The sequence below is a fragment of the Papaver somniferum genome, unplaced genomic scaffold (assembly GCF_003573695.1).
Source record: "Papaver somniferum cultivar HN1 unplaced genomic scaffold, ASM357369v1 unplaced-scaffold_135, whole genome shotgun sequence".
NCBI classification, from domain to species: Eukaryota; Viridiplantae; Streptophyta; class Magnoliopsida; order Ranunculales; family Papaveraceae; genus Papaver; species Papaver somniferum.
The window spans coordinates 10042013-10112761 of record NW_020622713.1 but is presented as its reverse complement, the minus strand read 5'-3'; the positions used below and the strand labels follow the sequence as shown (position 1 = coordinate 10112761).

The 70749-nt window shown below is 35.9% G+C and overlaps 8 protein-coding genes and 3 non-coding genes across 15 annotated transcripts; 3 read left to right on the top strand and 8 right to left on the bottom strand.

Annotated features, from left to right (window-relative positions):
* Window positions 1-14304: 14304 nt before the first annotated feature.
* Window positions 14305-15496, top strand: LOC113334160. 2 transcript variants are annotated; one of them, XM_026580504.1, is made up of 3 exons: window positions 14305-14736; window positions 14827-15132; window positions 15218-15496. In XM_026580504.1, the coding sequence occupies exons 1-3, from the start codon at window positions 14629-14631 to the stop codon at window positions 15260-15262; spliced, it is 459 nt and encodes a 152-aa protein (XP_026436289.1). In that variant the 5' UTR covers window positions 14305-14628; the 3' UTR covers window positions 15263-15496. The 2 variants fall into 2 exon arrangements, with proteins under 2 accessions (XP_026436289.1, XP_026436288.1); XM_026580503.1 differs by having other exon boundaries at window positions 14827-15496.
* Window positions 15301-17401, bottom strand: LOC113334158. Its single transcript, XM_026580501.1, has 5 exons — window positions 17047-17401; window positions 16624-16773; window positions 16264-16522; window positions 15822-16183; window positions 15301-15713 (listed from the first exon to the last, which is right to left on the bottom strand). Exons 1-5 carry the CDS (start codon window positions 17314-17316, stop codon window positions 15414-15416), a joined length of 1341 nt encoding a protein of 446 aa, XP_026436286.1. The 5' UTR covers window positions 17317-17401; the 3' UTR covers window positions 15301-15413.
* A 265-nt stretch (window positions 17402-17666) lies between these two features.
* On the bottom strand, window positions 17667-20376 carry LOC113334159. Its single transcript, XM_026580502.1, has 2 exons — window positions 20205-20376; window positions 17667-19105 (listed from the first exon to the last, which is right to left on the bottom strand). Exon 2 carries the CDS (start codon window positions 19017-19019, stop codon window positions 18219-18221), a length of 801 nt encoding a protein of 266 aa, XP_026436287.1. The 5' UTR covers window positions 19020-19105; window positions 20205-20376; the 3' UTR covers window positions 17667-18218.
* Window positions 20377-38794: 18418 nt separating this feature from the next.
* Window positions 38795-40880, top strand: LOC113334146 (14-3-3-like protein GF14 iota). The gene is made up of 6 exons (XM_026580493.1): window positions 38795-38967; window positions 39514-39820; window positions 40000-40087; window positions 40175-40284; window positions 40392-40590; window positions 40676-40880. The coding sequence occupies exons 1-6, from the start codon at window positions 38895-38897 to the stop codon at window positions 40694-40696; spliced, it is 798 nt and encodes a 265-aa protein (XP_026436278.1). The 5' UTR covers window positions 38795-38894; the 3' UTR covers window positions 40697-40880.
* A 355-nt stretch (window positions 40881-41235) lies between these two features.
* On the top strand, window positions 41236-41307 carry TRNAH-GUG. Its single transcript has one exon. It is a non-coding gene; the product is annotated as a tRNA-His (tRNA).
* An 87-nt stretch (window positions 41308-41394) lies between these two features.
* Window positions 41395-41466, bottom strand: TRNAG-UCC. The gene has a single exon. It is a non-coding gene; the product is annotated as a tRNA-Gly (tRNA).
* Window positions 41467-50416: 8950 nt separating this feature from the next.
* Window positions 50417-51139, bottom strand: LOC113334086. Its single transcript, XM_026580424.1, has one exon. It carries the CDS (start codon window positions 51137-51139, stop codon window positions 50417-50419), a length of 723 nt encoding a protein of 240 aa, XP_026436209.1.
* A 9860-nt stretch (window positions 51140-60999) lies between these two features.
* Window positions 61000-61073, bottom strand: TRNAN-GUU. Its single transcript has one exon. It is a non-coding gene; the product is annotated as a tRNA-Asn (tRNA).
* Window positions 61074-61166: 93 nt separating this feature from the next.
* Window positions 61167-64414, bottom strand: LOC113334085. The gene is made up of 7 exons (XM_026580423.1): window positions 64410-64414; window positions 64342-64363; window positions 63737-64053; window positions 63589-63637; window positions 63242-63489; window positions 62703-62816; window positions 61167-61748 (listed from the first exon to the last, which is right to left on the bottom strand). The coding sequence occupies exons 1-7, from the start codon at window positions 64412-64414 to the stop codon at window positions 61541-61543; spliced, it is 963 nt and encodes a 320-aa protein (XP_026436208.1). The 3' UTR covers window positions 61167-61540.
* A 41-nt stretch (window positions 64415-64455) lies between these two features.
* On the bottom strand, window positions 64456-65646 carry LOC113333942. Its single transcript, XM_026580302.1, has 2 exons — window positions 65227-65646; window positions 64456-65142 (listed from the first exon to the last, which is right to left on the bottom strand). The coding sequence occupies exons 1-2, from the start codon at window positions 65518-65520 to the stop codon at window positions 64513-64515; spliced, it is 924 nt and encodes a 307-aa protein (XP_026436087.1). The 5' UTR covers window positions 65521-65646; the 3' UTR covers window positions 64456-64512.
* Window positions 65647-66188: 542 nt separating this feature from the next.
* Window positions 66189-70330, bottom strand: LOC113333899. 4 transcript variants are annotated; one of them, XM_026580266.1, is made up of 6 exons: window positions 70180-70330; window positions 69485-69558; window positions 69229-69380; window positions 68271-68475; window positions 67061-67928; window positions 66189-66741 (listed from the first exon to the last, which is right to left on the bottom strand). In XM_026580266.1, exons 5-6 carry the CDS (start codon window positions 67619-67621, stop codon window positions 66283-66285), a joined length of 1020 nt encoding a protein of 339 aa, XP_026436051.1. In that variant the 5' UTR covers window positions 67622-67928; window positions 68271-68475; window positions 69229-69380; window positions 69485-69558; window positions 70180-70330; the 3' UTR covers window positions 66189-66282. The 4 variants fall into 4 exon arrangements, with proteins under 4 accessions (XP_026436051.1, XP_026436050.1, XP_026436049.1 ...); XM_026580265.1 differs by lacking the exon at window positions 69485-69558 and having other exon boundaries at window positions 70176-70330; XM_026580264.1 differs by lacking the exon at window positions 69485-69558.
* Between the last annotated feature and the right edge of the window lie 419 nt (window positions 70331-70749).

Sequence of the window (70749 nt, the reverse complement as noted above, 5' to 3'; positions counted from 1 at the left end):
TATTAGTTGTCCTCCACTATGAAAACTCCTATATATAGGACCATCCACCATTGTATTGAAGAGAGATCTTTTTGCAGAGTTGAGATAGAATTTTAGGAGAGAAAAAGTTATTTGCTTCCCAAGTTAGGGTTTTATCTTCTTCTCTTGTATTGTTTTCTAACCTTAATAGAATTCTTTTAAGTGTTCTTCATAATGGTTTCATTGTTTAGTTTATATATTATTAAAGGGGTGTAGTTGTGGGATTTTCTATTACTACATTTTGGCGCTAGAAACTGAGAATGGACCTGTGACTCGTATAGAAAGAATCATTATTTGGTGGTTGAGTATCAGAAGGTCAACGGGAAGTCAATATAATTAAAGTATAAAGAAGAAGCATTACCTCAAACTCACCTCACTCTACAAGAGATGGATGAGACATACCATAGAAGTCATAGCAAATAGGAATTCTGGAGATATGGCTGAGGAAGATCCTCGCAGAGATTCGTGACTCAAAGTGGGAGCATCGTATATGGAAGAAATCATTTAGCAGGTGCAAATTAAGTTATCATCACCAACAGATGCGAGGGCGTCTTTGAAGATTTGAGATAACTGGGTCATAGGGGAAGCTGAAGTAGATTCATCGGGGAATGGTAACTCATTTCCCTGAGAGCGAGGAACCAAAGGAATAGTAGAAGAGGTAGTTTAAGTGATCTTTCTCTTCTTTTTGGGATTACCCTTGTTATTGACATCCTTCGCATAGGACTTAGAAGCAATTGTTTTATTCTTAGACTTCGCACGAGTATAAAACTCATCCTCACCCTCAGAAGAGTCTTCATCAAAGCCACCAACGTTTAAGACGTCCACCTTCAAACACAGATAAAGATAAGAAACACAGGCAACAATATTGTTAAAGTAAAATTATAAGTATTTCTTACTTCATCGGTGATCGAACGTAGAGCTTCCAGTATGCTTTGTTTCCTTTGAGCATCGTGATCTTTTTTCAGCTTGGCAATCTGAAGACGGGGAAATTGGTGAAATAGAGAAAGCAGAAATAAAGTGAAGAAATAATGTAAATGGGAAAAATTAGGAACGACATACCACTTTGGACCCTCGATCAAACTAAACACCCAAGGAGAGTAGACTGAAAAACCCACAGGAAGAGGATTTATCAATCTATTGTTAACATAACCAGTAATGTATGGGCCTTCAATAATGACAGAATAAACATCCCAGCGATTATCATTAGATATCCGTGCGGTACGGTTCGTCTTATCATGAAAGTCAACGTCTCACATAATCCTCTGGTTCTCCACGAGACATCTTTTCTCGACAGGCGAACAACCTAGCGAGATGATTCACATTTCATAATCACAACTTCGTAGTTAGCAAAGAAGCTCTCAACAGTATAGTCGGAAGCTTCCAAATCAGCATATGCTTCATTCTTATATTCTTTAGGGTAAAGGGATCCTAATCCAGCCGCACGATGAGCGAACTCCAACAAAATACTAATAGAGTCCCCACTGAAAAATTGTACGCTTAAACTTATTATGGGATAAAATTTTGTAAAAAAAAAGGAATTCGTGGATCCAAGAGAAGAATAGGGAGACCAGCGAGAAGCTGTCCTACAGAGATAATAATTTTCTGATCATTTCATTTATCAATCTTGAACCATTTAGGGTTAAGCGTCAAAGTAGATCCTGATGAAGGAGGAGCGGATAATGTGAAACCTTTATCACCGAATTCGACCTGTAACCTCTCAAATTGTTCTATCATTCTCCAACCTGCCTTGTGCACCATTGTTTTTCTTCTAGAATGGGATTATAAATATCAAGGTAGTCAAGAGCCAAGATGATCAAAGGGGCGAAATTATACAACAGACGGAAAACTGAAATAACAGTTGGAACGAAGAAAGATCAAGAATCAAGATCGAACGGAAAAATAACTACAGTAAGAAAAGAAAAGCTGCAGAGATTGAAGGAGAAAGAAGAAAGTAAAAAGAAAGGAATGAAAACGAGAAAGGGGATTTATGAATGCATTAATGAATGAAAGGATATGAAGCGACAGTTCCAGAGATTAATCGCAACGTGTCCAAAGATAAAACGATAAGAACAACACGTGAAGAAGTTAAAGTCTGAGATCTCGGAATATTGTCAGTTAAGAAATATGAAAGGTTGATAAGGTGCTGCAAGTCGCATAAAAAGTGCGAAGAGGATTATAAGAGCAGTTTCTATCATCGCCCTCTCTATAATAAAGATCGCTAAGAGAAGAGGAAAAATATAGGGGTTAAATATCGCACCCATAGGTATCATGCAGAATGGTACTATTATAAGGGGGGGAACGTACTCGCACGTGGTATATTCCGGATGACGAAGCTGATGACGTCATAAGGTCATGGATAAAATGTAAGATATGTGCGAAGATCAGGAGCTCGTGCGAGAAGATCCAATATAATTGCGCGAAGACATCGCACGTCAGATCCGAAAATATGGGCTTTAATAGCTGTCCTCCACTATGTAAACTCCTATATATATGACCAGCCACCATTGTATTGAAGAAATATCTTTTTGGAGAGTTGAGATAGAAATTTAGGAGAGAGAAATTTATTTATTTACTAAATTAGAGTTTTATCTTGTATTGATTTCTAAACTTAATAGAAAAATTTTAAGTGATCTTCATAATGGTTTCATCGTAGTAGTGGGATTTTCTACTACTACACAGGGAAAGGCTTTAATTCAATATTATCATCTCTTATTATAAAATTAACAAACTTCTTGGCAATTTGTACCACTACGCTTATCTTATGGGCCTATGCACCTAATATTAGTAACGGCCATATTGGGTATGGGATGACATCGCATATCGGGTATCGGACGATGTGGCCCAACAGATATGGGAGGCAATTGCCCTCGTGACCTATGATGCTTCATAGCTTCTATCATATGGCCAAAAGTCGCAGATAAATCTTATTGCCAGTGATGAGTCTAGTACTAATTAGCTATCTTTTTCTTAATGGACTGAAAACAGTACCGTCAGCGTCGCTGGCAAAGATGACGGAGGTCGGTTTTCTTGACGCTGATGATTTCCATCCACCGGCAAAAATAGAGAAGATGAGTTAAGGGAATCAAAGCAGAGAAGGAGTGAATTGTTGTGAATCATGCTAAACTGGTTTTGCTTGTGAAATACATATTTCGTGCTTGGGAATTCATTTTTCTTCTACCTTTCTCAAATGTGAACTTATTACTTCCTGTTTTCCTCCCTTTTCTTTTCCCTTTTGTCAGCAATTCTTCCTTCCATTTTCAGCTAGCTGTGAAGAAATAGGAACACATCCCCACTCTGATTTTTTTCTAGCGATTTGGAAAAAAAAATGTCACTAAAAATCCAAGAAAGCATATATGGTGGCGAAGTGCTTTTAGAAATCAATGAAAACCTCAAGTTAGTCAGCGGAGTGTTACATACAATCCGCAACGACAGTGACTTTTGTGTGCCAATGGAAGGGATATCTGAAATCAAAGTTGGGGGCTTAATAATCCCAACAAAGTGTAGAGAACTTTACATATTATGTGCCCACATAAATGGCGTATGGAAGCGACTCTATGCACATCAAGAAATACTAGCAGTTGATGGAGTAACCCAAGATACCACATTTTGTGTTCAAGGGGGGTATTACCACGAACTATCAGATTTGCACCAGAACCTACATCCATCCCAATGTCAAGACATAGTACAACACATTCAGGAGGCTAATGCATGGGTTGATGGATGATAAATTAGTTTTTTGGATTTTATGGGTATAGTCACTGTAAACCCTCACGAGACAACACTCGTCCACTAGGATCGTCTAGGAGTTTAACGGCTTGTTGAACGTGCTAAGCGCAGTCGTGATTTCATTCGACAATGAATTAAAAGAAAATCTATTTATTATCTTGGATTTGTTTAAGGACCGACAAAGTATAAGTTTGAGAGTATTTGATGAAGCACATTATATATTCAATGGTTCTTTATTTTACACATTTGATAGTTTTGCTTAAGGTATATTTTATTAATTAAACTCAGGCGGATCACAAAACAAAATCAGAAAAAAAAGGGTTCAGAACTTCATTTACCTTTCTTGTTTTATTAAGTTAGTTGGAAGATCACAACTAATGGTACATAAAAACTCACTCAAGGAACCAAACAAACTTCAATAAAGGCAAAAATTATCATGAAAAAAGAGAGAGCATCTGGTTACTATGGCAGGCAAAAATTAAATGACCAACTGTCGCCGGTATATTAAAAGGGTAAATTTACCAGTATTTGGTTACCGATCATGCAGAAGTAGCAACAATCTTTTTCTTTCAAGGACGTTTAACAAAAAAAACTTAAGGCCATAGTGGTTAATTCATGCAAAATTTCAAAGGACATGATTAACCATGCAGGATATGGTTAATTAATATAACAGAAGGAGAAAATTATATTTTGATTAGGGGTGTGCAACGGACGGACGGTTGCGGATTAGGGGTCACCCGCAACCAAACCGTCAAAATTGCGGATTTGAAAAATGGAACCGTGACCGGTCCAATCACCCGCGGATTTAACCTCCGCGGATCAGCGGATTATACGGGCCGGTTACGGATTAACCGCGGATTTGTTAGGCCAAGTCCACTAACTTTAGAGCAAAAAATGTTCCATTTCGATGTAATGGTTGAAACGAACACAAACAATCGTCCAACTGATGATGATGCATGCCACATTGTTACCTCAACGGGACAACTATCAGTTTAACTTTTGGATGTGAACTATGAAACTAGTTGACGGTCCTAGCCCATTACGAGCTCAGTTCAGTCTATAACTTCATAATTCATACTAGTTCTGTAACTTGTTTCTCTTGTTTATATTATACGTGCAGGGAATGGTTCTGTTATGCCTAACAGCGTCCATACGCTCTCTTAGAGCAACTGCAGTGGTGCGATCAAAACCAAAGATCAAAGATCAAAAAAAAGACCAAAATTTGGGTTTAGTCCGTGGTGTGACGCAACGGTACATGATTAAAATTTCGTCAGGCGGACTTTAAAAGTCCGCCCCATTAAAATTCCATCAGGCGGACTTTAAAAGTCCGCCCCATCCTTTGTAAATTTTAACAGGCGGACTTTAAAAGTCCGCCTCATTAAAATTCCATCGGGCGGACTTTAAAAGTCCGCCCCATTCTTTGCAAATTTTAACAGGCGGACTTTAAAAGTCCGCCTCATTCCTTTTTTTTTATTATTTAATTAAAATTTCATCGGGCGGAATTTAAATCTCCGCCCGTTAACAAGCGTACTTTAAATTTACGCCCATCATCAAGCGTACTTTAAATTTACGCCCGACTATATTAGAATTTGGGATTTGGTCGCGACCATATTTGGTCTGGAATTTGATCTTTGGTCCAAATTTGATCTTTACTCCGTCCCACTGTGTTAGGATCTCATCCCATAAATTTGGTTATACTCGCCCACTGTGGATGCTCTTAGGCCTGCACAGTGTGTGAACTGTGATTCTGTGAACAGATCACTGTCAACATCAACTTGCCAAACACCATCTACCATTCAGTATTCAGTTAGTTAACTTAGTTTTGATTCTATTTGTTGGGCCTAAATTCAGTTAGTGTTTTAAGGACTTTATTTCTATTTCTTTGGGCCTAAATTCATTTAGTTAACTAAGTGATCAAAGAACTTCACTTCTTTCTCTTTGGGCATAGGTTCATACTTTAAGAAAACTTTGCTTCTTTCTACAGTTGCGGTAATACGCGGTTTTCAAATGACAACCGCAACCGCATCCGCACCGCATGAGGATTTGAGAATCCCACCCGTGTCCGGTCCATACGTCTTGCGGTTTGGGTGAAATCCGCAATTTTGCGGACGGATACGGGTTAAATCCGCGGTTCCGGTTTTTATGCTCACCCCTAATTTTGATGGTTTAAATATCGAAAATACCATTAAGCTCCCTATTCTCCTCCCTACAATTTAAACCACATATCTATATCGAGATCCGCATTCAGGTGGAGTTCACCATTCCGGGGTTTAAATTATAAGGAGGTAGAGAATAGGGAGCTGAAAAACACTGCCGTTTAAATATTAGACGCATAGTAAAATATTTCATTCGGCATTTAGAAAAGTGTGATAAACCATGTTAAGCAAAATTCGATATTGGATTCACAAGTCTAGGCTATGTCATTTCTTAAGAAGGCTACTATTAGGGAGCCACATTCCATTAGAGGGGCGTCACCTAATAGGACAAAATCGGGTCACCCATAAGTAATATCAAAAGCCTTTTATCTCAAATAATTTTGTAATGACTAAACAACCCTTATTTAGTTAATTTTAATTTAATTTAATTAGATAAACATTAAATTAATGAATTTTGTTGTATACTTGGTGAATTCTGGGACGAAGTTTTTATGGGAAGAAAACCTGGCCGTAAAAATCACCTCTACGGTTGGAAATAATCCAAACCTGGATGTAAAATCACTTCTACGATTGGAAATAATCCAATCCTGGACGTAAAATCACTTCTACGGTTGGAATTAAAAGAAAATTGGACGTAAAATCGGATTCTACGGTTGGAATTAAAAGAAACCTGGACGTAAAATGAGCTTCTACGGTTGGAACTAATCCAAACCTGGACGTAAAACTACATGCAAATAAAATTCTACGGTTGGAGTTAATCCTAACCTAGACGTAAAATCACTTCTACAGTTTTTAAGTTTTTATTTTAATTAAAGAGTAATATAGACTTTTTGTATATGTATTAGGATATCCCATAATCACTTTTTTGGACATTAAGAATCCAAGTGAAGTCCCTCTATTGGAGTGTGACGCCCAATAATAACTTCTTTCTTAATGAGCCGCACATATTAACCACGGCAAAGCCTGGTACTTACACGAATGCGGGGTCTGTGTTGGCCAGAAATTTTTTGCATCTAAAAATAAAATGGTGGTTACCTCACCAAAGTTAACCACTTCACAATACTGGTAATTAATTAAAATTTAATACAAGCATAACCTGTATACTATATATAAGAAAAATTGTCAACTATAAATACATTCAGCCATTGTTGTTGTAAGTGTTCTTCTTTCTCATCCGCACACACAGGAGAATTAGAAGCAACCATGTTCCCTAGATTTTGATTACTCTAATTCCTCGAATCGGATGCTCATATATAGGTACAAATCTTTTTAATTCTTTGATTCTCGATTTAATCAAAATGGTGTTTATAATATGTAATTCCATGATCAAATCTATGCTTGCATGTGTTTTTAGCTATGGCTGTCATGATGGAACAAGCAGTTTTGGACCGGGAGGAAGAAAATATCAAGGTGCATGCCGATAGTCATGGTTTGCATGAATCCACACAAGATTTGCAGAGAATGGATGCAGAACTTGATGCTCATGAACGTGAATTCCTACTAGGTTATTACATTAGCTGTATTAAACTTTATGGAGCCAAAAAGAAATTATTCAAGGTTATAACATGCATACTCCAGATTGATTTTATATATTTTTTTACTAGTTTTTCATGTTTTTTTTTAATCTGGTGGTCAGACAAGTTTTGAACTCTGGTCATTGATATCATCACCGTACTACAATGTCAATACTAAAAATTACTGGTTAATCCAGTTATAAGAGAACTCATTAATGTGTAGTCCAGCACCAGAAAAAATTTAATCGCTGGTCCAAAAACATGTTTTTGGACCAGATCTTTTACTCTCTAATCCGACACACGTGCGGGCTTATTATTTCCTTTTTGGTAAATTCCCAAGACATCCCTACGTATAGAAACATTATTTGAGGCAGCCTTGAATACAGAAAACTTCATTTCTTCGTTTCAATTTCGTACATCAAAGCAGCTCTGGATATTCATGAAAACTAGGTTTTTTCAAAATCGCGAAGATGATGGACAATTGTTGCTTTTCCAAAAGCTAAGGCTTCTTATAATTCTTCTAATCTTGATCTTAAACATCTTTTAGTGTTGTTTAAAAATGAGAAATCATTTTTAGGGTTTTCAAAGTTTATCTTTTGGTTGTTCTATGGTAGGTGAATGAACTTTATTTTTCTGATTTGACGTTAGGTTATCTTCAATCCGTGTTTAATTTTGATTTAAATGTGGTTAGTTTTAACCTTTTATTTGATGGAGCGGTTAGTTTATGTTTTTCAATTTGATTTTCTGGAGCTTTTTTGATGATAAAATATTTTATGCAGAATTAATTTCATTGGATTTAAAGATCTGTTGTTTCTTCTACTCATGAAGATTAATTAGTTTTCAGTTTTCTAAACAATTCATTTACACGTAAAGTGAGAAAATTGAGTGTTGTTTATTATGTTAGTAAAAGCATTAGTCAATTTCATGATTCAGGGAATAGATTTTTGTTTAGATCCGAGATGATCATATTTGCATCATAAATGAATTGATGAGAAAAAAAGAAGAATGGATGATATCAGAAAAGGAATAAGTGCAAAAGAAGTTATTTCTCTTCCTACGGGTATGTCTAATTTAGTTGGCATTCTTCTTCGTTGATCAATACTGATTGTTCTTAGCTTGACAAAGTTAGTGGTATTATACATATTTTACTAGCTGTATTTTCCAGAAAGTGAAAGCAGTTTTTGATGCAACAGTTAATTGGTATCCTTATGATGGTTCTTGGGTTTTCTTTTGATCCGTTTCCCAATACTCTAGTAGTCAAGTTTGATGTTGATGGAGTCCTGTAGTCAGGTTTTTACTCACTACTTATGAATATGTACTGTGTTTTCACTCAGAATGTACCAATATGTATTGGGTTTTCACTTGGTACACATCAATATGTACTGGGTTTTCATTTCTTGTTTTTTTCAATACATATATATATATATATATATATATATATATATATATATGCACTGTTTTTTTTTTCATTTTGAATCTCTTTAGAAATTTATTGGTTTCCAATTTTTATAATCTGCTATATTGTATGAGATTCATTCCCTTAAAACACTTCGCAAATTGTAGAAAACAAAAAAGAACCAACAAAAGAAAAATAAGATAAAGGGTGAAACTAGTGTAGTAGAAATAAGCTAAAGAGGCATGCTTCTTCATTCATTTTATTCGGGTAAATATTATTTCCATAACTTACTAGTTTTGTTTTAGATGTTATATGTGAATCGGGATTTTTAAAGGTTTTGCTTCCATTCATCGTTTCGCGGTGCTGCTGATTCAAGGGTCTGCACTTGTGGAGCTTGGGTTTCTGATGGAGTTGAACTTGTAGACTCAATGAGCATGATAGATTATATTCCTTTTTAATCAGGTAAAACTGTATTCCTCTTTATTAATAATAACAAATAGGTGCAAACCTTTAGGAGACATGCTGATATATCTTTTTTCTAAAATCTAAATGCATCTGATTTTTCATGGTTTGTAATATTAATTCAACATACTTATGTAATGGAGGTCAACTGTTTAACTCTATTTTGAAAGTATTAACATGTATTTTAGAACTAACCACAATTGTTTTTTGGAGTAGATATCGATATCTACTAGTTTTTACTCGGTACATATCAATATGTACAAGGTTTTCAGAGTACATATCAATACCTACTAACTTTTTCAGTACGTTTGTATATGTACTCTAATTTTTATAATGAATATAAAAAAAACAATTGGTGTGTGGTGTAAACAAGAAATTTTTAACCGAGTGACTAGTGTAGCCACACATTAAAGCCATACACAAATTCTGAAGATGTTTTTATATGGGGTTGCCTCAAAAGAAGCACCACAATCCTTGGATCAGTGTGTATACTATAGGTTGTGAAAGAAAGAGAAACGTATGTATATGTACAATGTATTTTTAATGTACTTTCATAAGAACATGTATATGGAATATAATGACTTATGTTTATCGTGAGCTGAAAAGCGGTGTTTCCTTGCATTGGGTTTCACTCAGTACATATCAATATGTACTGGGATTTCACTTAATGTTGTCCTCAACTTTTCGCAGTTCGGTTAATCTAATTTTTAGGAACATTGATGTGGATGACTAGCCTCTTGATATTCTGTTATTGATCTCTTTTAGGTTAAGTAATCTAATATGTATGTTTTATTCCCATGTGTTCAGGCAGATTTGGCAGACAATTGGTCAAGAAATTTCTTTTCATGTTCGGCAATCATTAAGGGATTTTACGGAATCATTTCTTTTAGGTTCAGGAATGTGAGTGAAGTCATTGAAGATTATAGAAAATATACAGGTGCAAAGAAGAAGACGACAAGAAACATCAGTTGGATGGAGATGATTCTCGCATCTCAAAAGGGATGATATCTTTGTAAACAAACCCAATTAATAGCTAAACCATACAATATTTTCATTGTATTGATTTTCTCGGAATTCTTAAGAGTTTTATATATATTTATATTACTGATTCCATCCCTGGTAGACACTAATGAAGTGCGTGTTATACAAAACAAGCTTGATCTTACTTGACAAGTACATTTCTCTGTTGGACATTATGACTGCGAACATTATTGTCGACAAAAAAGAAGTGTATTTATCCTAAAGGATGTTGTTTTCAAAACTAAGAATTCAATCAGAAAAAAAAACGATCTGAAAAAGAACTAAAATATTAATATTAAACTTTCTTTCGGTTCTAGCTAAAAAAAATAAACACCAATCTTTAACATCAACTCTAATCATCAGCTTCTTCAACGACGTTAGTGCCCAAACCCTTGAGACCTTCTGCAAAAGTTTATGCTACAATTATAAGTGAGTAGAGCTCTTCCTTTGCATCTTCATCATCTTTCCTCTTGCGAGCAATGCGGATCCTAACTCTTCTTCACGAATCTTGTTATGGGAAATGACTGCAAAACATACTACAAATGATGAGAATATATTTACCGACAAAAACCCAATATATCATTCGACCTAAGTAACAAATCACAAGTACATGTGTAATATGAATTTCTAGGTACATATCAGTATGTACTGATGGATATGTACTGTAAGACAGTTTTTTCATCAGTTGCACATCAATATATTCTTACATAAATTTGCAAAATAACATATACTGTGTACTTAATACATATGTATTGAAAAACGATGAAAATACATGACAAGAACCCAAGATATTGATGGACCAAAGTGACAAAGCACAAGAACATTTTTACTTTTACTTTTGCAAGGTAATACATATTGATATATGTACCTAATACATATGTAATTAAGTATCCATTAGTACATATCAATATGTACCTATCAATTAATACATATCAATAGTCAGTTTTCCAATCAGTACTTATCAATATGTACCGTCAGGTACAGTATGTGTTTATACACTGATTTCCGCAAAGACTCTCAGTACATTTAAATATTTACTGGATTCTATTAATATATTTTAAATATCTACCTAAAGCTATTAGTGAACAAAACTCGCAGTACATCTAAATATGTACCTAAAGCTACATAAAGACCCACAATACATCTAAATATTGATATGTACTGTAACATATCCCACATGGATAAACTACCTTTCTACCTAAAGCATGTTTCTAGGTTGAATTAGTTGTTGATGTTGTTGATTGACAAGAATAGAAGTTTTCGTCTGAGAAAGTAGATGAAGTTTTCGTCCGAAAAAGAACAACTTCGAAAAAATAAAGAAGAAGAATGAGATATACGTACCACACGTGATTGGCGATGTCCCTTGTTGAGGTGTTCCACACTAGGTGAATGTTGAATTCTTCGATGTTTACTTCCTTTTCTCCATCTCCCTGATAGGTTTAAGAATGTAAGTCTCTTGCCCTCCAATGAAGTCTTACGGGTGGTCGAAATGATACTGAAAACATGTAAACAAGTTATTCACCTATTACATATCAATATCCACAGATAATAGTGTTTTTTTCAAACAGTATATACCATAATTGAAAGTAAACCAAAATCAAAAATAAAATGGCGTCCACAAAATTAACTAGCCTCTCTTGTACTGTCAACTAAGAATAAGTCTCCTGCATTTTTATATCAATATGTATTAGGTGAATAACTAGGTATTTTACCTAGTAAATACTACCATATATTGTTGGATCTAAGTACTGGGTTCATTAGTACATATTAGTATGTACATTTTTACACTTTGCAGGGTAGTACATATAACTTTGTACCTACTTGATATCCAAATACATACCAATATGTACCTAAATCTCTCAAGTTCCTACACCAAATATCAACATGTTCTACTAGATATCCAACAATACATATGAGTACCTAATTTCTCAAATCCTACAACACATGTCAATATGTCCTACTAGATATCCAATAGTACATATCAATATTCTGACACCAAGTTAAATTGGAACGATTGAGTGAGAATAACTAGACGCACCTGATACCCGTAAGAAAGATGCCCACCATGTGGAAGGTCAAGTTCAATAATTCTCTCGCTGGGCTTCAACAATGCAGTGATATGTACCTAATAACTATGTAAGATAAAGTACCAACTGTACCTATCAATATGTATTGATTCTTATTCAAGCATAAAAGATGTTTTTCACATAGTACATTTCTATATGTACTGTTTCATAATATTACATGTCAATAAGTATTGGCTCATATAGTACTAATAACCTACATATCTAGATAGGAATATACACTACATAACAATATGTATATTGTCCACTGATATGTAATATCAATCATATTGCTACTTGACAAAGTAACACAATGCATCATTACATATTCATAACAAACACAACAATGCTACTCCCATAACAAAGTAACAGAATGCAAATATCACTACATATCATATTGATATGAATAGTATCACCATTTATGAGGGTCGAGGGGGCAGCGTCCCCTCGTTATTAAGAATTACTACATATTGATATTCAATAAATCACTACATATTCATAACAAACACAACAATGCTACTGCCATAATAATTAAGGAATTACTACATATTCATTCAATAAATCACTACACATTGATAACAAACAGATCAATGCAAAAAATTACTACATATTGATATGTAATTCACTACATAATATTGATAACAAACAAACCAATGCAAAAAATCACTACATATTAATATGTATCACTACATATCATATCAAACACAACAAAACATAACAGATTTTTCACATGCAAAAGAATTTCTACATTTTGCAAATCTACCAACACTACATATTGGTATGTAGTCTAAAAGTTTGAATATATGTTTACCTTTTTTCATTATTAAATTTGATTTATTTCCTTTAGCTTCTGGTGAAGGAGTACCGTCGTTTTCATTAATTTTTGTTGATGAAGGAATATCAGATTCAGAAATTGTTGGCATACTTCTCGTTGTTGGTAAATTTGCAGCGGGTTTTTCCTTGGTTTTTGTTGTTGATTAATTAACGACAGTTTTTCCTTCTGGTTTTTGCTGGTGAAGGAGTTTCTTCTACAATTACTTCTCTAATTGTTCGTTTAATCTCCCTTTTGGTAACCATTTTCTCATATTGAAAATTATTGGAACGGTTAGGGTTGCTGAAAATGGAGTTAGGGTTTGCTGAAGAAGATTGATTAGAGATTTTTGGTTTTTGTTGCCTATAATGATCGATTTTTAGTGATGATTAAGCATGGGTTTAGGTTGATTTTTGTTTTTGGTGTTGTTGATTGAGAAAAATGAAAAAGTTCTCGTCTGTAGATGGAAATAATGAAGAAGAAGATGCATTTCGTCTGAAAAATAAAGAAGAAGAACGAGGAATAAATGTACACATGTGAGTGGTGAGGTCAGTCAAGTACTTTTAACTTTTTAAATGTTTTTTGGACCTCCGGATATTTGTTTTTTGCAGCTGGACTAGATAATAACCTGGATCGGATTTAGTGGACTAAATAGAAAATTTCTCATGTCGATAATCTTTATGTGCCACTGAAAGCTAATTTATTGCTTGAATCTATATATTATGCAGATGAAAGCTACATTGTTGTATTGTTTAAAGTCACACATGAAAATTACGTTGTTGGAGTTTTGCAAGTCACAGATGAAAGCTACAATGTTGGAATTCCATAAGTTCCAGGTGAAAGCTACAACGTTGGAGTTTTACAAGTCACAGATGAAAGCTACAATGTTGGATTTCTGTAAGTCGCAGATGAAAGCTACAATGTTGGAATATGTACAGTCTCTTGTCGATCTTGATCTTCCAGAGGAATGTAAAAGCTGGCTGGTTGAAAGTGATCATGACATCACGGATGCATGTGATGACGCTAACAAGTCCTTGAAGAAAAAGAAAAAGTTGAAAAAAACCGTCAAGAAAAAGAAAAAGTTGAAAAACATTTACATGAAATTACAAGAGGAGGTAGTCGGAGTACTGACAGATGACATAGAGTCCGAAGACGAAGAGTTGCAGTCCGAAGAGCCCGAAGACGAAGAATTGCAGTCCGAAGACGAAGAATTCCAGTTCGAAGAGCCCGAAGACGAAGAATTGCAGTGCGAAGAAGAAGAATTCCGGTCTGAAGAGCCCGAAGACGAAGAATTGCAGTCTGAAGACGAAGAATCGACAGATGACGACGAGTATCCGTATACCGATATGGATTCAATCACATCAATGATAAAACGCTTAGAGGTATGCATGCAGCAGCTACATGCACATGCTTGTAGTAATCCGTTGATTGTTTCTTATTTTTGTTTCCGGTATAAATACCAATGCAGGTTATGGAGGATGAAATTGAGAAGAAGTTGGACAATCTAAGGAAGGTGAATGCAAGCCAAAACCTTGCTTGGACGAGATATGGACGCAAAGTATTATTCAAGGTCACGTGTTTCTTTACCTGTCTGTCAATAATCTTCGATGTTTTACTCTTTAGCTTCACCGAAAGCCGTTTTGCTTGAATATATTTGCAGATGAAAGCTACAGTGTTGGAATTTTCAAAGGCACAGATGAAACCTGCTAAGGTGTTGGATTTCGTAACGTCTGTTGTCGCTCTTGATCTTCCAGAGGTATGTAAAAGCTGGTTGCTTCAAAAAGCAGCTGAAAGGGACATGGCCAGAGCATATCATGATGCTAAAAAGTCTTTAAAGAAAAACGAAGAGTGTGAAAAGTTTCACATCATGAGATTACAAGAGCTACTAGGAGTTGAGTACCAAGAAGATGGCGAGTATGCATATACTGATATGAATTCATTCGCGTCCATAATGAAACGCTTAGAGGTATGCGCTCAATACACATGCATTGTTTCTTATTCTTGTTTTCTGTACGATACTAATGCATGTTTACTTACTGTATTCTGTATAGGTTATGGAGGATGAAATTGAGAAGATGTTGGGAAAACGTAAATGAAAGTCGAAACCCTGCTTGTAAGAGATACGGACGCAAAGTAAAAGAGTAAGAACGCATTCATGTATAACATTGATAAGTTTTCTATATGTGTGTGCTACATTCACTTACATAATAGGGCCAGTATAAAGGAGTGATATACATGGCTCTTGTATTACTGTTTTCTGCCAGATACCGTCTTTTTTACGGCTCCAACTGAGACTAAAAACTGATCAAGTGAAGACAGTGTTTTCATATCGTCTGGCGGAAAATAACTTCCTGCTTTTCCCATAATGGATGTGAATAGAAGAGAAATCGATGGACGCCTAACGTAACTTGTACCCAGAAGTTCATCAAGAAATCCAAAGGCAGCCAAGAAGTCTGACCTACTTGCATTTACTGGAGCAGCAAAATGTGCAGGGATTATTCTCTTGAATGCCCAGTCTCTTGTAATCCTGTCAATCCAATCCCTTACCTGCAAATTTCGATACCCAGATACAAACCAAATGTGTGCACGAATAAGTGAGAAAAATGCACAGCGAAGAAACCGTATACACATTTATATATAATTTTTTTGTGTTACCTTCTCAGGAACTTTGCTGAAAACCAATGTCTTAACGATAGGTGAAACAATCAATTTCTGTGACATCTGACCAAAGCTAGCTTTAGGTTCCAAGAGATTTGAGGGACCAAGAAACAGGATTTGGAGAACCATTCTCTCCCATCCTTTTTGACGGTTCATTTTGTTGTCAATAACTGGTCCATCAGGGACATCCCTTCCTTTGCTAAGTATCTTTACGGCTAAACCGTTCTGTGCAGCTGCTAACAATGAAGCGTTGCTGATACATTCTGGTGGTTGGGCAGGGACATATATTACCGCATCTGTTACTAATAATGTTCTTGTTTTCTTGTGGTAAAATGCTACCTCCACATATGGTCCAATTCCTGAAACAACGCAGCATCATGATCCTAAACCTACTTTTTACTGAAACAAATAAAGAGCAATCAAGAGTAGTTTCATGTACCAACTTCCGGTGAACTAAGAACTTTCTGTTCAATCTCATTTCCCCAAGGCGTTGACAAATCTTCATCTATTAAGGTTTTAGAGCGAAAGATCCCAAAGAACTCAAGTGGAAAATTTAAAGGCCAACTCCATTGCCTTGGTGCTACCCACGTTTGAGCTCGAGGGAACTTTCTGGAAAATGGTCCAACAAAAATCTTGTGCTCGTACGCAAACGTAGGCAGGACAATGTATTCCACAGGGGCTCCTAGTTCCTTGACAAGCTGGTAATAGGCAAAAATAGACGATTTGTAATAACAAAACTGAAATGCACTATGCACAGAGTAAGAAAGAAACCATCTGACAGAATTTAAGACAGGTCTACCTTTATGCACTCCTTGGTTGGAGCAATAGGTGCATGGATCCACAACCCTCCAGACTTGAGTTTGATAACAGTCATTCGTGTGTTTGTAGAGACACTACTGAATCCTAGCGCTTGCTCTTGTTCAAATAGCCACATACAATCCTTAACAACCTATAGATGGCAAAGACAAAGTAAGAGATACCACTAGCTAAAGATAATCTAATGGGTATATGCAGTTCAGTGCTCTGCAGTGCCTTCAATAGTCAAAATTTCTAAGACAACAAAATTGATTCAACAAGCAAAAAGAAAAATGAACGGAACGGAACGAAGCATACAAACAATTTGAGTACTGCAATTTTAGTGCAAGCAAAAAATTTAAGAGATATCAATGGAACCCAAAATTGAGAGAAAACAATTGCAAGGGAACCTGAAAAACCTGCTTACCTCAGTTCTTGTAGTCCTCCTATTAAAGAAAGGGCCTAAAGGAAATGGAAAACCAGTGAAATTCAAGTAAAATCTGCCACCACTACTGCTATTGTTTGAAGCAACTACCAAATTTATATGATATCTCTTCCTGTTTTGGATGTTTAATTGTAAAGGAAACCCCTGAAAACTAGCTCTACCAAGAAAACAAGAGTGTGGGTTTCTAGTGGTTTGATGAGAATTCTGCAGAAAACTTGATTTTGGTAGTGAAACATCAATGGCTGCCACCATTTCTTAGAGCTGCTTTTCCTATGTGACTCAATTTCCAGAGAACAAAGTAAAGGGGTGAAAAGAAAACTCAGCCTTTTGTTATCTGAAATCCAAACATTTTATTTATTTTATAAAATTCAAGGTTAGATTCCTGCCACGTAATCTGATGTTGACTGGACTTGTGGAACTTTTCTGAATTTCTACATCCACATATAATAGGCCTTTCACTCTGCAACTGATTCTGGTGGTTCAGGCAACAATCTAACCTGTGATGTTCATGTTACTCCATGCTCCTAGGTTCCAGGCCCCGCGCTGTAGAACATAATCGCGGTGCCAGTGTCGGACCAAGAGAGTAGGAAAATGCAGAGTAGTTGTTCTGATAATACAAACTGAACCTGAATTTTAATAGAAGCTTCAAATGTTGAATAAAAAGTGGAAAAACCATATACAGATTTAATGAGAACCACTCTACTAAACATCTTCAGAGGAATAAAATTGCAGAAACTGATCTTCAGATGCAATAAATACAAATGTAAGCTCTTTCATTGTTTTGCTCGTCTTGTTCAACCTGCACTAGAATAGAATGCTCGATTTGCACTGGAATCTAACCAGGTCCTCATAGCTACAGAGAAAAAGTTGGTTGCGTTATTCTTCTATGCAATCTTCAGGAATACTCAGAAGTACAATGTTGAATCAGGAACAAAGCTTCAGAATTTCTCCATAGCTTCTCTACCATAACATCACCCATATTCAAGCATTACCTGACAAGCTGTCAAACGAAAGGATGCGGAGGGCATCTATGGTAAGAAAAAGATATAAAACTTTCAAGATGGAAAAGGGAAGTCGTCGAATTTACGCCACTGATGAGTTCAAATGGCGATGTTGAGATGTTTTCTACATTCACCCAAGAAACTGCGAGCACTTCAACTGGTAATTTCTCTCACCAACCAATCCAAACAAGGGTATGCAAAGTACAGTATGAGAAATGATGGCACCGCAAACACAAGAGTGATGAGTATGTACAAAACTAAGATGGCAGCACAAGCAGGTATAGCATACACCACGATCAGAAGGAATATGACTACTAATGGGAATTTGGCTGTCAAGTGAAGAAAGAAAGCAAGCGACTTACAGAAGGAAGCATGAATACTTTCAATGTTAAGGAAGTTCACTCTAAAGCTTGAATGCTCAGGGTTACGGCCTAATTGCTCTTGGTTATGAATGCACGGGTTTCTCCTGAAATTACTATGGTTCATTTGGGTTCTGTTTAATGATGGCCAAGCTGATTGGTGATCCCCAGATAAGGTTGAACGAGAATTGACCCTATCACCATTCATGCTCTCAACCATCCAAAGAAGGAAGAAGTTCTTGCGAGGGAACGTAAGATTTCCCTTGTAAATCCAACGAAAAGATAGCATATGACACCACGGACAGGATACAAAGAGCGGCAGTTGAAGAGGTAGCGCCGGAAATTTCACCACCGCCCATTGAAGACCCAAGACACAGTTCTTGCAAAGTGTATGACCACACCATAAAACATAAGGCACATTCTCAACTATATTAAACGATTCCCAACATATTGGGCACTCCAATCCTTCCTCCTTGCTGTTTTTAGAAGAACCTTCATCGTCATCTGAGCTTTCAGAACCAGCTTGACATACTTTTGGAGCATCATTCTTCAACCCAATAGTTCCAGCTATAGCATTCGAAGCAAAACTCCACATTGCGACACCAGAGAGTACTGGTTCATGAAACAAGAACTAGAACACAGCCAAGCATGCTGGCTATAAAACTGAACTTCAACAGCATCCTGGTTACAAAAAATCCACTATAAATATTCATTCACTGGATTCAGAAACTGAAATAAAATATACACAGCAACTACATGGTAACTCTCTGTTCACTTTAAGGATTACAACTCTGAAAATTTCATTTCAATATCACTTGAGATTCTAAACAAGGAGTAACGCAGTGACGGACCTACATGGAGGCAAGTTGGGTCAGTTGACCCCACTAACCTCTTGCACTTGTTTAGCTAATGAATCAAGCCGATCTCAGTGACCAGATTCACTTGTGGCTGATAAATCAATTGTAAGAAAATAAATGTGCCGGTGTGTTAATGTGAAAGGTGACTGATGTGAAAAGGGTATGAGGAAAAAATCAACTTGGCATATCACCTATGTTCCTAAGTTGCGGCCAAGTTGGGGTTTGCACAGACAAACAACTCATACCCTTTTCACATCAGTCACCTTTCATATCAATACACCTTCACACTATATGGAAATTCTCCTTTCACTTATTTAGCTAATGAATCAAGCTGACTCCAGTGACCAGATTCACTTGTAGCTAATAAATCAAGTTCCTGCTTACCTGTTCTTAAGAAGGTCTAATAGGTTTGCAATTATCCGAATTTGCTTAATTTCACCATTCTTGTTAGTCCTAACAATTGTTAGTGTATGAATCTGAGAAGCTCATTGAATTTTTGAACACTTGAACATGCAAAACCTAATCTCCAATTTCTATCTTTTAAGAAACTGAAAGCAGACGAATTAAAGTCTTAGTGGAAAGTTCAGACCAAATACAAAGACGTTACTGTATCTATCCCAAACCAAAAAGCTCAACCTAAATTCAAACCAAAATGCCTTTACTTGAAGTTATTCTCAATCAAATTGATCATGTCCGATAGAAACCTAAATTCAAAACCTAAAAACTCCATCAAATCAGAATGAAAATCCACAAATCGCAAGTAAAAAAATTCCTCTATCAAATTACCAAAGATGATCGACTAAGATCCAACAAAATTTAACAAATAAAAATATATGAAATTGATCTGTGATGAGAGAAATAATCATGACGATAATTAGAGAGAGATCGGCAAAATTAAAACAGAATAAGAAATCGGTGCTTACCGGACAGAATAACAAGGTTGTGGATTCAGAGATCTGGGAAGAAGAAGAAGAAGAAGAAAATGCAATCGGCAAGAATGTGATGACGAGAGGCGGGGAGGACCAAATCTCTCTCTCTCTCTCTGTCTTTCAGTAAAACTTGCACTCGTAATATGACGAGAGCTGAATTAGAAACAGAATAATCCAGAAAGAAAAATACAAGTCCCTTTTTGGGGCTTGGTTGGCCCGTATCAGAAACATCACGTGGGGCCATATATCTGATACTAATAATTTAATTTAAAGACCATTCTAGACGGGCTTCAATAACCATCACCCAAAGGTATGTTTTGGTAGTGAATTGATGGTTTACAGGATGAATTAGAGATGGGCTTGAATAATATGCTCTAAAGAAGAAGATTATTAAGTCAATTTGGAGTTTCTGTTTCAAAGAAGTTCTCAATTTGAGAAGTCAATGAACTTAGGGTTTCGGGTAAGTTCAGATGAACCTAATCAGGGTTTCTGCAATTGGTTTTGGTATTCCGTTGAATTGATGAGTAATTGAGTTGTTAAGAGATGAAGAATGAATGGGTTATGTTTAATTGACATTGGGGAGATGTTTTGGTAGTGAATTGATGAAGTAAGGGTTGATTCTGGTTTGATTGTGCTTGTACGGAAGTGATGAGATTGTCATGGGTGCTGATTCGATCTTCATGGCTGACTCAGATGAAAGGGTAAGTTGAATTTAAGATTGCAGAGTTGGTTTATTATTAAGTTGTATGTATTTGAGTTTGAGTTTGGAATTCTTTGGTTGGGTATGCTGTATATGATTGTAGTGATAACTATGCATGGTTTAGGTGGTCTCTTAAATGAAATTGTTGAGATGAGTTTAGTTGTGGTGGTGTTGTATAATTTCAGGGTAAGTTCATTCATTTGAACTCAGTTGAATGAAGTGATACTGCAGGTGGTGATGAAAATGATTGTAATTGGTGGTGTTGTGGACTGAAGATATTATTATGAAAGGGTTAATGGTTGTTGTGTATGTTGGTGGGTTAAATGAGCTGAGATGATATTGAGTCCTGAGATACTACGTCAGGTAACTGTAATTTAGAGTGTTGGTGGTTGTCTAGTGAATTATAGCTGGTCTGCTCAGACTTGCAGGGGAATTAGATGAATGGATTTGGAATTGGCGAATGTTGAGTGGATATGACAGCCATGAAGTAAAATGTGTAAGGAGAGTCGAATGTGAATTTAATGGTGTTGAGAATGGAACTGCAGGGAAGAAGAAATGAAGTTGAATGGACTGATTGTCGCAGATGTAGATGATTATACTGAGTTATAAGTTGTTGTGGTTATGTTAAAGTTACAGTGGATATCGGTGGCTGGTGGAGGTTTAGAAACTATAGGTGGTGGTGGTGTTTGTGTGTTTGAGAGTTTGCAAGCAGGGAAGGTGTAACAAAGATGGTAGTTAATGGATTATAGTTAGTGATTGCTGTGAAAAGTTTAAAGCTGCAATTGCAGGTATTATAGTTTATAATTGTAATTGAAATTTGAAGTTGAATGATTTTATTGATGTATTATTAGTTTGAAGTTGAACTTGAGTTAGAACTGTAGAGTTAAGAGTTTTGGTGTTACATCATGATGGTGCATTAGAGTTCTTTGGCCTGAGCAATGGCTCTGGCCTGTACAAAGGCTTTAGCCTTGAGCCTGGTTGTTTAGTTGATGTCTGACTGATTTACCCTAGCTGACTCAGTTAATATGACTGAGTTGAGTCGTCTTGACCCATCTGAATCAGTCTAGTTGACTGAGTTGAACCAGTTGACCGATTTGATTACCCTGGACTTGACCTTGACTGGATGTAGACCGTTAGTTGACCTTGGTGGACTTGGGCTTAGGGTAGTTTTCTTAATTAGCTGTTTTGGACCTCTTGTGGTCCGAATTAGATCTAAGGTTCTTCTACAAAGTTGTAGATATTCATAAGACTTAGCTAATAGACTATAGAACCAACCTAATTGAATTAGTAAACCTTAGTTATGCTAAAGATAGAGAATGAAAAGGTGTAAAGTCATAAATGGGCCTAGAACCATTAGATAGAATTATATGATTCATGTGTGAGCCATGATGGCTAGATTCTTAGATTTCTTGTGTGATTAACAATTAGTCTATATTAACAACGATCGATTCAAAGGATGAACCAGTGGATCGTGGATCTCGAGGTAGGCGTGACTTGTCATCAAAAGAGGTGGGAATACTTTAACTCTTTTGTGATTATTGTTGTTTTCTTTTACCAAAGTTTAAGTTTAACAAATTCATGCATTATCTGATTGTGTATTCCATGCATTGTTTAACTTTGATTTACGAAAGTTCTGTTATTTCTTTTAATCTTTCCATTGCTTGGAAAGGAATTGTAATGCTTTGTTTGTCTTTATGAATTGTTTGGGAAATGAGAATTTCCATCTATGATATATAGGATACTGCTCCTTCATTTATATCTATATGAATTCGAGCTTTTATGCAATCACTAGGTGCGGGACAAGTCACCATATAGCTATCTAGGTGCGGGACGAGTCACCATTATTATATATTGTTTGGAAGGAGTTAGTTCAATATACATGATTGTTTACCTATGGGAAATTGATTGCGCTTTAACGTTTAGGGAAAACATGAATTTTTTTCAAATCATTTTCAATAATTACTTGAAAGTTAAATGTTATTCATACAGAGCACCCCTTTTAGGGATGATGTGCTCACCCATTCCCACTTTCAGTTTCAGAGACAGATCAGAGTTGCGCAGCGAATGCTTAAGGGGTTGAGTTCGCTAGTTGATTAACTTCGATTATGTTTATTATGTTGTACATTTTATTTGTAAACCAGATGAATGTTGTTATGTATCATTTGAGAGGAGTTCTTGTATTTATATTTCTGAGCGGGGCTAGTTTTGTGTTAAGTTTTGTTGCAGATTTCTTAATTGAATGTTTAAATAAATGATTTAGATTCTTAGTGCCTCTTTATTTAGTTAATCTCTTGGATTAGTCAGTTGCTAGCTTAGGGGGCGCTACAGAGTCTATGGGAAAAGAGTTGAGCAATTGAAATCCAATTGAACATTATCCATATTGCCAGCAATAAAGATTTTATTACTGGCTATTAAATCGAAATCATATAGATTAAACTTTCAAAAAATAACTCTTAAATACTCACTATATTTTCCAAACGCTTTAAGTCTCCATCTACTACAAGCTAGCGAGAAACTAAAAACTAGGAATATAAATACTAGTAGGGCATTTATGAGAAAAAAAAACCTCTCTATGCATTTCTTACAATTTTGAGAGATTTTGTGCGAGTTCATAATTTTTCTAGGACTTTGTAGGTGTTTTCTAGAAGTCTCGATAACTTATAAAAAAAATAAAATAGGGATGAATATATGTTTTCTCCATCAAGAAAAAATGTACATCCAAAGGAAATACTCCATAAGAACCACTTACATATACCAAAATAGAAAAATAGTCGCACAACTAATAATAATTTAGATACAAGATGGCTGAAGAAAGGTGTTGACTGAAGAACTGTATGACTACACAAGATGCTAATAATAATTCAGGCAGTTTGCTTTTTTTATAGGTTGGGTATTATTATTCAGAAAGGTATTGGGGCGCAACTTGTTGCTCGCCTCCCAACCCCTTTATCTAATCCTGTGTATACTATCGTTGTTGCTTAATAAAATCCCTTGTGCCAATCTTTTTACAAAATAATTAAATAAAAAAATAATTAATGTCAAAGTATAATTTTTTACTTCCATAATAAAAATTATGTCAACAAAAATATCAAAAGGAGTGGAACATGAATATGGAGATTGTATCTCTAAGTAATACAGGGCTTGGAAATTAAACCCTATAGTTTTTTATTTTATTTGCATTAATTTAATTCTAGCTATTTGGTTATTGTTTTTTATATTTATCCTTAGAAGAAAAAAAATACTCTCAAAATATCACCAATCTATCAGAGATTTTAATCAATCTTTAAGGTGCATCTTAACATAAAAGTCTCTGAAATTTCTTCAAAGTTTTAAGAAAAAGGTAGAAATATATACACTGCCCGAGATCGTGAAGGGTGCTTGGTAATATTCTATTACTTGAAAGATAGTCGATACTAGAGCCGTTAAAATGGTAGCTACTAAAGCCTAAACTGCGCGTCTTTCCTTCCCCGAAAGTGTAGCATGATGAGCCCAAGTTAAGGCAGCTCCACAAGAAAGATTGAAAAAATCATCAAATCCTTAAATTTTTAGTATTATTTTATTTACATAAAAAAGTGTACCTTTTATTGAAAGGATTTACTTTTTTTTTTGTACAACATATACTTATATAAGTATATAAGTATTGATAAAGTTAATAGATAACTGCTCAAATTTCTAACCTTGAGTGATATAAAATTTAGATATTAGGGGGTGCATTGACTGGATTCATCATTTTGGTAGGAGTGGTGTGAGAGTTGTTCGGTAGTAGGGTTTTAGTCCCAATGTCACTACCAAAACCCTACGCTATCTTGATATATGAAAACTTAGCTGCAAAGTCTGGATATCTTCATTTGGGATATCCTGCTGGAGCGGTTTCATCGAGTCCGAGAAACCTGAATATGAATGTCGCTATTGATTACGCTTGTAATTTGAGTGAGATTATCATCGCGCAAAAGCAAATATGGTTTGATATTCCCTTGTTCCCTGTATTGGTTATGTTCTTTATTTCTCGTCTAATAGAACAAATCGAGCTATGTTTGATCTCCCAGAGGCGAGAGGCGACTTAGTTGCAGGTTATAATGTCGAATATGCGAGGGAAGCGATCCTTAGTATTTTACTGTTGGTGGGTCCTCGTGGAAGAGTTGCTTTACTGTGTACTATTCCTGGGAATGCTAGACCTTATTAGTATGTTCAAACTCTTGGTTTTGCTAACTTAGTTAGTGATCTTGGATCGGCTGGTAAAAAGTAAAATGGAAGGGGGTAGGCATATAGTTTAAGTCTCTACGAGTCTTGGTTCAGTTGGTTTCTCAATCTCACTTGGTCATTCAGCTGGTGTTACTGGGATTTTAAATGAAGGAATATTCAAAAAATATATAGATCTCAGAAACAAGACTTCCTATATATATCCACTTCTCTTTCAGAAGTATATTTATGCACTTGCTCATGATTATGTTTTAAATGGATCAATTCTTTATGAATCCGTGGAAAAAATAGGTTATAATAAAAAAATCCAGTTCACTTCTTGTGGCACGTTTAATTACTCAAATATATCAACATAAACATTTTAATTTGGTGATTTTGACAAATATTGCTAAACAAAAAAAAAATTGTTGCGCACAACCCCAATGTTCATTATAAATGATATCCAAGGGTATTTAAGTCATAACAGATGAACTATCTTTCCTTTGCACCTTTTGCGATCCATCGAAAAAGAAGATTATGGAATAAAGTTCAGGAACGTGAGTCCTTGAACTACCACTTCAAAGCAGTGAGTGTAGTATCCCAAGTATACATCATCGTAGTTCCTAAACGAAACTTTGCTAGTACTCAAGAAAACATGGTCCAATGAAATATGATACGCAACACAGTGCTTTCGTGCCTTTTGTCTAAAAAAAGATCCTTTGATATCGAGGTCTACATACACAATAAAGTGAGCGCTTCATTTCCCTCTTTGACACCTGGGTCTTTTGTTTCTAAAAAATAGTTCTCTTGAAGGGCATTTCAAACCTCGCGACCGGACTCAAAAACAAAAATCTAAGGTAGAGCATTTATGGATCAATCATATATTTCCGTGACACATCTCTTCAGACCATCCTTTACTAGCTACCTAAATGGATTTTATAAAGATCTGCTTAGCATGTGTAGGGCGCTACTTAGAATAGAGATAGTAAGACTAGGAGAATGTTTTACAGCACTGCGATGAGCCCAACTTTTAAAGAATTTCAGAAAATCTTTATCTAATAACATAGATTCTCATAGATTTTATAAAATTTCCAATCAACCAACAAGAGATTTGAAAAATCTTTAGAATTCTCTGTAGTTCCAAGTTCATAAATCCATTGTTAATATTTGTACAATAAACTAATATAACAACTAAATTAGAACAGATTAAGTATATTTTTTTTAACTCCCGTGTCACAAGAAAACAACATAACATGGGTTTAATAAATAAATCCTTTTGTAGATTTCTAAAAAGTTTAATGAATTTTCAAAGTATTGTGTAATTGGTTGTCTACTTTTAAAATCTCTTTCAAAGTTTATGTTACTGATTATATGTAGATTTTAAAAAAGACTTTTAAAGTTTGTGTTATTCGTTGTGAACTTTAGAATTTAAAGACTTTCCGTACTCGCCTATTTTCAAGACATTGAGTGACTTTTATATATATGTTTTCCTTGACGAGAGTCTTGCAAAATATATAAGATTTCGGAAGACTTCTAAAATAAAAATATTTTTATTCTCTTTGATTTTATTCATAAATGTACACTCTATAAAACCATATCATAGATGCATATATATTACACGATATGATTAAACATTTTTTTTTATTTTGGTTATTGTCTACAAATGTGCAAATAATTTATTTTTATCATTACTATTTATTTCATTTTATCAAAAAAAAATATGAATATATAATCACTAAATAAATGTAATTTATATTTATTATGATCTTGTATATTTATTTCAATATAGAGATTTAGAGTTATAAAAACAAAATACTTTATACTTTTGAAGGTTAACACTACAAAATACTTAATCAATACGATACAAATTTTTATATAAAATTATAAATCTTAGAAAATGAAAATTACGTGACAGGTATGGGGTAGTGACCTTGAATCTCATTCCCCGTAGAAGTAATCTCGGGTATTAACCATACACGAACCTATCTTCGATTGTGGGGGCAAAAACCTATCCCACGGTGATGGCCATCCCTACGGTGGATCCATTAAAACAATAAACCCCTATTTTTGAGTATATGACCAGTTGATCATGAATCGTTATGGGGAATTACATGTCACTTTTATTAAGGGTTTGAAAACTTCATCCCAGCCTATTAATTAGCATCACGGTTCCTACGGTTTTACCCCCTCCTACCCATGATAAAAAATACACCATTTCGTACCGTTCACAATTAAACCTAACAATGACGGCATAAAAAAAAAAGAGACTCACGTTTACATGACAAAGCTTTTTGAGAAAGCTGAGTGATATGAAGGTAATTAACATATTTTCTAGATTTTTTAGAACTTCATCATTTTGATCTCATTTGTTAGGTTAGGGTTTGTGTTATTTGGTTCACGTTATACGCTTTTACCATATTTCGATGGTTGCACATCTGAGTTGATTGTGTATATACTTCCGAAGGTTGCTAGGGTTAGATCCAATACGAGACATTAATAACATTGAATTATGTGCAGTAGGAATTATATCCGAGTTGATTGTAAATATATTTAATCATGTTTCCTGTTGTCCGGTTTCAGCTTTGCATCGCTCTATAATTTTTTAGTATATAACTACGCCTTTTCGATGGAGCAGAGATGGTTGAATGCATGAAGAAAGTTGCAAAGCTTGATCTTGAACTTACCATGGAGGATAGATACCTCCCTTCAGTAGATTATATAAATGTTATTTGTGCTCGTAGAGCCTCTTGGAGAATCATGTCTTCAATTGAACAGAAGGAGATGAGTCGAAATGTAATGAAAAAAATGTAAATCTCATTAAAGGTTATATCCAAAAGGTATAAGAAGAGATCTCCAAGATCTGCAGTGATATCTTGAGTATTATTTATGAACACTTGATCCCTTCCTCAAAAACTGGAGAATCCACTGTTTTTTACTACTAGATGTGAGTAATTCATGAACCCCTTCATTAGGGTTTGTTACCCGGTGTGCATATTATCTCATATAATGTCAGATAGATGTGGTAGAAATTTACTGTCTTTCAGACGCATCATAAAATTTGAAGACCCATTTGAAAAGAGAATAACCATGGTCATCTAAAGATAAGGAGATATGGCAATAGTCCGACCCTACTGCCACAAAATGTGTTAAGATAGTTTTAGGAAATTCAATATTTTATTCTAGATTATAAATTTCTTTATCTAATTGTTTCTGGATGTTATTAATCCATGGCCAGTGATTGTTTCAATACTAATCCTGTGTATTTAGTTTTTTTGGCTAAAGAATCTTCTACTCAATTTTTTAATCGATTAACAGATTCGCAAAACATCTTAAGATTGTTATACGAGGTTTTTGTAAGGCGAGTTTCAAAGTTTAAGAATCCATTGGATTGATTAATGACTCATGAAATTTGGTAACTCTGAATAGCACTGTTCACGTCTGATCATGGAAACAGTAAACCGGTTAAAATTCTCTATATAAAAACAGAGTTTTTTCGAGCACTCTCAGAATCGAGCTTCTGCTTGATTCTGGCCCCATCATTTAAAATTTCAGCCAATCAAATTTAGGGAAAATCTTTTATCCCCACAATATATTCTCCGACCAATCAAATTCAATAAAAAATCGTCCAATAAAATTCAAGTAAATATGTTTCGGGCCAATCACATTCCAAGAAAGAATATGTTTCCTAAAACAACTAAATATTACATCATCTTATAATTAAAATTACCAAATTAACAAAAAAGAAAATCAAAATCATGATTAAACCCTAATATTAAATTAAGTATTTCACGATTAAACTATCATTCATCATGATTTCATCAAACAAACACAATCATAAATTAAAGAGGAAAAGAAAGTCCATTGTCTAAAGTGTCCAATTACACTTCTCAAAATCATATTACACTAATCCTACTTACAATATGAAAAATGATAATTAAGTTATTTAGATTAAAATTTTACAATTCCAATTCTGATTGAAATAAATATACAAATTGAAAAATACACCCTAAAGAAAGGTAGTACAAAGAAAAATTAACAAAGGGAAAAGAAAGCGTAAGATTGATACATGATTCCCCTTATTAGCACAAGTTGTTTGATTATCTCCATAAGTGACCCTGTGAGTAGTATGGTCAGATGAAATGATAATTATTGAAGTGCTATGTGAAGAAGTCTCAGGTAACAAAGGAATTTTAACAGTTGCATTATCAACTCTCTGATGTTTGCCTTGTCTACTGTCCTCCTCACCCTTCTTAAGTAGGAAATCCAGATTGATCACTTCACCATCCTTTGGAGAAAAAAAACATCTATTTATCATTTTTTTTCTTCTTCTAATTATTCTTCACTGCAGGAGCCGAGTTGGATTTAATAGCAGCAAAATTTTAAGAATATTATTAACCTTTCCATAAAAGTAAGGCTTTTCATGAGCTTTCCTTAAGAAATTAGCAGCATATTTGCAAACTCCTTTTGAGTGGTTTATTACATAATCCTGGACAAATGTTACTAGGTTGTCGCTCATTGAAGAATTTTTGCCACTTTATTACTCCAGCATTACTGGTGCACTTAACACCTCTTCTCAGAGGCATAGAGAGATCCACGTTAACACAAATCTTCACAAGAATACTGCCAACTGGAATAGCATATTTGAGTTCAATACATGTAACTTCTCCCATAACTTCACAATTTTTGTAACAGATAATACATTCATGTGCTTAGCCAAAAGATACTTGAGTTGTATCCAAATTGTTGAAAACCCCAATTTAGGCAAGTTGTTATCCAAGTGCTATATGTACCTTGAAGTTATTTTTGTCCCTAAATTGGGAGAATTATGTGTAACCCATTGTTTGATTATAGTGGAAGATTTGTCCGTGATTTCTTTTACCCTTCACCTTGCAGGGATTTTTCCACGTAATTTCCGGTATCGTGTGATTGCTCTTATTGTCATAGTTACATTGTTTCCGCATTTGTGTTTCATTTCTTGTGTAGGTTTCGTATTGCACACAGCGTCTTGGATTTATAAGTCTCCCCGAACAGATAGTCCACTTTCTCCACTTTTTTAAATGTTTTTAGGCTACGTCCGTTTTTTATATTTTGGTTAGATAGCTGTGTTTAGTTGGTGGATGGATAATAAACTAAGATTAGTCTTATTTTATTTTTTTGATAATTGAAACTGATTCTTTTTAACATCTTGAATAGATTTGCATTCAAATACTATGAATTTGTAGGCAACATCGGCCCATTCGATAGAGAGGTGCAATATAACGAAGAAGCATTCATACAAAATGAAATGAAGTACAAGGGTAGAGTATAAGAGGATCCAAAGATTAAAGTTTCATTTTCTTTCACGAAAGAAAATAGGGAATAAAAGCCTTCTATAAAACAAGCACATAATTTATGGATAGCAACAACCATGTAGTATTATTATGTTATCAGTATCAGTCACTTCCTCTAATTCACATGCTATAACATGCAGTTGAGAAATGATTTTATGTCCACTTTCCATGAAAGCATTTTGTTGAAAAATATTGATCTTTATAGAAATATGTAGGGATCTTTAGTTTTATGTTGAAGAATTTTGTGATTTTACATTTTAGGGTTTAGTAGCCAGAGCGGTACAGGCTATAGCCGCTTCCTTTGTATACAACACAATCTAAAGAAGCACTAATATATAATTTGGATGCGTCTAAGCGCCAATGTAGTTTAATACTTTTGACGATCGTTGATCGAAATTGTTACCGTAGATTAATTAAGATGATATTAGTTGGGTTCTTCTACCTCATTGGTATCGCCTAGCAACCATACAGTAATTCTATTATTTGGGTAATTCATTCAAGTTAAGTGACCAATATGAAGATTATGATAAATTTTCCATGACCACGAGTCTTTGGCGTACGGAAGTTATTTTATATAGGAGTCGGGTTGTCATGAATATCCCGTCCTATCTGAAGTTTTGGGTTGGAAAATTTGATCAACATTTAACATTATCCATTTTTATTTCGTGAATATCCCGACCTATCTGGAAGTTTTATGAGAACGACTATGTGTAGTTGGATTATTCATAATGTTTAATTGAGAGTAGTTTTACATGTTTCCGGGAATACAAACATGTCTTTCTTACTATTATTTTTGAAATCTATTACAGGGACTCCAAACATTGGGTTTTGAGGGTGAAAAAATGGGGGTCTAACAACCACACCTAATATTTCGTTTAGGCAATTTGTATGGACAAACGATCCAATATAATTCCAAGAGAAAACTAGATAGTCAGACTTAATTAATGGATATATCCAAGAGTTATATCTCAATTTCTCAAATCAATCTGCAATCAAACAGATAGGAATATGCGAGCCTGATTAATATGAGAAATAACTTGAACGGTACCAAGGACCAATGTTCAAGTGTCAATCAATTTATATCAATAACCAAAGGTTGGATTATCTAATTAATTGAACTACGCACAACCTGTGATATTTCAATTATATAAACAAATATAATCCTGTAAAGAAATAACACAAACACCAGAAATTTTGTTAACGAGGAAACCGCAAATCCATATTTGAACACCATACTGTATTAAGCCGCTACAGACACTAGCCTACTACAAGTTAGCTTCGGACTGGAATGTAGTTGATTGCTAACCAATGTCACACTGATCAAGGTACAGTCGCGTTCCTTACGCCTTTGAATCCCAGCAGGACTCTGCGCACTTGATTCCCTTAGCTGATCTCACTCACAATCAAGAGTTGCTACGACCTAAAGTCGAAGAATCGATAAATAAATATGTCTCACACAGAAAAGTTTATTGAATAGATAAATATATCTCCCACAAAAATACCTACAAGTTTCTGTTCCGTCTATTGATAAATCAAGGTGAACAGGAACCAATTGGTACACCGGACTTATATTCTCGAAGAACAGTGTCAATCACCTCACAATAATCTTAATCGTATGATAGCGAAACAAGATATTGTGGAATCAAAAACGATGAGAAGAAGATGTTTGTGACTACTTTTTACCATGTCTATCGGAAAATAAATCTCGAGAAAATATTAGAGAAGATAGTACTCAAATACGATAGAATAAACAAGATCAGAACATGCAACTAAAGAGAAAATAGTTGGGTCTGGCTTCACAATTCCAATGAAATATTTAAGTCGTTAACGTATAGTATGGTTTTAGGAAAAACCTAGATTAAAGGAGAATCAACTCTAGTCACAACTAGTATCACACAGAAGGTTTGGGGGATTAGGTTTCCCAGTTGTTAGAGTTCTTCCTTACATAGTCTTCAAATCAGGGTTTGCAATCAATATTACCTTGGTAACAAAACATTCAATATTCACTGTTAGATGAAACCTGATTAGACTCAAGATAATATCTTTCAATCATTAGATCGAACTTAGCTTGTTACACACAAATGAAAAGTGACTTCATTTAGATATGGGTAACCGTACATAAACGTGTACACCTTGTTGGCTCAACAATAGTTAACCGAAGTTAGCCATATGCACACTTTCATATCAACCTTATTCATCTTAACCATAACTAGTTCAAACGAATCAAATGAAACTAGTTCTAGAGCTGTTCAATTGTTTATATTCTCATAGAAGTATACAAGACACAATCTAACCAAAATCGATTTTGATTCATTTGAATCAATTCATGAACATTATAGCCAAGGTTTGAAAAATATTGTATTCCTTAATATATAAATGTATTAGTTCATCAACAAACCGATTTTAGAACATAACCTACTCAAGTATGCAAACGGGTATGCATAGCTCCAAACTTAGTTGAATTTCCGGACATGAACTTTATGCCAGTACGCATACGGGTATGCGTACCTAGTTCCCAGACTTTCATTAAACCAACCAGTACGCATACGGGTATGCATACCATGGTTCTCGGTCTTGGAATAACTTGCAACGGTTAGCATACAAGTACGCATAGTGTGCTATATCCAATCATGGTTAATTTTTCTAAACTCTCATTTCAATCATTAAAATATGCTTAGAAGACGATAATAGCTGTCTCACACGAACTATTAGCTTCAAAGAAATTTTCAAGTGATCGAATGATTAATATTACGAATATTTGATTAATATTTCGAGTCTAAATCAAATGACCGTCTCACCCAAATCATGTAAGATGTTACCAGACGATTTTCACATGATCATCTTTTGACTTTCGTCAAGAATATAAGATGAAATTAGTTAAAGCGAAAGCTTACCAACACATATTTCGAGAAATATGTAAGCAAGTTAAACTCATCTCAAAATATCAAATGTGTATAATCGAATTCTATATAGCTACACGACTTTTGTCTCAAATAGGAGATAGACTATATAGACTTTTGAGTGATAGATGAGTTCAAGTCTCCACATACCTTTTGTTCATGAAGTTCCACAAGATCTCCTTAGTAGTTCTTCATCTTCAGTCGGTGAACGCCACGAAGTCTAAAGCTCAACTACACTTTCTATCCTAATCCGAGACTTAGCTATAAGTAGACTAGAAATCAAGACTTATATTTTTGGCAACTAAACTTGACAAACAAGTTTGAGATAGCAACGCTTGCGAGTTCGACCGAGGAGTGCTCTAACAGAGGGCTCACAAGATTGACAAAGTTGGGTTATGAAATAGTAATCAACAAAACCCCATATCTAACTATTTTTTTGTAATAACTAAAATCCCCTCCTAAATTATAAAAATAAATCTATTATCTTCTCCTTCTCTTTTTATTCATAAATCATGATGAAGATGATCATCATAATTTAATCACGACGAAGATGATGATCATATACAAAAAACTAAATCTATTATTTTCGCCTTCTCTTTTCATTCATAAATCATGATGAAGATGATGATCATAAAAAACATATTATTCTTTTTCCTCTCTTCTTCTTCTGCATCGTGGTGAAGATGATGATCACAAAAAGAAATTAAGTTAACCTACGGTGAGGAAATTTCAATCGAACCAACCGTAGGTAGAAATTACAATATGGAAGTATGAATAATTTTTCAAACCGTAGGATTTTTGAACCCATAGTATGCGGTTTGGAAGTTAAAAGCTTTAAACCGTAGATGCATTACGGTTGAGAAATAGCACCGTATGCAAAATCAGCTAAATGTACGGTTTGGAAGTATGAATTTTCCAAACCGCATGCAAATTCAGTTAAGTTTACGGTTTGGAATTATGAGTTTTTCAAACCTTAAAAAACGCCTGCGATTTGGAATTATTAACCTACGGTGTGGAATTCATGTTTCAATTTTTTCACTACTTAAAAATTAACCAACGTTTTGAAAAACAAACGTATGAAAATTCAGTTAGACATACAGTTTGGAAATATGGATTTTCCAAACTGTATACAAATTTAGTTAAACCTATGGTTTGGAAGTATGAATTTTCCAAACCGTAAACAATGCGTACGGTTCGGAAAATAGGAACTCCAAACCATAGACAGTTCTGAAACTGTTTTTTCAAAAACCTTGTTCAATCGATTCTACAAATTCACGCAATAAAACCAATGAAATAAGATGGGTTTTTTGATTTTTACCTTATTGAAGTCATTGCAGGTGGATTAAGTAGTGTTAATCGATGATGAATTATTTTGAGAATCGACGATTAATCGAAGAAATAGGCGATGGAGGTGATGGGGAAGAAGAAGATGGAAAAATTAAGGGAGAGGAATGAAAACCGGTTAGTTTTAGGTTTAAATATTTAATAGGTTAAAGGTATTTTAGTATTTCTCTTATAAATTAAGTCCCCCCTTATCTTCATTGTAGAATATTTGAATCCATAGGAACCCTCAAAACTATTTCCTTGAGCCCCTATAATAGGTTTCTTATTTTTTTCTTTTTATATTTTTGGGAGTACATCGTTATTTAGTCTTGTTTGCTTGAAAGTCGAAACTTTTTTTTGAAGGTCTTATGTGGATTTTATCCTAGTTTATCGGAGCCAGAATAAACATTTCCTAAGTAGTAATCTACAATGTTGCAGCTTGCATGTAATATTAGGCATGTCGCCATGCATGTCGGCGAATTAAAATTCTGCATTCTCAGCATTATTACGCGACCTTGAAATTTGAATATTATCTATAATTATAAGAAAAATTGGTCATAAGATCTTTTTTTTGAAGCATAATCATAAGAATATGTCGAGGTATAACGGACATTCAAAATATACCTTAACTAAGGGTTACAAATAAAACAAAAGCGTCTATCCTAATTTTTAACAAAAAAAATTAAAAATAATTACCATCTGCGTTTCTGAAAAAGAATTATTAATTATTACTTTTTAGGCTAACAAAGAGAGCATCATTTGTGTATATAAATATTTGTAGTGAAAAGTGATCGACGACATTTGAAAATCTTAATCGGAGAAGCTAATATATTTTTCATAGGAATGATGAGCCTTCTTTGTTGACGTGTAATGTTTATGTAATCAATATTTAGCTGCGTCTTTGATGATGTACACATGTTTAAGTAATCAATTAGCATTTTTCGAACATGTTTTCATTGTTATTTTTTATTTGGTTAGTTTATTAAAATCTATTAGTTTTTGGGGTCATGAGTTTATTGGTTATTTAATTGATTTTTATTTAACATAATTTAATTTTTTTTGTATTATTAAATAATTATTTCGTAGAAGACAAAATTACAAAGAGTTAGTTGGTAGCCTAGAAACAAACTGAACGTCTACTTATTTCTGAATGACAAGTCATACTATGTTAAACAAATAATTGCCAACTTTAAAATTATAATCAAGACGCGCAATAGAATTCTTTAATCTCTTAATATAAATTTTTTTAGTAAAATTAATTTCAAAAAACATGATTCTGATAATTCATAGTATATGAAAACAGACCCGTGCTTCGCATGCACCTAGTTTTATTAAAATAGAAAAGGAAGAACGATCTTTTGGGCGCCACTGTTTTTTTGGGACCATGATTTAATTAGGCCACCTGCCATCTTCCTTATAGTTAAAAGGGGAGTCCTAAAAGGTGGAGATGAATAGTTTAATCTTTAACATAATTAAAATTACAACTAATTTACAACTTCTTCTTCCTCCATTCTACAATTTTTCTTCTTCTCTTCTTCATCAATTTATGATCACCTAGACCTAATCATATACAAATCTAATGAAAATTATAAAATTTTCATCATCGTCGATCCATTGAAGTTTCATCATCCATTAATTAGTCTTTTATAAACAAACCCGTCCGTAAGTATTTTCCCACAAACCCATTACTTCTAATTTGCTTTTGATTGAAATTTTGAGCAGTATTCATCAAAATATGTTGAATATGGAGGTTACATTAGTAAGTTCGGTTAGGATAATTTTGAAAAAATCCCTAGTTTTACAACCGAACTTTTAAAGATGAAGAACACGAAGAACACTTAGGCTAAGGATTTTTTTTTTGTTCCTAACCAAACGCCTGAGTACGGTTGAGTCGCAAAAACAAAATTCAAAATCGAACTCTTCTTTATATAGCCAAATGTTGAGCTCGGTTAAATCGCAAAAATACATTCCTAACCAAACTTTACTTTGAAAACCTATATAATGAGTTCGGTTAAGTCGAAGAGTTCGACAATTATTTATAAACGTTGCGATCATACCGAACCTATAGATTTTAAGAGAATGGAAAAACTAAGGGTTCGGATGAATGACTGGTTCATATAGATTTTGCGAGCCTATCGAACTCTGTTGGTTATAGTTCGATTACAACGTGGTAGAGTCGACTAAATCGAAAAAAACTCTTTAAACTCAAGCATAGCAGTTCGGTTACCTTTGATTTTTCATCATCTCGCCGAACAAACAAAAACTCCATTAAAGCTCTGGTTCGGTTACCTGTGTATTTTGAATTTATTAACCGAACTGCATTTGCAGAAAGTTCGGTTACATGTTCTTCGTATAATATAACCGAACTACGTGGACCTAGTTGAAATTTTCTGTTACAATTTTCATTTTGAAGATATTTTAGGATGTTTATATCAACATTAACTAAGTTACAAGCATACCTTGGTACCCAAAGGATGTTTTTTCCTCTATATTCACTCATCTCAAAATAATTTTTTCTTCATCTTCTTCTTCTACTACTACTAATTTAGTCACTCAATAATTCTACTTCTTTTTAAAAAAGAATCTCTATTAATTTAACATTAGTCAATGATCAATTACACTAACTAATCATTACACAAAAATAATCAGGAGGATAGTTTGGTATTAAAATAAATATATGGATAAGGGATGTCCTCAGATTACTTCAAATAACTTACCAAAAATAAAATGATGGTCCCCTCAAAAAAAAATTGTGGTGCCCGAAAAATCGTTCAGAAGGAAAGTACAGAAAATCCGAAGATGAGGCACATAGACAAAGGCCTAAGCAAAAGCGAGGCCCAACAAACAATCCAAGGCAAAATGCCTTAAGACTAGGGGTGTGCAACAGACAGACGGTTGCAGATTAGGGGTCACTCGTAACCAATCCGTCAAAGTTGCGGATTTGGAAAATCCAACCTTGTCTGATCCAATCACTCGTGGATTTCACATCCGCGGATCAACGGATGATACGGGCCGGTTGCGGATTAACCGCGGATTTAGTCATTTAAAGAAAAAAAAAATATAAGTTCATAATTTAAAATTTAACACAAAATAGTATTGTGCTTTTTTTTAGGAACGAACAGCTACACCTTCAACAGCAACTAGAACAAGAACGACGACAACAGGAGCAGCAACAGCTCCAACAGCAACAACCACCACAACAACAATTTCTACCAGTAACTGATGCCGGTAGTCTGAATCAAACATTCAAGCTATCTGATAACCTTAAAAGTACCACTAATAGAGTCCCTGCAACTGACTGCCATTATGAAACCCAAGGAAATCAAGAGATGCGACTCACTAACTGACGATGATAATTATTGCCCTACTTGTTTCTATGGTAAGTGCACTACTACTACCACCAACCAATATCTTAATATCTGCTGCATCCTTCAGTATCAATCTACTTGTAAAATTGCAGGTTATGAATCGGATAACCCAAAGATTCCCACCAACTGCCACCATCACTATTATCTTTCCTGCATCCTCGAATGGACGGAGAGGAGCCCCTTATGCCCTATATGCGGCCAGGTTTTCCCCCTAACACTTCTCGCAATCATGTTTTCTTTCCCTTCTCATTTCTTATTTACTACCATGCGGTACGGAAAAATCCGCGGATTTACAAAACCAACCGCAACCAAACCGCTAAACCTTGCGGATTTGAAAACTCAACCGTGACCGGTTCACAGGCTCTTGCTGATTGATTTTCACACGCAGCTTTTTCGGACGGTTGCGGATGAAATCCGCGGTTTCGATTTTTCTGCACACCCCCACCCTCAACAGTCAACGTAAATAACGAATCCTAACATCCTTTTTTTTCAACGAATCCTAAAATCCTTTTTTTTTTCTTTAGCATGCCAGTCAGCATGTTTGTTTTGTCTTTTCTGAAGCATACCTGTCAAAATTGAATTACAAGTCACTTTTCTTGTTTTTTTGCAATTTTTATTTTTTTTTCAACTTGAATATATATAAATCATGCAAACCTGTAAAATAAAATTTGGACAGTAGAAAACCGTTAAAAAGTTGAACATTTCACCCCGCTGTATTAGCATCACGGTTCTTACGGGGCTGCTTCGATGGAATCGAACCGTTTCATACCCTACATAAGTCATTTTTTCATTCCAAAACCTTCAATTGTCCTCTCTTTTTTTCCCTCTACAATCTTTTGGAATTCTTCTTAATTATATCATACTGTTCATAATTTAATCAGACAATGGCGGCAGAGAAAGAAAGAGAAACTCATGTCTACATGACGAAGCTTGCCGAGCAAGCGGAGCGATATGAAGGTACGGAAGTCTTTTTTTTTATGTTTCTCTGGTGTGAATTTTTGAATTCTTGTCTTCGATCTGAGTTTATGGAACTTCATCAATTTTATTTTATAGCAATCAAGTTAGGGTTTGCGTTATTTGGTTATAATTCTACGTTTTTACCATATTTGGATGGTTGCGCATCTGAGCTGTTCGATTGTATTTACCCAAAAATATGGATCGTTGTGGTTGAGAATGTGTGGGAATGAGATCCTTATAGATCCAATCTGTTTATGTACCTGGTGGTAGTTGTGCTTTTGCAGCAGTCCTTGTATGTAAAATGGCTCTAGCCCTTCATACATGCATGCCATTGTCAAGGATACCAATGTCAGCATACTGAACACCGAAAAGAGTCTACAACAAGTTGAAATATTTATTTTTGTGATTATCACGTACAAACAGTTGTTTTTGTGTAGTATAAATTGTATGTTGGTTCAGTTAAATCATGTTTCCTGCAGTCCCGCTTCAGCTTTGTTTTGCACTGTAATTTGTTTAATAAGTAGTTACGCCTTTTCAATGGAGCAGAGATGGTGGAATGCATGAAGAAAGTTGCAAAGCTTGATCTTGAACTTACCGTGGAGGAGAGAAACCTCCTTTCTGTAGGTTATAAGAATGTTATTGGAGCTCGTAGAGCCTCATGGAGAATCATGTCTTCAATTGAACAGAAGGAGGAGTCCAAAGGTAATGAACAAAATGTAAATCTCATTAAAGGTTATCGCCACAAGGTAGAAGAAGAGCTCTCCAAGATCTGCAGTGATATCTTGAGTATCATTGATGAACACTTGATCCCTTCTTCCAAGACCGGAGAATCTACTGTTTTTTACTACAAGATGTGAGTAATTCAACCCCTTCACTATGTGCTTATCCGTTATTCTGTGTGTAGTTTATCTCATTTATTGTCAGCAAAATCGAACATATTGTTAACTAGATCTTTCGTGTAGATGTTCTCCTATTGGAAGAAATTAGATGAGCTCAAACTTATTGTTTTCGTGTGCTTTTATATACATTTAGGAAGGGAGATTACTACCGTTATCTTGCAGAGTTTAAGACCGATCAAGAAAGGAAAGATGCAGCAGATCAGTCATTCAAGGGCTACCAGGTATTGTTTCATAACTCTTAAGCATAATAATGTTTACTGAACGGTATAATCCACACTCGTTTTTTTTTATTGTGGTACGATCGTAAGGCTGCTTCCAACACCGCAAACACAGATCTTCCCTCAACCCATCCTATCCGTCTTGGCCTCGCCTTGAACTTCTCCGTCTTCTACTATGAAATACTAAACTCCCCCGAAAGGTTGTCTGGATTCCAGTTTTTTATGATGCTTATTTTTACTCTCTAGATACAAAAACCATCATTTTGATGTTGTTCTAAGTTTTTTTCCTTCTTCGTAATTGATCCAGGGCTTGCCATTTGGCTAAACAAGCATTTGATGAGGCAATTGCGGAGCTTGACACTTTGAGCGAGGAGTCATACAAGGACAGCACCTTGATCATGCAATTGTTAAGGGACAATCTCACCCTCTGGACCTCAGATTTACCCGAGGATGGAGGCGAAGACGGAATCAAGGTTGAAGAACCCGCCAAAGCTGCTGAGCCTGAGGTAGCAACTTCTACCTTTTAAAGGAATCTTGGAAAATGTTGAGTTAGCCTCCAAATTTTGAACATGTTGTTGACGTTTTTTGCAGAAGCAGCAGGGACAAGAGTGAGTTCAAAAAGGAGAAGCTCATAATTCATGACAGATGACATACATATAGAAAGAAATTTCCTGAAATAGTCGAATCCATAGTTTGTTGTTTGACATTCATTTTTGCATTTTTTTTTATTATCTAAACATGTAAACGAACAGAGCTCTCACGTTGAACGGTAATGAAACTTCAGTCGCTTCTACTAGAGGAAGTAGCTATTTGTTTGCATGATTTACTAAACTTTCGTCCACAGCCTTCATCTCCAGATAAGATTCTGAAACTGGCTCAATCTCATTAGTACCAAAATATTCAGAATATGCAACGTACCGTGGCAGTCACGGATAATGTATCCCAATCCTGACACTCCATTTTCCTCATAGATGCTAGCAACATGAATGAAGCTCATGTGTCCATCCTTATTGCGCCTTGCTATTAGGTCTGGAAGATCAAATGGTTGCAGTGCCCATTCTATCCAAAAGCCTTCAAATATGGTCGCCTCATGTGTCCATTCTTTGGGACTCTTAGTCTTCTAATATCTAATACTTGATCTGGTCACAAATGTGGCTGTAGTTTAGTGGTAAGAATTCCACGTTGTGGCCGTGGAGACCTGGGCTCGAATCCCAGCAGCCACAAAAACCATTTTAGTTTTTTTTGCTTCAACAGGGTAAAAAACTAAAAATGAATGCTAAGGGGTAAAAAAAAAAACATTTTTGAAAAAATGCGTCTGCCGGGAGTCGAACCCGGGTCTATTGCTTGGAAGGCAATTATCCTAACCGTTGGACTACAAACGCTTGGGTGCTAAAGATGCACATAAGATTTTCTTTACCAATCCATAGATCTTAGTATAGGCGGATATTATTGGAGTTTAAATTTAAGACGAAGAGATTTTTGTAACCATTTTGGAAGATCATTCTGTTTTAAAGTGTAACTCTTGTTTTGTTTTGCACAAATTAATACAAAATATTTTTTACTCATATGACTTCATTCATCAATTTGGGGTGTCATAGTTGAGTTTTATGCGAATTATGTTATAACTAATTTTATATGTTCATATGTAAAATAAAATCCATATTTAAATAGTATATATATTTACCAAAATACATTTTTGTGATTCCTAACAATTTGGGGATAGACATACGTATAACTAACACTTTGTAAAATAAACTAAAAACAACATAAGAACATAAGTTATGAATTCAAAGGACCAAATATACTTAATATCTTTTCCGAATAAACCAGAAGTAAATGGATATTTTTCTCCTCCAATATAAGAGGAAACCCCCAACAATCTTTACCATATATTGAAGTTTAAATAGCGATGACCTTTATTGAAGTTAAAATAGCAGTGATAATTATCATATCAGGGAAGAAGATAACGGGGGGATTGGGAAACAAAATAAATATGTGGAAGTAGAAAAGAGAAGAAAAAGAAAATATAGTTTGGAACCTGTGTTTGTAACTGGAATTATGAAGAAAAAAAAAATCGCTGAAACGGTAGAAATCTAAACGGTTTTATTACACTATTTCAAACGAAACGTGGATAGCCGAGAAACTTTCTTGACGAATCATTTTCTTGTTCTCGTTCTTTAGAAATAGAAAAAACAATCGTTATTTCAGATGATTGGATACTTAGTAAATAAATTATGTGTGTTTCGTGTAGATTGACGGATGTCCACCAGATTCTCCCGCATCTTCACCATCTCCATGCAATAACTACGACATTGGAAGATCACCACAGCCACAATCACATGGTGGGATAGTATGGGTCATTATTTTCTTTTCGTGTTATTAGCTTTTCTGCAGGTTGGTTCTTCTTCTTATTGGAAAAAAAAAATCGGATCCAATACCAATGCCACCCAACACCATCTCCACACATTTCTTCCGCATCAGCATCATCAGAGGGAGCAATTTCCATTGAAATGGTTTATTATCTCCACCGTCCGATGATTGTGATTATGAATAACATGACCGTCTCTGAAGTTTCGATGACCTTGTGTGAAAGAGATCAGAACGCCTTTGTATCCAAAAAAAGAAAGAAAATCACCCATAAATAAAATCTACTTTATAACATTGAAACGAAGTAATTTATGCCGCACAACTTAGGAAAAAAACGTACGGAAAAAAGTATTACGAAGTTGAGAACTTTCCATCACAAGTGAAAACAAAACTTGAGGAGTAAACTACGTTGATTTTAGAAGATTGAAACAGAAATAAAATTCGAGGACTTAACTACATCCAAAACAGAGTAAAGCAGATAGACATCAACCAAATACTCTTTCATTCATCCAAAATGGGATTTTTTTAGTTCAATTCATTCAGAAAAAGATAATGAATCAGTTAGCCCAATATTACATAAAAATTCCAAGCGTAACTCAACCAAATTATACTCCTTAACCAACTGGTACGTCTTGTGAGGGAGCACACCCTGCCACCCTTCAGAACCGGCCCTGATGAATAAATAAATTTATTAATCAATACATTAATAAATGTATTAATGTTCGAATGAATATCAATCATATATAAGAGAAAACCTGCAACAATCTTTACCATGTCAAACAGATTGAAATAAAAAATCCAGAGTGACATGGAAGTTTGTTTTTTTTTCCCTCGAAGCCTTTAATCTTTTTGGGATTCTTCACAAAAATAAATTTTACAAAGCAACATGACTGCTTCTTCTTATTTTTCTTCTTCAAAGCCATTAGTTCTTTGAGATTCTTCACAAAAACAAATTTTACGAAGCAACATGGTTAGCACGTTATATAAATCCATAGACGCATGTAACATTGCTCATCTGAAAGCATAATTTGATCGAAAACATTTGATTTTAACTGAGTTGAGGATATTAACAGGAAACAATTTGCTACACGTTGATGTCCAGTTCAACCAGATATAGGTTTTGTAACGTTAATTCAGATGATCCTGTCACACTTGTGAAGGGCTTAATTTTTTAGAAATTCTAACGTTTTTAATTGACGCGGATCGTACGTTGGAAGACATTGAGAAAGGGAATAAATTATAGAGCCATCAGATACATTAGTGAAGGGAAAAATCAGAATGACTAACAAAAGAAAGGACACCGTTGTACATTAAGCCATGCTGTATGGATCATCTGAATTAACGTAAATCTTAACTAAGAAAGACCTAAATCATTTTATATAAGCACTAAAAAAAATTAGAACTACATTCAAGGGAGTAGTATTGTTTGTAAGTTTCTCATACATTATGTAATTATTATTATTGTTATTTTATTTATGGTTTTGAAGCATTCCGCAGGGTTTAAGGAGACCCCATCCAAACAAAGTAAAAACCAAAAAATAAACGACAAAGAAACTCTAACTAAGAACATCTAAAGTACACCTTAAATTTTCTATCCTCCTCAATAATCTTCTTTAACTCTTCACCAAAATTCTCTGGATCAATCTGAATAAACTGTTGCCTGGGATGAATCGCAACAAGAAGTTCAGCAGCTCTGTTGGTTTCTCTAAAGATATGAGAGAATACAACTCTACCAAACTTCCTTTTTAACTTACTAATTTTCCTCCATAGATGCAACACATTCCAAGAAGGACTAGGTTGTCTGCTGGTTAGCAAAGTATAAACAGCCTTAAAATCTGTACCTATATGAATCTTAGAGAATTCAAACTTTTCAGCCAAATTTAACCCCAGCTCAACCCCCTTTATCTCTGTACCGAGAACTGAATCAGGAGCACACAGCAATAATAGGAAAGGCCTGATCATCTCTAATAATAGCAGCACAACAAGAGGAAGGGCCTATTGTTAGTACCTGATTTTGATTTTGGTTCTACAAGTCCTAACCACAACACTCCCAATTCCCAAGAGGAGAGAGAGAAGGGAGATCCCCTCTATTGAACTATACGCCTCTTTATATAGATTTTCTAAAAGCCCTTCCTTTTATGATATCATGCCACATGTCCTAAACCTCCTTAATTACTACTAATGTCATCCCTTCTCTAAAACAACCTACTTCTTTCCTATTAATTCCTCACTTGTCCTTTTCATCTTATGGATACTTTCTTAGTAGACTTGGGCTTTAGTCCCCATGTTTCATGTTGGGTTTACCTCCCTTTTAGGGGCACAATAGCCCGGTTAAGGGGTAATATTTTTCATGTATCAACACTTATTATTAAGATTAACCTTATTATGACGAAATTTAGGTAGAATTTTGATTGAAGCATCAAGAAAACTCAGTAAATATGTGTGATTAACTGGAAAAATTTAGATGGAATAGTCAAAAGAAGAGAATATAAATGAGATAAAACATCTTCGGAGAGACATTAACGGAACCAACTTTAGTAATATGGTAATAGATATGTATGTAATTTATAAGTATTGCAAAATCTTAAAATATCACCACAAAAATCGAAAAAAATATTTATGTTATCATAATGTATTTATCATGCGCATTAATATTAGGTTAATTATAAAAATAAATTTCATTTGTTAAAACAAAATTAACGTAAATTTATGACTTTTTCTTTTGATAAAAATGTTCAAGAATGCCTAATGTGAAAACCTTGTTTCTTTCTTCAACAAGAATATTAAATTGGTTCGTCTCCCTCGGACGTGAATATTATATTTAGCACGTTGACAAAAATTAAACGACATATAATGATTTTTTTTTTATTTAAGTAAGAATAAATAGTAGTTAATTCCATGCCGAAAATAGTTGATGAAAAAGTATCTCATTACTTAAAACATGGTATTTATTTTTTTCAAAATAAATATGAAAGAATACTTAATGTGAAAACTAGAATCAGCTTCGTCTCCCTTGAAAGTGAATATTATATATGGCATTTTGACAAGAAAAGACGTACACAGACTTTGTTTGACAGAGTCTCACACAAAGTCATACAGCCAATGGATTGTGCAATTTTCGATGGTTGAGATTTGATACAAAAAACCGCGGGTTTAAAAGGAAGAGAAACACATCAACCATGAGGACAGATTGTAAGGTTATGTTATGCGTAGCTTTGGACATTGGACTTCAAACATGGCACGTTAACAAATTCATAGAAGATCACAATCACGGAATGGTCTCTCCTGAAAAGCGGCATCTCATGTGGGCGGACAAGGTTATGCCTCCTGCAGCCAAAAGCTTGGCAGAAACATTTAACAAACAGAAACTCCAGGTAGCATCGCTTTTTGGGGACAGTGGGAATATTGGATTCACGGCAAGGGACCTTTATAACCATTTAAGCACAGTTAGAAAGTCTTTAATAGAGGTAGGTGTTAAGGATCGAGCAAGAGAGAGGAGAGCATAAACGCGGAAGCGTAAAAGACTACATTGATAATAATCTTGGTATGTCAACTTTCATGGCTCAACAGCCTATTTATATTTTTCACAAACTTGACGACCACTCAAGGCACTTTCCTACCTAAGATCAAACTCTAAACATAGACACTTTCCTAATATAACTCAAACTCCTTAAAGTGTATCTCTCCTAAATATAGACTCCTATATTATTTCTTAATACACTGCATAACATCTTATGCGTACTACGTATCTCCTAATACCCTCCCTCAAGATGGAGCATGTAGATCACGAATGCCCATCTTGGACAAAAGAAATTTAACTTCGGTTTTCTTCTTTCTTCTTCTTTTTTTCAACGCTTTTGCGAAAAAAAAAATCTTTAGACAGTAGTTTAAGGACGTTTCGGTCCCCTTCATAGTTTAAGGACATTACGGTCCCCTTCGTAGTTTAAGGACGTTTCGGTCCCCTTCGGAAGTTTAAGGACATTACGGTCCCCTTCATAGTTTAAGGACATTACGGTCCCCTTCGGAAGTTTAAGGACATTACGGTCCCCTATGGAAGTTTAAGGACATTCCGGTCCCATCTTCGTAGTTTAAGGACGTTTCGGTCCCCTCTTCGGAAGAATACTTCTTGTACTCTTGTTTTCTTGGTTTCTTCGATAGAATACTTTTTGTACTCTCTCGACAACTCATAGGATTTTAACCTACTATTGTTGTTCTTTTTCTCATCACCTCTTGGTGATTGGTTTTTTTCTTTTTTTCCACAACATTGTTCTTTTTCTCATCACCTCTTGGTGATTGGTTTTTTTTTTCTTTTTTCCAGAACATGAATGTTGTTTCTTCTTCTCTCTTGTTCCAGTCACGCACTTCTTGCGAAACCTTCACACTTCTTTGTTCTTCAAGATTCTCTCACAATCCTGTCGTCTTTACAAAGTCTGCCACACTTTGTAGGATCTCCAAGTTTCTGCCACAAACTCTTCAATCACCATGTTTCTGCCACAAATTCTTGCTTAAACTACCTCAACAATCATCAACAAACACGCAGAAAACTGTTTTCTGCAACGTCTCTAACAGAAACTGTCACACTTTTTCACGTTACAACTCTTTCGTCACGTCCACTATCACACCTGTGACCTTTTCTTCTGTTACGCTTCTGTCACAATTCTTCTAACACTTAACTGTGACATCCTTTTGTCACACTACTATTCTTCATCTGTAACAATTCTCCTTTGTAACACCCAAACTGTTAAAAACTTTTAATAACACTTTTTTCTTTTTTTTTTTTACGGCTAGCAACAAAACTAGTTCTCACGTGAACTTAGGGTTTTGAAACCCCAAAACTCCAGCAATCGTTGCCTTGTTCAGTCAACTTCTCCACAACGAAGAAACAGGCCTTTAATGGCAGCAACTTGCGTTTCCTCTCAAACTTGTTCTATGTTCTTGCCACCGGCAGAAAACACAATCCACCATTCCAAAGATTCATCAAATCCATGGCAGCAGCTGCACCTACCGAAACCCATATTTTCTATGCACCATCATCTCACCAGCTACCATTCTCAATCTCCCATTGTTTCCTCCAGCGAATACAGCTACCAAGCTGTAGCTTCTACAGCACTTCAACTTCTGTCGTCTGCTGCAAATCAAACCTCTACTTTCATGGCTTGCAAACTCCTTCTAGACCCTCAAACAATAACAACTCTTCTCGAACCTTCCACAAAGCAAGACGACGACCTTCAATTTTTTTTTTAAAAAAAAACTCGTCAGAACTTTGCGACAACTTCTCTTTTTACAACGTCCGTGTTGCATAGCTTTTGTTAAGCTCACAACATAACCTCTTGGACCCAGCAGCTACGATCCAGTAACCCTAACCTTGCTTTAATAGACGCATCTTTCTTCTTCTGACAAACATCAACACAGCTTTGATAATTCTTCATTTTTTTTTCTCCAACCAAACGTAGTTTCAAGACTAACTCTTTCTCTCCTTCTCCTCTCTCTTCCTCTCACCTTGCTCTGATACCATGTTAAGGATCGAGCAAGAGAGAGGAGAGCATAAACGCGGAAGCGTAAAAGACTACATTGATAATAATCTTGGTATGTCAACTTTCATGGCTCAACAGCCTATTTATATTTTTCACAAACTTGACGACCACTCAAGGCACTTTCCTACCTAAGATCAAACTCTAAACATAGACACTTTCCTAATATAACTCAAACTCCTTAAAGTGTATCTCTCCTAAATATAGACTCCTATATTATTTCTTAATACACTGCATAACATCTTATGCGTACTACGTATCTCCTAATAGTAGGAGATGCAGAAGCTATATTGAAGTATTTTAAGAAAAGAACAATCGATAATCCGAGTTTTTATTATGTTGTACAAGTTGGTAGGGAAGCATGAATATAACAACCCAAATTTCGGGCCTGGATTTCAACCCAAATCCAAAACCCAGAATCCAAAATGCTACCTTAAATATCAGGCCCTGACTTCCATACTTGGCCCAAGTCCAAACGACTAATTCTTTGTTTAATCTTTATTTATGTTTAATTCAGAAATTCTGTTGCAGCGGATACATAAAAATTCTTTTCGGAACATCTAACCGTTAATTTGACGTGATTTTTAATTTACATGAACCCTAAAGAAATATACTTTACCAGAAAAATTAATTTCACCGTTAAAAGTTCCAGATTAAATCCAAAATAATTACGTTTTTAAGAAAGATTCATAAAACAGAAACTGACGCCAGGTCACTCAAATAATTTTACTGAGTCCAATACGAATCCATAAATTATTATAATTATATATTCCGAATCCTAACTTATCGCCTTTCCAGTAATAAAATTTCTAGGATTTTTAGTTTATCTTAAATACCTTTTGACCATAGTCAAACGAGTAGTTGACCAGTACTGCAGAAACGCACAACAGTGACGATTCGTTTTAGAAAAATCATATCAATTCACTCACAACTTCAAATTTTCTTTGGTCGATCATTATGAAAAGATAAAAGAACCATCTTTGAGTTTTCAGTAGACTATAAAGGCTAAAACATGACATAGAAATATTTAAAAAAAATAGACAACTTCAGTAAAATTGAATCTGACAGAAAACGTCTGATCCTTGTACAGTGAAAACAATTGATTTAAAAATATTTCTGGAACTCAGAAAATTATGAAGTTTTTATATGTACATATTGAGAGATTTTTACATGTAACATAAAAACAATGAGACAAAAACGTATTATATAATAATTATGATAGACAGTCAAACTGACATGATCCAGAAATTTCCATTATTCAATCAAATAGAGTAGTCTAAACAAAGCATTGTTTTCTTTGGTTATACATTAACCAAATAATCTTTAAAGCTTTAATAACCAATAAATAACTAATTAAATCATCTAAAAGAGTTGATGATATTTTATTACAATCCCAATCATAAATCCTATGCAAACTACTAATAATAGCACCAAAACCGATCTCTACGCTTTTCCGCCATTAACTCCTTGTGGTGCCAAAAAATCTGGAATTTTTTGTCATTAAACGACGTGAGTTGTGACACCCAGTAGGAAAAGAATCAACAAAACATTTTATCAAACATTTTCAATTCTTTTTAAAACAACTAGCATGGTTAATAGCATCACAAATACATGGAAACACCACATCCATAAGAACAATCAAATCAATCACATCAAATCCGCTCGCCCCAGGGAGCCCCACGTGGGTTTAGGGAACAAAACCGTTCCCAAGGATATCTCGTATCCCATCATAGTTGTTTTTAAGAATCACAATCTATGGACCGCAGCCCAACATACATAATCATACTCACAACATCGATTATCATTCATATATGAATCAAAACTTACAAAGTAAAATTAATTAAAAGAAACTTAAATAAAAAGGAGGTTTTTGATTGTGTTGCGCCTACCTCAAACGCTAGCAATAATCCTTAGGAAGAACAGTAATGAGATCAATAACAAACTAATATCAAGGCCGCTCCAATTCTACGAACTAATCACCGCCGTATTATTTTTTTTTGTTTTCTACTGGAAGAACTTTTTTTTTTTCTTCTGTGTTATATATTTATAGTATACTAAACTTAAAAGGATTACTAATGACCTAAACTTTGTGGTCGACACTATATGCTAAACTACAAGGCCTCCTTGAATCTTAGGCCCAAAAGAAACGAATGAATATTATAACTTTTGTAAGGCCAATTAACGAAAGAAATGACTAATACTTATTAGGCCCATTAGAAAAAATCCATAGCCGTACAACTACAACAAAAAATCAAAGAGGATAAAACCACATGTTACTGCAATATCATTTCAGGAAAAGACTATACTACCCTTATTTCATGAAATGACAAAACTACCCTTATACTAAATGACAAAAATGCCCTTGAAATTTGGGACGGGCTTTACAGCTCTATCCCCCTTAAATGAAATTTCGTCACGAAATTTAGAGGTTACCTTAGAAAAGTTCAGGATATTTGCTCCGCATTTCGGGCTCTAATTCCCATGTCGCTTCCTCAATGTCTCTCTCAGCAATCATCGCTCTTTCCACTATCTCATTATAAGAGGTAATCTTCAAAATAGACAACGTACCCTTAATTGAAGGTCTAAGTCCCTCCTGAAACTTAAAAGCCTCCAGCTCTTCATTCTCCACCAGATGAATAGCAAAACGAGAAAGTTCTTCAAACTTGGCTTGGTACTGTGCTACGGTCATATTTCTCTGAGTCAACTGCATAAACTCGATCATGCGTTGGTTTCGTGCAGTTTGTGGAAAGTACTTATTTAGGAAGGCGAGTCGAAATTCTACCCAGGTAAACAGACCGTCATTCCTAGAACGACGAGTCAAGTCCCACCAGCGAGTGGCCTCACCCTCAAGCTTAAAAACAACAAGATCCAGCTTATCCTCGTCATTCACGCCTAATAGGGTGAATGTTTTCTCAATCTTATCTATCCAATCTTCAGCGACTAGTGGATCAGGACTACCTTTAAAGGAATCGGGCTTTTGTTCACTAAACCTTCTAACTAACAAAGCTCGTTGATTAGGTGGTGGAGGGGGAGGAGGTGCATTCTGATTAAGATTCACTTGTTGTTGCATCGCTTGAGCAACAGCATTCAAAGCACGAACAACCTCACCGAAACCCTCATCATGTGGGACGGCTAAACCATTCGTACGACGAGACATGTCCTGATTGAAGGACATTAAATTATAAGTAACACCGAGAGAATTATCTATGCAAAAGAAGTGTAACCTATTACGCATTCAAACAACAACAATCAACAGATACACGAACAATTTCACATTCAAGCATATAGACGTACCGACTTATTCAGAAACTAGCCTGCCCAAAGGATCAGACTAGCTCTGATACCAAACTGTAACAACCCAAATTTCGGGCCTGGATTTCAACCCAAATCCAAAACCCAAAATCCAAAATGCTACCTTAAATATCAGGCCCTGACTTCCATACTTGGCCCAAGTCCAAACGACTAATTCTTTGTTTAATCTTTATTTATGTTTAATTCAGAAATTCTGTTGCAGCGGATACATAAAAATTCTTTTCGGAACATCTAACCGTTAATTTGGCGTGATTTTTAATTTACATGAACCCTAAAGAAATATACTTTATCATAAAAATTAATATCACCGTTAAAAGTTCCAGATTAAATCCAAAATAATTACGTTTTTAAGAAAGATTCATAAAACAGAAACTGACGCCAGGTCACTCAAATAATTTTACTGAGTCCAATACGAATCCATAAATTATTATAATTATATATTCTGAATCCTAACTTATCGCCTTTCCAGTAATAAAATTTCTAGGATTTTTAGTTTATCTTAAATACCTTTTGACCATAGTCAAACGAGTAGTTGACCAGTACTGCAGAAACGCACAACAGTGACGATTCGTTTTAGAAAAATCATATCAATTCACTCACAACTTCAAATTTTCTTTGGTCGATCATTATGAAAAGATAAAAGAACCATATTTGAGTTTTCAGTAGACTCTAAAGGCTAAAACATGACATAGAATATTTAAAAAATATAGACAACTTCAGTAAAATTGAATCTGACAGAAAACGTCTGATCCTTGTACAGTGAAAACAATTGATTTAAAAATACTTCTGGAACTCAGAAAATTATGAAATTTTTATATGTACATATTGAGAGATATTTACATGTAACATAAAAACATGAGACAAAAATGTATTATATAATAATTATGATGGACAGTCAAACTGACATGATCCAGAAATTTCCATTATTCAATCAAATAGAGTAGTCTAAACAAAGCATTGTTTTCTTTGGTTATACATTACACCAATAATCTTTAAAGCTTTAATAACCAATAAATAACTAATTAAATCATCTAAAAGAGTTGATGATATTTTATTACAATCCCAATCATAAATCCTATGCAAACTACTAATAATAGCACCAAAACCGATCTCTACGCTTTTCCGCCATTAACTCCTTGTGGTGCCAAAAAATCTGGAATTTTTTGTCATTAAACGACGTGAGTTGTGACACCCAGTAGGAAAAGAAGCAACAAAACATTTTATCAAACATTTTCAATTCTTTTTAAAACAACTAGCATGGTTAATAGCATCACAAATACATGGAAACACCACATCCATAAGAACAATCAAATCAATCACATAAAATCCGCTCGCCCCAGGGAGCCCCACGTGGGTTTATGGAACAAAACCGTTCCCAAGGATATCTAGTATCCCATCATAGTTGTTTTTAAGAATCACAATCTATGGACCGCAGCCCAACATACATAATCATACTCACAACATCGATTATCATTCATATATGAATCAAAACTTACAAAGTAAAATTAATTAAAAGAAACTTAAATAAAAAGGAGGTTTTTGATTGTGTTGCGCCTACCTCAAACGCTAGCAATAATCCTTAGGAAGAACAGTAATGAGATCAATAACCAACTAATATCAAGGCCGCTCCAATTCTACGAACTAATCACCGCCGTATTATTTTTTTTTGTTTTCTACTGGAAGAACTTTTTTTTTTCTTCTGTGTTATACATTTATAGTATACTAAACCTAAAAGGATTACTAATGACCTAAACTCTGTGGTCGACACTATATGCTAAACTACAAGGCCTCCTTGAATCTTAGGCCCAAAAGAAACGAATGAATATTATAACTTTTGTAAGGCCCATCAACGAAAGAAATGACTAATACTTATTAGGCCCATTAGAAAAAATCCATAGCCGTACAACTACAACAAAAAATCAAAGAGGATAAAACCACATGTTACTGCAATATCATTTCAGGAAAAGACTATACTACCCTTATTTCATGAAATGACAAAACTACCCTTATACTAAATGACAAAAATGCCCTTGAAATTTGGGACGGGCTTTACAATGAAAATGCGGGGGTTTAACAACCTCACCCAATATTTCGATTAGCAATCTGTATGGAATAACTCCAATATACTTTAAGAGAATCAACTAGACAGTCAGACTCAATCTTAATAAAAAGAGTATATCAAAGAGTTTAATATCTCTAACTCTTAATTCAATCCGCAATCAGCAAATAGAAATCTGCGAGCCCGATTGAATATAAGAGGAGTTTAACTTCAACGGTATCAAAGACCAATATTCAAGTGTCAATCAATGTAAATCAACAACCAAAGGTTGAATATTCTAATTGATTGATCTTTACGCACAACCTGTGATATTTCAATTGTATAACAAAATATACTGCGGAAAAGAAATAACACAGACACCAGAATTTTGTTAACGAGGAAACCGCAAAGGCAGAAAAACCCCGAGACCTAGTCCAGATTGAACACCTCATTGTATTAAGCCGCTACAGACTCCAGCTTACTACAAATTAACTTCGGTCCACTGTTCTGAAAACCGGCCCGGACATTAAACTGGAAAAGTTACCGGGTCAGGGTCAAATGGTTCAACCAGTGGTTCAACTCGGGTTCACCGGGTCACATATGTATAATTTTTTTTTGTTCATGCTTTGTTGTTTAAATCTATTATATATTATTTATGTGCATGATTACCACCAAAGAACAATTGGCTTAGTGGTTATGATTATTTTAAAGCAGTATTAGGTCATGGGATCAAATCTCCCTGCTCACAAAATTTTTTTACGAAAAAATAAACGAATCAACCCATTTGGGAACCGTACAGACTCGGCTGGATCACGGGTCAACCCGGCCGGGTCACCCAATTCTCAAAAAAGAAAACGGTTTCTTGTAAATTTACTGGATCATTGATGGCCCAGCCCAGAAAAGTGACTGGGTCACCGGTTTACTGGGCTGACTGGCCGGGCCGATTTTCAGAACATTGCTTCGGTCTGGACTGTAGTTGAACCCCAATCAATCTCACACTGATTCAAGGTACAGTTGGGCTCCTTACGTCTCTAATCCCAGCATAATACTACGCACTTGATTTCCTTAGCTGATCTCACCCATAACCAAGAGTTGCTACGACCAAAAGTCGAAGACAATAATAAACAAATCTGTATCACACAGAAAGGTCTACGATAATAGATAAATTTGGCTCCCATAGATAAACCTACGAGTTTTGTTCCGTCTTTTGATAAAATCAAGGTGAACAGGAACCAATCGATAACCCGGACTTATATTCCCGAAGAACAGCCTAGAATTATCAATCACCTCACAATAATCTTAATCGACTAGCGAAACAAGATATTGCGGAATCACAAACGATGATACGAAGATGTTTGTGACTTCTTCTATCTTGCCTATCGGAGATATAATCTCAAGCCAATCTTACGATTGTACTCTTACGATAGAAACGGTAAGATCAGATCACTAAACTACAAGAGAAGTAGTTCGGTCTGGATTCACAATCCCAATGAAGTCTTTAAGTCGTTAACCTACAGGGTCTCGAGAAGAAACCAAAGGTTAAAAGAGAATCGACTCTAGATTAACAAAACTAGTATCACACAGGAGGTGTGGGGATTAGGTTTCCCAGTTGCTAGAGTTTTCCCTTATATAATTTTCAAATCAGGGTTCTCAATCAATGTTAGCTTAGTAAGAAAGCATTCAATATTCACTGTTAGATGAAAACATGTTTAGATTCAATCTAATATCTTTCAACCGTTAGATCGAATCTTAGCTTTTTACACAGAAATGAAACGTATTTCATTTAGGTTTGAGTAAACGTACCTAAACGTGTACACTTAGTTGGTTCAACAATAGTTAACCAATGGTTAGCCATATGAGCACTTTCATATCAACCATATTTATCTTTATCACAACTAGTTCAAATGACTTCAAAAGAACTAGTTGGAGAGTTGTTCAATTGCTTAGGTCTTTATGTATAGACACAATTGAAACAAAATCGATTTGATTTATTTGAAACAATTCATGAACTTTATAGCCACGGTTTGCAAAGATTGCATTCCTTATAATTTATATGTTTAAGTTCATGAACCACCGATTTGAGAAAATAACCAGCTCAAGTATGCGTACGGGTATGCGTACTTAAGCAACCGGATTTGAGTTGGTTTTGGTTTCCAAAATAAGCAGAAAATTTCGGGTAGAAAAGTTCCGCTAGTATGCGTACGGGTGCGCATACTTTAGTTGACTAGTTAAGAGTTCGTAAACTCCAAACTCAGCAGATATTCACGGAGAACTTCCGCCAGTATGCGTACGGGTACGCATACTTAACCTGTCTCCTTCACCAATTCCGTATACACACATATGCATATACTTGGTTCCCGGTTTTTTGGGTTTATATACTAATGTGCGAACACACTATATATGCTTATATCCAAAGATGGTTACATAATCTCAACTCTTCATTTCAATTATTGAAACATTCTAGAGGATGTTATATAGTTGTTATTCACAAACTATTTTTCATCAAAGCGATTTTCAAGATATTGAAATGTCATCATGACATTCGTCACGAGTAAAGATGAACCTGGCTAAAGCAAAAGCTTACCAACACATATTTCGAGAAATAGATAGGCGAGATAAACTCGTCTCGAAATAACAAATGTGTATAATTGAAATCTATATACTTATACGACTTTTGTCTCAAGAGTAGGAGATAGAGTAGATAGACTTTTGAGTGATAGATAAGTTCAAGCCTCCACATACCTTTTAGTTGGGTGAAGTTCCACTGCTTCCTTGAGTAGTTCTTCATCTACATAAGATGATCACCGTGGAGTCTGGAGTTCAACTACACTTAACTATTTTAGTCCGAGACTTAGCTATAAGTAGACTAGAAATCAAGACATATAGTTTTGACAACTAAATTTGACAAACAAGCTTGAGATAGCAATGCATGCGAGTTCGACCGAGCAGTGCTCTAACAAAGCAAATTTATTTTGGGTTGATGCACAATACTGGTTGCTAAGTCCAGGTAACTGGCCACTTATGGCCCGATAGGTGTGCCAAACCTGCCAGATTTGCTTTGCAACCTTGCGGTGATGAATGACCCTGTACAAAATAAGTTTCTATGCCGAAGTAGGCACTCTCTTGCATCTCACTTCAGTGGATATTACAAGTCCAGGTTTGGCCTCCACAGCGACCTTTGTCCTTCTCTTTGATTTTCTCGACTCAAGAGTCAAATGGTTCATTGGTAGACTTATTTGATGGGGATATTTTGTACAGTGCATTTTAGGAATTTCTGGGCATTGCAGTTGGCTTCTACTCAAAAGATGACCTCCATCAGGATCCAGCAGAGGTATGTTACATATACCCCATTTTCTGTTTTCCATCTCCTTTTTCCTGATGTTCTGTAGTCTCACTTACTGTCCCTCACATCTTCTCAAATTTCATTAGCGATATTCTAGATTATTCATTTCTATGTATCATGGCCATTACAGTGATGTGTCCCCCTCATTCGTTACTGAAGGTTATGCCTTGTTCTATCAGGGCTCCTTGGAGCACTGCGCATCATGGTCTTTGATGGCTTCCCAAGTATGGTGTTCTCATCTGCATTCTTCTTGGGGCACTATTTGTTGCATTCTCTTATGTGGTAAGTTCTGGCAATTACTTAAAGTTTTGTAGATTTCTTCCCAATGATACCATGTGTGTGTGGTTCAGTTGTGGGCTTTTCTGTAAAATGGGCCAAACTGACTCCCATCACTGAGGGTTCCCGTTCTAGTTTGGCCAGTGTCTCTGTGAATTTTTGTCCTGAAAATACATCATTCCTAATGTGTAGTCTGCATATATTATGAGGTGTAGTTGCCGATCAACCTTGGAGTGTTTTAGAGTTCATGTTAAGAAACATTTCTGATGCAGGAGCATAATAAGCTATTTTTAGAACGTTTTTTAGTTTGGGAATGTCCTGCAAGTTATGGTTATTTTTATTAGTTTCTGTCTTTAGACTAGGGTTTCCTTATTTAAATTTCTTGTTCTAGTATATTTCTTTGTAAGGATAAGGATTCTGCAGACAGATGGAAACCACTTGGTCTTTTACTTCTTTAGACTATGTTTGAAGCCTTGAAGGGTTTAGGTCTGTTCTTTTGTCGATAAAAAATACTTATGCCTGCTTGTTGTCGTGACACATATCGACACTGTTATTTACACCAGAAACGTGTGGACACGGCAATAACTTTGCCAGTGGTTAAAGTTTAGCAGTTTTGCAACTAGTTGTCTAAAGCATGAAATAGTAGAAAAAGAAAGAATGTTTGCGATGAAGAAGACACATAGGTGTATTCTTCAAAAATACATGGTGCATTGTATAACTAAGACTGTACATAATTAATATAGAGGATGTTGTGTCTACGTTTCCTACTTCTTTTTCGTTGGTCGTGTCGAAGAACTAGTATCAATACCCGTATTAACACTCTCTTACCCTGGTTGATGTTACACAGATTGGATCATGTTTTTAGGTTTCTGGTTGTAATTTCAATTCGATAATTTACACATAAAAGAGTAACTAGGAGAGCGGTGGATATTAGAAATATCTACTTCTATACTTCTTATTTCTCGTGAATTATTCCATTATGAAAAAAGTATGCGAGATACCAAATCATCATATTTCTTTGTTTACACATGGCTCTTTCTCAGCCAGGCATGGGTTTCAATAACAGACATAAAAGTATTTATAGCATCGCAAAAAACCAAGAGTTGACATTAAATATGCTAAAGAATGGGCCATTTTCTAATCTAGCAACAGAACAAATACAGTCTATAAATTGAAATGAACGAAACTGAAGAAGGTTGCAGAGTTAAAATTAAAATTACTGTAGAGTTATGCCTAACCAGGGAAGAGGAGCCTGTGGACAGGAAAATATGGTATACATATTCATTTTCTGTAGGTGTGTTCATTGCGGTTAACCTCTCAACTGGTAGGACTACTGTACTATTTTAATATGTGGTACCTACTGGGGGTGTTGGAAAAATGGCATTGAGCCCGTCCAATACAGTCATAACATTGTTCTGAATACTGACAATCTAGTAATATTAAGAATTTATATGCCTTGGAAGAATACTAAAAAGCCATCGCCGATTAGTGACTTAGATGCATCAAATTGTCAGGACAAGCATCTGATCAATGTTGGACATCTACGCGGCAGAGTAACTATATGCTTAGTGTTTATCTTCGTTGGTCCTCCAGCCGTAAGCTTGAGGATGCTTGCTGGTCTCCCGCTTCAAGTGGTTAGTTTACTCCTTCACTTCCAGGTCAGTTTGGATCGGGGCATGTAACTATTCACGCAGTCATATATATGAGCCAAATGTAACTTTCGTTACCTAGAATGTTACTGTTTTACATGAATTTCTTGAACTATTCTTTAATTAAGACTCATGTTATGGGCCTCCAGAGTGAAGCATCTCGATTGCTTCTTCTCAGATGATGCTATGAACTTCGTGTAGTTATAAATTAAAGATGTAAAGCGAAGACAAAGGTGGAATGGCTTTAGCTGCCATTAAAGTTGTTGCATATACATTTAGTTAAGTAAATTAGCTTAAATTGAAGTTTAAGCTAGCCTTGATGTTATGAAAACGCTGCTTACTTTTCTGTCCTTATAGAGAGGTAGATAATGGCCATGCGAGACTTTTATATCTCTCTATCCTTGTGGAGAAATGAACAAAAGTAGACACACTCATTCATGTTAATGGTTGCTGGGTCATCCCAAGTTGTTTATTCAAATTGGAAATTAACTCTATTTTGAAGACATCATTGTTTGATTGGTTATGATTATTTAAACTTGGCAGTTCGCACACGAGAAGAAATAGAATAGATGAGTAGTGATTTTAATAATTTCTTGGATTGAAGTATTTACTCCTCTGAAATGCAGGGAACTGAAGAAGGTTATGTACGGAGAAGTTAGTTACTGCCAGGTTTTGCCTGAGAGGAAAATTTGATGTCGAAGAGGCCAATGTTGACTGGTGGAGGTGGCTATTGCAACCAGGGGAGAGAGGAAAGGCCTTGATATTAGGAAAACTTCACCTGATGACTTTGACGATCCCAAATGGTCAGCCTTATAAGGTAAGCTTCCTTGAAATTTTACATAGAATCATATGTCTCCCTACATCAAGTAATAGTCATGATTGTTAAAATAGACATGCCTTATTGTTATCCTCCCTCCACCCCACCTTTTGTGGAACGGAGGGAATATGACTTTTTGTTGAACCACATAGCTTGTGCTTTTAGCAATTTTCTATTTCAAGTTAGCTTGTGAACTGTGCAGTATTCATTTTTTTACATCAACCCCTGTACTCATTTCACCTATTGTGAGATTCGATTACTCATTCGTAAAACTTTTAAGCTCAAGTGAATTATGTTTGGAAACAGTCATTATACGTCAGTCTAGCATGAAATCTGCAAGATCGACTACTTCATCATCCCCAGTATACTCATTTTACCTTTGTTAGTTCTAGGTATCGGCATTTGAAAATTTTAATTATTGTGGTTAGTGCTGCACCGCAGTTCCCACAGATTAACACTATCTGGATCAACAAACTGCCTACATTATACATTCCATAGAGAGATAGAATTTTGTGAGTCTGGGTCCTAGGTGCGTACTAGACAGCAACAACTTAGTGCAAGTAGTCGTCAGAGAGAGGTCTCAAACGCTTGATAGCGTCATGACAAGTCTGTGCATACAAATGAACCCTCTCTGTAGTCTGTTGCAATTTGTTTTCTTTACAGTGACCAAGTTTCTGGTAGTGTTTCCTTCTTTGTTACTGGTGTACCATGATATATGCAACTACTTTGTTCACCATTTATCCTTACGGAGAAATGAACAAAAGAAGACACTTCCGTTCATGTTAATGGTTACTGGGGTATCCCTAGTTGTTTATTCAATTTTTGAAAACAACTTGATTCTGAAGAGATTATTATTTGTGTGGTTATGGTTATAATTTAAACTCTACAGTTCGAGAGGAATAGAGTAGAAGATTGTGTTCACTATAATTTATTGGGATTGAAATATTCTACTCTTATGAAATGCAGGGAACTGAAGAAGCTTACGGAGTATTACTTACTGTCAGGTTTTGCCTACGAGGAAGAGAAGTGGTCTATGGATGTGGCGATCAAGAGCAGTGTACGGTGTGCTTCAGACCCTATGCTTAGTATTGCCAACAAGTTGTAAATTCCCCAACAAAGGAGAGATGAGTACTTTCACAGCTTTTATATGCTTTTGAATAGTCGGGAAAGTTCCTAAACCACGTCCTTGAAATAAAATCAAGTTGGATAATATCTCTTCAAATTCTCGGTTCATTATATACATGTATATGTATATATGGGGATGATACAACAGAATCAATCAATAGTGCATTTTCATCTTAATGCACAGTTTGGTTTGAATGTGGAGAGAAAAGTCTTTATGAAGAATGTTCAACTTACTGTCTTTGCTTGGCCAAGACTGAGGAACTAGAAAAGCTGCAAAATTTACAATAATCTGCTTCTAGTTTCTCCGCAGTCGTAGAACTGTGAAATCTGCAATTCTGTCTATAAATTGTCCACCTGTGATCCAGTATCAAAATACAAATACGCTTGTGTTTGACAATGAAATCTGTATCAAAATGTTTTGCCGTAAAGATGTCAAAAAAAAAAAGAAAAAAATGTTCGCTAGAAACAGGGATTGAACCTGTGACCTTGTGGTTAACAGCCACACGCTCTAACCAGCTGAGCTATTCCAGCTTTGTTGTTGGGTAACAATCTAAGTCTAATACAAAAATTGGTCTCCCTTATTACAAGGACCCACGACTCTTTTTAGCTCAGCTTGAGAACAAATCACCGAACCACGTGAATTCAGAGTTCACTTTTCTTGTCATTCTGTCTCTCTACTATCTTCGTACAGGAACTGTTACTATCTTTCCTTTGTAGGGAAAAAAAAAAAAGAAAAAAAAAACCAAGAACTATAAAGCTATGTGCATACTGATGAAAAATGACATAGGTGGCCTCAACTATCAGAACGAGAGACTACAAGGAACAGATTAAGAGTTGGACTCCCCCAAGAGAGAGAGTACTCCGAGTCCCTTCACGCTAGTTCTTGTTCTTTACATGAATCTCTCCATCCAGATTATACATAACAGCATTACAAGTATAACAAATGAGATGAGAGAGATAAAGGGAAGTGGGGAATGAACTGGTTGATTATTGATTGATTAAAGTGAAAGACATTGCACCCCATGGGGTAAGTTCCGAGGCATTAAAAGTGAAATAACATATCTTTGGGGGATGGGGGACATTGAGTTCTCAGCACCACCTGGTTGGGCCCTGGTGTGGAACTTGGCAAAACGGTTGATGACAGAAATCTTTTCGAGTTCCTGGCTTTGCACTCTTAAGTCCAATACTGAACAAGTCTTCTCCAATCTGCGTTTGAACAACAATCACAGAGAAAACTTCAAACAGATGTTACAAAAGGAAAATGCAATATCTGAGAAACAGGCTAAAGGAACGAAAAAGGACAGTGAGAAGGTGGGGGAAACCGGGGTGCATAAATTTATACTCAACAGGGAAGGAAATTAAGCAAAACCACAGCACAAGGAAATTAAGCAAAACCACAGCACAAAACAAAGAATCTGGCTTCCAACAACACCACAATCCATTATCATAAACGAGTTCAGGCTCATGGCTAAGCAAATAAACCACTGTCTTAAACATCTGACATCATTAGATCTGAGCTCTAAGGATCACTTACTTGTCCAACTACAAAATGGTATAATTCATAACACAAACATAGCACTCATTTTGAGAGTTTTGTACAAATGACTAAACTATGACTGCAAGATCAGCAACAAGGCACTTTATTGAACTCCCAAAGCCTACTGGTGATACAATTGGATATACTAAACAAAAATTTATCTCTCCACAACAAAGTCATGATTTATAATTATAAATTGTGGCTGCTGGTTGTGAAGATGTTTCAGGCCTTTCAAAGACTCAAAGGTTCAGGAAGATAGATCCTTAGACTAACTTTATTGTTTCCAGTTACATTAGGCATTTTAGAAACCAGATATTCCAAATCTGCTACCCAACTCATACAGCCATACCATTGATACTATGTTTGCCAATGTTTTGCAAGCAGTCCTAATAAAAAAGATAAATACCCAATAGCTATACACATCAGTGATACATAAAAAGCAAGACTGCATTGATGACAAAGTAGTAAAAACTTGGGTTACAAAAAAAAGAGATATGAGAAGAGCAGAGATAGTCATGAAATCATCAGGAAGTGTATGGGTAATAACACGGATAGATTGAAAATTAAATCCACGCTAAAATAAGCCTAACAGATGAAGCCTAACTTCTGAATATGATGCTTACCTCAACAAATCCGATTCCAGCTTCTTCGCTCTACCAGTGAAGTCTTCAATAATTTTTGACTTCGATAAATATTTATCACCCAGTCTCTCAGAAAGTTTAAGCTCTCCAGGTGTCCTGGTGAATCATAAACAAAAAGGTTAGTATTCAAACATAGTTTCGGAAAGAGCGACATAAAAACCCTTCAATAGTCTAACAGGAGCACCAACTCCAGTAACAATCTTAATATGAAAGACCATTGACACCTTCATTGAGAAAGCCAATTTTTCCTCTAACCAATAAATTAGAAATATGAATGACATGCTAAGCCCATATAGAAAGCTTATGAACTGTTCTGCTAGCCTTTTGAAGTGGATGTCTCCTTTATCAAATTATGTTCAGTAACTTCTGTTGCAATCAACCATGTGGGAGCAACATAATAAATCAGAACTGTCACCTACCCAATTTTCCCTCACAATGTTCAAAATTATAACACAGTTTGAGGTATTATCTAGTAAATTCTTTTGAGGGCAGATTGCGATATTTCTGAGGTATATTCTTACTGATTTCTGTTGTCTACTGTTGAGCTCAAATCACTTCCTGTGCTAGGAACCATGATGCACGCGTCCTCTAAAGCTACTTTAGCAATAAAATACACCACCGACTCATAGGAGGAAGTGGCATCTGCAGAAAGAATTGCAGGAGGTGGGGGTCCAAGGAGTTGCTGCATTAACTTTGTCGTCAGAATAAGCCTTCTTCGCAGTAAAAGTATTTGCTGTCCATCCTCGACCATTTCAACTTCATCTTCCACCTACAGAAAGAAGCCAGGCATTAACATCTTATATCCTGTATAGTTCAAAGAAAAGGTAGGAGTTATTGAAATGAGTATAGTGCTAGTCACTCAATGCACCTTCTCTAACAACCGATGTGTAGCATGTGCCCAGTCTTTTTCTGCCATCCTGTACATAGTAAAACAATTTAATGGTTACTGTTAGTGTTCACTTATATGATATGACTTGCATTGAAACAAAAAGATAGATACTACTTGTGACAAACACCTGATGTTTAGAAGCCTTTGAGAACCACGCATTACTTCTTTATGCCATGGCAAAAGATCCAAACCTTCACTTTTGCGCTTCTTTGGCTTCATTACAGACAAACTCTGATCAGTCACCTGTGAGGGAAGAGAGCGAGGAGGAGAAACATGCTCACTGGCTGCCGAGGTGGTGGCTATGCTTTGACTGGTATGAGAAACATTTGCAGGCTCTATCGCAATAGGAGTGTAGCATGTGCGAAGAGAGTGAGAAGGAGAAACACGTTCACTGGCTACCGAGGTGGTGGCTATGCTCTGACTGGTACGAAAAATTTGGAGGCTCTATCATACGAGTGTTCAAACTCTCAGAAGAATTTGCTGGAGCAAACGCCCTTTACTTTCTTCTAGCTTCCTTAATCATTGACTAGTAGCATTTTCCATTTTTGTAGGCACCATACTGCTCAAACCAAGAAGGTGCCATCTGGGGACTAATCTGGGTATTTCAGGTTTAGTGGACGTAAATTATCATGACAGAGCAGTCTTGCAATTTTTTACGACCACTGAATGCAGATACATCTTGAGATGGTAAGTCTTCAGGAATGTGTTGAGCTGAATTTGATCCTCTCTTACCTCTGATGTATAATTATGAACTCTGCATTTTCAGATAAAAATGACTTCTGCATGGCAGTTACAATTACCTCATTGTTTTTACTCCCATCAAAAGGTTGCTGATCAGGCTAAGGGTGGCTATCTGCTGAGTAACATGACCAGCATCTGATCTTTTGAATCTCTTTGCAGAGCTCACATCAGGATCTGTCTCTGTATGCTCAATATTTTGCACTTGCAGCGCAGGGACAAATTTTGCTGTGGTACATGTGCCTGTTTTAGCGATTGGCGACAGGCTTCAAACCCGCTGTTTGAACTGCTTTGGTTCTGAAGGGAAACATATTCTGTTAGTGGGACTAAGATTGGATCTTTCCCACATCTTCTATCAAGTGCCTGATGATGAGGGGGGACCGGCAAAGAATCTGAAGCAATGGAGTTTGCATCAAGCAGATGCTTTTCAGAAGATTCTTGCCCTCGGGACGCACTTGACGTGTCTCGACCAAGGTGAACCTCTTGCAAGGAGCTTTTCTTCCCAGTTTGCTCTTCCCCATCGGTATAGTGCTTTGGATCTCCCGTTTTCCTGGTACCCTGATAATCTTGTTTCTGGACCCATGAGGTTCTTCCCATATTCCTATTTGGCGTATTAATGGAAAGTGCTGAACTTCCCAGACACTGGAGACTGGATGAATATTTTGAAGTCATTGGAAATGAACCCAGTGAAACTCCCAACGAGGCAGAAGGTCTAGAGACAGGTGTAGACTCCAGCACTGGGAGAGGTGCCGCGGGAACCCTCAACTCGCTGCCCGTCAGCTGAGAGTGATGCACCTGAGAAAGATTAAAAGGCTGAATTTTAATAGTCGTGCCAGGAGTATGATCTGTGTTTATGTTTTCACTAGCACTAGATCCAACCTGTTGATGCTGCACCTGATGTCTTTGATATGGTGAAGTGCCTGTATATGTTCCAGCAGGTATCTTTTGCTGCAAGGTTTCATTCGCTTCACCAGATATACCAGATTTACTGTCCCAATGGCCTCTGCTAGAAGGCTGCACAGAAGAAGTGGGATTTAACCATGTCTGCCCCTGAGTAACTATTTGAGCAGAACTGCCGTAACCAGAATAACCTTGCCCCATACCTCTGACATGCTGTGACAGGTTCTGAACCCTTTTGTCAACAGGTTCCACGTTTGCAGCCAAATCTCCCATTGGATGATACTGAAACTTGCGAACCCCAGAAACCTTCCGACCAACTTGACTAATGGATTTTTTGTTACCCTTCCCCAAAGAAGGAGAATCACTAGGACTTGACAACAAATCTCTCTTGGACCATCTGGAATAATTTGATGTGATCGGTTAGAGTTGTAGCTTTCTTAGAGATTTCTTCTTGTTCCCCTGATTTTGACAATTTGTCATAATATCATCTCCTCTGTTTTTAACCAAGGAATCAACATGGTTTCCGAACTTAATATGATTATTATTTTGGACCTGCAGGTTTGCTGGCTGATTGACCTTGGCCAGGTCTGAATTTGGCCAGCTGTAGACTTCCCATGTAAGAAGATTCTCTCTTGGCATCATGATTATCACAACCATTCAACATCCCACCATCACGATCCCTCACCAGATGCATTCCTATGTTAAGATCATTTTTGATTGTGTTGCATGGTGCTATTGTTCTCATGCACTGTCAGTGACACAAATCCATTAGCCGGCGGTATCTCTCTCGTACTCAAACCATTCTGTATTCCGACTTTGGCTTTCAGTGTTATCAGATGAAATGTATGCCCTTGGATCCAAAAGCCATCCATGTTTTGAGCATTTAACCCTATGTCCCCAAAATGAGTAGCATTTTTTGACTCCTCATAATTGGACCAGGCCAAGCTGCTCCAGCAGATTTTTCTGGATGCATGCGTGGCTGCACTGGATAACTATCTTCAGCAAGTGTGTGTGGCATTTGTTCAGAGCTATGATTTAACCATTTGATAGATCCTCAGGAGGCTGGCCAGCATATTCACAAGAGGCACTGTCACCGCTTCGATTCATAGTTGAATCATCAAACAACTGAAGGGGTCTTGAAGTCACAGAAGAGACATGGTGCATATTTTGATCACCCCAATCTTTTCGCTGTTTTGAACTGCCACCCGTAGTTGCATCCAGAGCCCCAGTTGGCATTTGTGTCGTATGAGAACTTAAACCACTCCACTCATCCTGTATCCCGGTGTCATTACTAGAAGTTTCTGCCACAGCGGACTGCATCAGTGCACTCCAGGTTCCACTCTGCATAGAAGAAAACCCATCGAAGGGTTCATAGCCTCCTGTAACGGTGCTACTACCACCAGAAGAAGCATCCAAACCATTGTTCTCCTGTGTATTTTCAGGCCAATCTGCTTGCTGCTGCTTCCAATGAAAATCATCAGCTGATGCATTCACCTGAAAAGAATTTATTTATGGATATAATTTAATAATTTATTTTAAAAAAAATTAAAGCTTGTGGCTGAATTGGCTTGGCACAACTATCAAATAATATCCAGCCTGTCCTGTGTAGCTAATTTTGTGGGTCCTCGATGATCAGGTTTGGCGTGCCTGGCCTGACAAAATAAATGGGCCTGGCAACCTGGCCAACATTTTATAACCCTATGCCTAAACAAGGCTTTTCCTTAAAAACTAAGGTTTTGAACTGAAGTGCCATCTTGCAGAGGATTTACCACCCAAGAACGGGCTATTGAAGGTTGGTGACTTGGTCACTAACCTTGGTTAACATGTCAGCAGGAATAATAGAATATTGACTGTGACCACCCCATATGCTAGCAATTGGAGTACCATATAGAGACTGATCAAGCTGATCAGGAACACACCCCGTTGAATGTAGTACCTGACCCTGCTCAAACGATGAAATAAGCCCAGCAGGGTATCTTTGCGCTGCAGAGGAACCACCATCTTGGGACCAGTTTGTGTTACTAATCGTAGGCATTTCTGAAGAAATCGGTACTTTAGAATCACCTCTCATGTGCTCGGTTGGCCAGAAATTACTAGATGCATTGTGAATATGTAACTCATTACCAAGTCTTGGAAACAGATCACCAGTTAACTGATTTGAGGCAGCGGATAGCTGGTTCATCCGGTTCAGTTCTCTTGATTCTTGGTCTAGTTGCCGCTGCCTCTGAATGTCTTGCAACTGGTTATACATAATTTGCTGTTCCCATGCCTGCATGTCAGTAACCCCCATTTGCAGCCTTGGCCCATGTAGCGGCATCCCTGGTTGTGGGGCCCTCGTGATCTGTTGTTGACCACGGAGGAAATTAAAACTCATATGACCAATTTCTGACTGTTCTAAGTTCTTGACAAGGCAGGACTGAGTTCTGGAGCATTCCTTAGACAAGGTTCATGAAATGATAAGCCTCTCGATGCAAGATTATGTACCCGATTTTGCACACCCTCCGCGAAACTCACCCCGATACTGTTCTGTATGACCTTGTTGCTCATGCAAAAACGACCCATTCAAACTCAGATGCTGATTTCCAGATTGCCTAACACTTAACTCAGGCGTAGCGACAATCATGCAATACCTAAGCCAGGTCACATTTCTGAAAAGTGCCACTCATTGCCTACCGCAGAATCTGCAGAGACCAAAATTTAATGCAGGAAATTATTTAGTGAGGAGAACGGAATGAAATCAGATAATTATATTCAACAGTATCTTGTGCCATATCTTCTGACATTTTCCCATCCTTCCTTACCACCTCTGCTTCCATAATTGCCTCACAGTAACTTACAAGTATCACTCAGCACTTCTTAATATTACACTTTAATCAGAAGTAACTTTCAAAATATCTCTTTCATTTATTTCAAGTTAGAACCATTTGCCAATATATGTGCTTCATACTACAATCCAAAGCATAATCCTTCAAGAGCAAGTACATAATTGAATATGAAATACATCTACAGATTGAAGATCTAACCTGATATCAGGGGATTTTAATTCTTCAAATCAAAAATGGAAGGGATCTCAATCTGTCTTTGGTTTCGAGCCCATGTATTGGTGTCAAAAAAAGGCCAATTTCCACAAGCAACTTGTGGCTAATGCTGCCCCTTGGACAAGTTGCCCTGCTCGAAGAAATTGTGGACCTTGTCCTCCACTTCATTACCAAGCACAGATAACTCAACCTGCAAATTTGCAGCAGCTGATCCTTTCTTAGATAAGATACATTCAAGATACAAAAAGTTCAACATTCAAAACTTCTTTGTAGATTGATAAGAATTAAGGTACAAACTGCTAGAGTGTTGACAGATGGGGATAAGTGAGTCGGAAAAAGGCAACACGTGATCAAGGCCTCTTGCTAAATAGAAGATAGTGTTTAGCGCTTCAATATTCCATCAATGATTTTACATAATAAACACAAAAAGATATAATATTATGATCTGATCTAACGTGATCATAAGCATGTGGAGTACACACAATTTATACAAATATTAATGTTGTAATGTGCTAATTATGAGCTGGGAATGTGTGCTAGTGCGGACATGGAAAACGTATTGTATCCTTTTTATTAGTGAACAACATATATTATACACAAATTGTATACAGACATATATAAACCATATATCTAATTTGACACTATGTATTATTAGTAGATAAACAAATATCTATGGAGTATGGATCAAGGTTTATACCCTCCATGAACCAATACATAAATGTAAGGATTGTCCCTACCTAGGTTATGCCACTAGATTCCTTTATAATCTAAAGTTGAATGTTTTGTTCTTCATTCAATTATGTTTAGTTTAGCTCCAACGGATACCACCTCATGATATAACCAATGAGCTAAAAACATTATGAAACAACAACATCCGCATGCAAGCATCAAAGAGTTAATATACAGTCATTTAGTCTAACACTTGAGTCTTGAACATACTTACTTGTATAAAATGTAAGATGATTACCAACTCAGACTGCCACGTGATAGAAGTAGATCTCACCCCTGGGGGGTTTTGGGATAAGCTTCTTCTTCATGAGGTTGTATGATGAAAAGTTAACACAATAAATCCTTCAGTATCTGGAACGCTGGTCCCTGTCCATAAGTAAAGAAGAGAAATTTAAACCGGATGAAACACCAATTACTGAAATCAACTGAGTAGCACATATTCCTCAGTTAAGAGGAGAGAAGCCAGCAACTTTATAATGTTTAACCATCTATGCGCACATTTCCTCCGTTTCACAAGGACTAAAGCAAAGTTGCAAGCTCAAACCTGTAATGAATTTTGCCTATCAACCAGGGTAATTAAGTCCAATATAAGGAACACAAAGCAATATCGATGGAAATAAGCTCTTAAAAATGCAGAAATGATGAACCATTGTTGAGCTTCGGCAGCATGCATGGAAATAGTTACAGCTGATCGTAGAGTACATTCTAAGCTACAACTGTCAAGTGCTTTTAGAGAAGAGATGCGGTATACAGATTTTCAATCGTGTTAGAATGGAATCCACAAAAGAAGGAATGAGATAAAATTAGGGTAGAAACAAGACTGAACCACAAATCAATATCTTCCCAGGCAGGATGATAACATTTTAACAATAAAGTGAGTGATCTAAATGATTCAGCTCATCCTAGTATGCTTTAATTGGAGGATCTCACCATCATGATACACACAGTATTTCCCAATTCATGTGATCATCACACTCAAAATTGAAATCACAATACTAACAATTCACAATTCAATCAAACAAACAAGCAATTGAAACGAGATCAGATTGATACACATTCCAATACAGAATTCGGCACAAACAAAAATTAGAGAAATAAACCCAATCCAAATCGACAAAAGATATAATTAGGGTTGAAAATGAAGACAGACGGCAGACTTACTCACTTGGTTTAGATTTGAATCCAAAAACATCATCATCATCCTCCAATTATTTGGTGCTACCACTGAATTTCGATCCTAAATGTCGATCGGAATTTGTACTTGAAAGAAAAAGAAAAAAAAAAAGAAAAGAGAGAAGCGGCGTTTCCGGGAGAAGAGAAAGAAATGTGAAATAGTAGTGGGAAAATTTCCAGGAGCTGGCCTGATGATGAGAAACAAAGAAACGGTCCGGGCCAACCCAAACCTTTCCTGATACATGGCATAGGCCCGGACTTGCCCAGTGACAGATCAAAAGCCACAAGGCATACTTCCAAATTTCCAATCTTTTTTGATACACGGTATAGTCTCGGACCTGCGCTGACATATCCAAAGCCACAAGAGAATTTTGCTATTTCGTCCACAATACCCGACCCAACTTAATCACTAATCCAGCGGGAAATAACATTTATCTAGAGGTCCAGAAAAAGGTTTGAGAAGCGAAAATTACTTCTTTACCCATGATATTTCACGTGCGAACACAGTCACGTTTCTCCTAAATCAAGATTCAAAGCCAACATCGATATAAACTAGGGCGCT

What these genes read in the sequence shown, in the direction of transcription:
- LOC113334158 (XM_026580501.1), bottom strand. Translation starts at nt 17,316, where the DNA reads ATGGTGGCAGCCATTGATGTTTCACTACCAAAATCAAGTTTTCTGCAG. An exon ending in CAACCAAGGAGTGCATAAAG is followed by an intron (nt 16,523 to 16,623) that starts GTAGACCTGTCT and finishes GCCTATTACCAG; the next exon opens with CTTGTCAAGGAACTAGGAGC. An exon ending in TCTTAGTTCACCGGAAGTTG is followed by an intron (nt 16,184 to 16,263) that starts GTACATGAAACT and finishes GCGTTGTTTCAG; the next exon opens with GAATTGGACCATATGTGGAG.
- LOC113334085 (XM_026580423.1), bottom strand. An exon ending in TTCATAATTATACATCAGAG is followed by an intron (nt 64,054 to 64,341) that starts GTAAGAGAGGAT and finishes CTCGTATGATAG; the next exon opens with AGCCTCCAAATTTTTCGTAC. An exon ending in CTGGAATCGGATTTGTTGAG is followed by an intron (nt 61,749 to 62,702) that starts GTAAGCATCATA and finishes GTTCAAACGCAG; the next exon opens with ATTGGAGAAGACTTGTTCAG.
- LOC113334160 (XM_026580503.1), top strand. Translation starts at nt 14,629, where the DNA reads ATGCAGGTTATGGAGGATGAAATTGAGAAGAAGTTGGACAATCTAAGG. An exon ending in GACGCAAAGTATTATTCAAG is followed by an intron (nt 14,737 to 14,826) that starts GTCACGTGTTTC and finishes ATATATTTGCAG; the next exon opens with ATGAAAGCTACAGTGTTGGA.
- LOC113334159 (XM_026580502.1), bottom strand. Translation starts at nt 19,019, where the DNA reads ATGTGGAGTTTTGCTTCGAATGCTATAGCTGGAACTATTGGGTTGAAG.
- LOC113333899 (XM_026580265.1), bottom strand. Translation starts at nt 67,621, where the DNA reads ATGAGTTTTAATTTCCTCCGTGGTCAACAACAGATCACGAGGGCCCCA. An exon ending in CTGCTGACATGTTAACCAAG is followed by an intron (nt 66,742 to 67,060) that starts GTTAGTGACCAA and finishes AATTCTTTTCAG; the next exon opens with GTGAATGCATCAGCTGATGA.
- LOC113334146 (XM_026580493.1), top strand. Translation starts at nt 38,895, where the DNA reads ATGGCGGCAGAGAAAGAAAGAGAAACTCATGTCTACATGACGAAGCTT. An exon ending in GCAAGCGGAGCGATATGAAG is followed by an intron (nt 38,968 to 39,513) that starts GTACGGAAGTCT and finishes TCAATGGAGCAG; the next exon opens with AGATGGTGGAATGCATGAAG. An exon ending in CCAAAGCTGCTGAGCCTGAG is followed by an intron (nt 40,591 to 40,675) that starts GTAGCAACTTCT and finishes CGTTTTTTGCAG; the next exon opens with AAGCAGCAGGGACAAGAGTG.
- LOC113333942 (XM_026580302.1), bottom strand. Translation starts at nt 65,520, where the DNA reads ATGGGAGATTTGGCTGCAAACGTGGAACCTGTTGACAAAAGGGTTCAG. An exon ending in ATCAGGTGCAGCATCAACAG is followed by an intron (nt 65,143 to 65,226) that starts GTTGGATCTAGT and finishes AATCTTTCTCAG; the next exon opens with GTGCATCACTCTCAGCTGAC.
- LOC113334086 (XM_026580424.1), bottom strand. Translation starts at nt 51,139, where the DNA reads ATGTCTCGTCGTACGAATGGTTTAGCCGTCCCACATGATGAGGGTTTC.